The sequence below is a fragment of the Trachurus japonicus genome, chromosome 4 (genome assembly GCF_045865225.1).
Source record: "Trachurus japonicus isolate A0001 chromosome 4, Traja_1.0".
NCBI lineage: Eukaryota > Metazoa > Chordata > Actinopteri > Carangiformes > Carangidae > Trachurus > Trachurus japonicus.
The window spans coordinates 3,592,911-3,664,329 of NC_140910.1; the positions used below are offsets into that span (position 1 = coordinate 3,592,911).

At 42.6% G+C, this 71,419-nt stretch overlaps 5 protein-coding genes across 11 annotated transcripts in view; 2 read left to right on the top strand and 3 right to left on the bottom strand.

The window, feature by feature from the left end:
- The first annotated feature begins 2,001 nt into the window (after positions 1–2,001).
- Positions 2,002–3,258, top strand: cldn33b (claudin 33b). The gene has a single exon (XM_085775381.1). The coding sequence runs from the start codon at positions 2,223–2,225 to the stop codon at positions 2,880–2,882; it is 660 nt and encodes a 219-aa protein (XP_085631507.1). The 5' UTR covers positions 2,002–2,222; the 3' UTR covers positions 2,883–3,258.
- Positions 3,259–9,952: 6,694 nt separating this feature from the next.
- Positions 9,953–10,753, bottom strand: cldn34a (claudin 34a). Its single transcript, XM_085773445.1, has one exon. The coding sequence runs from the start codon at positions 10,683–10,685 to the stop codon at positions 9,954–9,956; it is 732 nt and encodes a 243-aa protein (XP_085629571.1). The 5' UTR covers positions 10,686–10,753; the 3' UTR covers position 9,953.
- A 3,806-nt stretch (positions 10,754–14,559) lies between these two features.
- shroom2a (shroom family member 2a) lies at positions 14,560–53,705 on the bottom strand. 3 transcript variants are annotated; one of them, XM_085773440.1, is made up of 11 exons: positions 53,212–53,705; positions 51,395–51,605; positions 39,969–40,117; positions 29,473–29,595; positions 26,204–28,556; positions 25,699–25,784; positions 20,444–21,037; positions 19,350–19,910; positions 17,437–17,608; positions 16,974–17,246; positions 14,560–16,119 (listed from the first exon to the last, which is right to left on the bottom strand). In XM_085773440.1, the coding sequence occupies exons 2-11, from the start codon at positions 51,599–51,601 to the stop codon at positions 15,847–15,849; spliced, it is 4,791 nt and encodes a 1,596-aa protein (XP_085629566.1). In that variant the 5' UTR covers positions 51,602–51,605; positions 53,212–53,705; the 3' UTR covers positions 14,560–15,846. The 3 variants fall into 3 exon arrangements, with proteins under 3 accessions (XP_085629566.1, XP_085629569.1, XP_085629567.1); XM_085773443.1 differs by lacking the exons at positions 51,395–51,605; positions 53,212–53,705 and adding an exon at positions 47,349–47,624; XM_085773441.1 differs by lacking the exons at positions 39,969–40,117; positions 51,395–51,605; positions 53,212–53,705 and adding an exon at positions 30,225–30,341.
- Positions 53,706–53,811: 106 nt separating this feature from the next.
- Positions 53,812–56,724, top strand: LOC146988280 (synapse-associated protein 1-like). The gene is made up of 9 exons (XM_085773444.1): positions 53,812–54,113; positions 54,234–54,352; positions 54,909–54,975; positions 55,131–55,204; positions 55,315–55,454; positions 55,599–55,750; positions 56,052–56,110; positions 56,223–56,367; positions 56,451–56,724. The coding sequence occupies exons 1-9, from the start codon at positions 53,948–53,950 to the stop codon at positions 56,576–56,578; spliced, it is 1,050 nt and encodes a 349-aa protein (XP_085629570.1). The 5' UTR covers positions 53,812–53,947; the 3' UTR covers positions 56,579–56,724.
- Positions 56,725–59,691: 2,967 nt separating this feature from the next.
- LOC146988281 (AP-1 complex subunit sigma-2) overlaps positions 59,692–71,419 on the bottom strand; it is a 14,649-nt gene continuing 2,921 nt past the window's right edge. Inside the window, exons 3-7 of one of the 5 annotated variants that reach the window (XM_085773446.1) lie at positions 70,077–70,185; positions 69,845–69,982; positions 68,742–68,772; positions 65,546–65,607; positions 62,968–64,660 (exon numbers count right to left, since the gene is read on the bottom strand). In XM_085773446.1, the coding sequence (XP_085629572.1) occupies positions 65,555–65,607; positions 68,742–68,772; positions 69,845–69,982; positions 70,077–70,185 (331 nt within the window). In that variant the 3' untranslated portion in view covers positions 62,968–64,660; positions 65,546–65,554. Of the gene's footprint in view, positions 61,183–62,967; positions 64,661–65,545; positions 65,608–66,802; positions 66,890–68,741; positions 68,773–69,844; positions 69,983–70,076; positions 70,186–71,419 lie in introns of those variants that run through there. The other 4 variants (XM_085773448.1, XM_085773449.1, XM_085773447.1 and 1 more) reach the window with 4 other exon arrangements.

Consider the following 71,419-nt stretch of genomic DNA (forward strand, 5'->3'; position numbering starts at 1 on the left):
GATTTTATTATTCCAGTAGGCTAGATTATAACATATGCAGTGTTTTCATGGAACATTTTGCTAAATAAATTGATGCTTAATTAGCACAATCAATACATACAGTAGCTAGCCTACTTATTAACTAATTGGTACATTATTCCCAAATTAGAGAGTAGCTGGGGGCTGCTCTGTTGGTCTTGGGTGTGTTCAGTTGCTTTTTCTAATCCTCCCAGTTTAAGTCAAATACAGAGGTGTTGCTTAGAGCAGAGCTCTCTCAGTCACTGTGCTCGGTCAGGTGAAGAGTTAGGGCTTTAAACCCAAAGAGCCTTGTTCTTCACCACTACACACAGAACCACTCAGGACCCCTGAGGACTTTTTTTTTTGATACAATTTGGTCTATTCACTCGTGATAGGTGGGGGAGCAACTCAACACAGAGAGACCCAAAGATTTGAAGCTGAAATTCCAAACTTCACAACAAGAGGCAGCCAGTTTTACAGTCCTGATCGAGTTCAAGGGTCAGAACCACGTGGATTGATATCCTCATCACCAATAACTACTGATAAGAAAAGGAATAAATAAATGAACATTAACATTATATCTAAAAGAAACATTATCTTAATAGATAAACATTAATAGATGTTGTAGTCTTTAATTAGATGTGATTGAAAAAAAAGATTTGAGCTCATTCTGAATTCAGTTTTCTGACGTGTATGTAATGAAGGACCAGGAACTAAACCTGCTCTGACTCAACTGACTTCCTCATAGTTTTCTTCAAGCTTCTAGAGCAGTTGCAGAAATCCAGTGTGGCATGAAATTCAAATGGAATTTCTACTGAGCGGGAATTTCTGTTGCCAAACAAGATTATGACACTTTACATCCGTGTCACTGCAGAGCTGTTTCTCTAACTGTGTGTTACTGAGACTCTGAAGGGAAATGTTGGCTTTTGGAACTACTATACCACTGGCTCCTGCTCCCAGTGCATCAGATGAGTGTTCCCCTGCTGCGACCTTACACCAGGGGCACCAGGCTGTGTGTGTGTGTGTGTGTGTGTGTGTGTGTGTGTGTGTGTGTGTGTGTGTGTGTGTGTGTGCGCGCGGCCGAAAAAATGCAGAGTGTTTGTCAGGACGTCTCCGCAGTCAGCTGAGTGTTTTCTGCTCCAGAGGGAGGAGGGGTTTAACAAGCCTGGGGATTTTATCTGTGCATTTTTGTTTGTGTGTGCATGTGCGTGCGTGTGTGTGTGTGTGTGGCTGAGAAACATTTTCTCTCTTCTTCATCACAGCTTTGATCTATAGCCTCCTACGTCCATTTCCCACAGGCTGTGTAGTGTTCCTATGAGTACACACAATAAGCCGCTCTGTTGTTTCTGGTTCAGTCACATGCAGCAAAAGGACTGACAGTGACAGCAGCTGTTCCACACTGAGAAAATAAATGAAAAGAAAATGTTATTCATCAAACACTGAATAAAACCTCACAAATCATGGAGCAGATCTTAATATCCTTGCAATAAAATAACTAAAATAAAATAATTAAGACTCTGGTTGGGCTTTGAAGACACTTTCCTCATAGCTTCGTATTTCTAAGGTATGAGGATACTAGTATAGATGATATAGCAGGTTGTTCTATGTTAATCGCTCAGATTAAAACTAGGAGGTTATATTGTATCTCTGGAGGCAGCTCAGTTTGTGAGAAGCCTGTCCTTGACATTTGTACATAAACAATAATCTTGCTTTATTGCCAATGATTGCCACTGTTTATTTGTTTGCTAAGACTGCTGTCTCTCTGAGGATGCACAAATACACACCAGGGAGTGTTTTCAGCATAAAAATGTAAAAGCAATATCCTGTCTACATGATGACATCCCATGAGGACTGCTATTGTAGGGGGAAAAAAAGAAAAAAGAAAATCCTTTTGATAGAGATCTTGTGGCAGCGTGGTCATCTCTGCCTCTGCCCCTGCTGCCCATTGGCACAGCAGCGGCAGCAGGAGGACCACAAAGGGGAGGGCCGAACGGGCCCCCCTCTCCTCCCTGCAAACAGAGGATGTGTGCTCCTCCGAGTGGGAACTGTTTGCCAAAGGGAGCTCCGAGTCCAGAGACCAAGCAGTCAGGTCTAATTATCAGGTGTTGTGAGCAGCGTCTGTCCTGACTGCACGTCAGCAGGCCTCTCCAGAGAAGAACTCTTGTGGCTCTGTCGAGCGTGGAGGCCAGAGAGAGAGAGAGAGAGGGAGAGAGGGAGAGAGAGAGATGGACTCGTGTGCCTCTGCTTTGGAGCTGCTGGGGATGCTGGTCTACGTGGGAGCGTGGCTGTGCGCTTTGACCACCACCATCCTGCCACAGTGGCTGACCATGTCCACGGCGCTGCTGCCTGTGGAGAGCTACGAGCTGGGCCTGTGGGAGACCTGCGTGGTCCAGGACGTCGGGGGGATGGAGTGCAGGGCTTACGACAGCCTGCTGGGCCTCTCCCCCGACCTCAAGCTGGCTCGCATCCTCATGTGTGCGTCCCTCGCTGTGGGCATGCTGGGAATTCTGGTAGCTATACCCGGACTGGACCTGGTCAACAGCTGTAAGGACCACGGAGGGTACAGAGCCAAGAGGACTTTAACCGTCACGGGGGGGCTGCTGGGGATGGTCTCCGGAGTGCTGTGTCTGGTCCCCGTGTCCTACATGGCCCATTTGGCCGTGATACATTTCTTTGATGACAAAGTACCAGACGTGGTGCCCAGGTGGGAGTTTGGAGATGCTCTGTTCTGCGGCTGGGCGGGAGGATTCCTCCTCATAGTGGCCGGGATGCTCCTGGTCTCCTCCTGCCTGTGCTTCCAGGTGGAGCCTCAGCCCGCGCTGCAGAGGAGATACCAGGCCATGAGCACGGACGTTAACTTCAGGAAGCGCTCAGAGTACGTTTAAGGGATGGATGGTGACAGATTAACCTGCGTAGAGACTGACAGCACAACACAATCAACTGTAGAGCTGCACTTCAAACTGCTTTAAAACAATGATGTCGACATCTGGTTTTATATCAGATACAAATTACTGTATATAGGTTCAATCGTCAAAGGTTTTGTAAAACAGTGACACCTTGTTTCAGCCATTTTCACCTGCACAACCAAACATTCAATTTCAGGACCACCTGCTGTGACAAATTAAAATCGATATTTTTGTAAAGATGTGTTTTATAAGATGCTTTATACTCTGAATCATGCCAGTACCAACAAAAGAAAACTGAAACAGTGTCATAATAGAGTCTTGTTTAGGTTTAAAATGCTGTGATTGTAAATTATTGTCGAAAAACATAGAGAAAGTAAGAGAATGTGCTGCAAAGTGCTGCACATTCAGATGATTCACATAAAGACTTCTGTTGAAATTCTATTGAAAAATTGTCTTTTTTTAATTAGTGTGAATGCTGAAATGCAGCCTCCTTCTTACATGTTCTACTTTTTAATCTTATCTCACTTGTTGCTTCAGCTATGTTACTGCTGGTTCATCAGTTTTCCTTCCTGTCAGGTTAGCTGCAGATTTCAACTCTCCAACTGTTAAATTGAAACATGCAGGATTTCTGCATTTTCTTCTACCTTTTTAATATTTCTACTGCTTTTCGCCCTTTAAAAGTTATTAATCTCTTAGCCTACAAGTTATATGTTTCGGCTTTAGCGTCATCCTTTTTCAACATTGCTTCAGCAGTTTCTTCAGCTAATTCAGCATTGCTTTAGCAATGGCGTTCAGCTGCTTTCAGCATTCACACCATTTCCATTCTTGGAAATGCCTTTTATAGTTTAACAATGTCATTTCCTCTTCTATAGCATCCAGAATGATATGTTGACAAACTCTCATGTCAGATGTGGAGATGTGGCTGCTCTTTTGCTCTTTCATCCGCCACTTCCCCATCAGTCTCATAAACCCAGGGCCTATTTTTGGTCCAGACAACAAGCTGAACAGGGGAATAGGAGAACAGGAGGTGGGGTGGTGGTTGGGGGGGGGGGGGGGGGACTGAAAACAGCAGCCTCGGTTCATCAGGTGTGTTTGCGACGGTGGAAACGCAGCTTGAGACTAATTCCATCAGATTTCCTGGTCACTCGCTGAGCTAAGCTGTGTTTAATGAATGCTCTAATGGGCAGCGTGCACTGTGAAGAATGCAGAACAGGTTGCCCTCGCCGCTCCCGCTTTGACATAATTACACAAATTTGCCAAGGTCAGAGGGCGCCGCTGTCTGTATCGTCTGCTACAGTGACATGAACGTGTTGTTGCACGAACGGAGGACGATTCATAAAACTAATGATGGCCCTTTTTTTCATGGAGTCAGCTTTTATAAATGAAGTTAATGAGAGATAATGATGTTGTCACAGAAGCATATGGGTTTCCCAAGGCTTCACTTTGTGAGCAGTGGTCTTGTCAGGGCTCTGGCTCCCTCCCTCCCTCTCTGTGACGCCACACAGGCTGCAGGGAGGGTCCCATGTCTCCCAGTCAGACTCGCCATCAGCAGGGGGAGGCAGCAAAAACAACCCAGGAGATGTTCTCCTTGATTATTGTAAGCTGTGTGGCAGCCAAAAGGAAGTGGCATGTCTTTTTCTCAGCGGGAATTACATCTAAATGTATCCGACTACAAACAAACAAGCTGGGCTCTGAGGGGTGATAAGTAAACTGTCTTTGAAAACGGAAACATGACCCTCTGCTCTGAGGGTTCAGATGGAGATGGAGATTATCCAACGCTGGGTTCAAACTCTGATAAGATATCCTCAGAGCAGCGGGGTGGGATCGGCTTTTCTCTGCTCAGCAAAGATGCTCCAGCACGATAATGTTCCTGCACCTTGAAGATGTGACCTTATCTGTTTAGATAGATGGATCATTATCACTCAGAAGATACTAGATTTTACAGCTAAATCTCAAGCTGCAAGATCAACCTGCTTTACAGAAACTGTCCAAAGTGCCTGGTGGAGGAGGAAGTCTTGCTGTACTTTTCTTTAGGCTGAATCCTTAACATTTCAGTTCTGGTTGATTTGATGACATCTGTTAGTACTAGTGGTAATGTCTCAGTAATTCAAGTCAGAAACAGTAGGTAAGTTCAGAAACCTGCATAATTTGAGCTCTTCACTGTTACAGATAAAGATACTGATGCAAATGTATTCACCTTTTTAAACCCAGAGGATCCACTTGTCCTGCTTACATCATCATCAGTGGACAGTCCACAGCTCCATCACTGGAGTCAGAGAACACAAGATTTGACCTAATGCACGGCAGTATTTGATTTTGAAAATACTCAATGCTCAGTATTCAAAAGTACATTGAATACATTTACTTTTATTTATTGGAGAAGATGTAGAGTAAAAGCTGCTTACTGTAAGTTGACAGAAATGGCCATAAATGTTTCTAAATCTTTAACACTGACTTCAGGTGAGATCTTGGTCTCTGGTGAAGAATCATCTGCCTCATCTTTATCTAATGGAGCACCGGCTATTCTCCTTTACTGGAAACAACATGTGGTCAAAAAGAAAATTGATTTCATCAAACATCCTTCAAAGAAAGGTCAAAAGTCATGAGTTCCCACCAAAACCAAAGTCAGGTAAAGTACTTTGTTACTGACCACTTCTCTACGTTATTACATAAATGTGCATAAAAATGATGTGCACATCACTGAATCGGAATAGAGGAAAGTAATGTTTTATCAAAGTAAAGTAAAATTACTTAAACTTATAGTCCAAAGTTTAGTCCAGTTGTTCCAAACACGGGTCTAAGGATCAGGATCTGAGTTGCTGTGAGATGACTGCAGTAGGAGAGCAGGAGAAACTACTGTATTTTTTCTTTCTTTTGTTTTTTTTTTACTGTTTTGGAATAATTGTACATTTTGAGCTTGAAACAGTTCAATGTTAATGAAGCACATAGCTACACACACACACACACACACACACACACACACACACACACACACATTACTCTTCAGTGTGTAGGTTAATGAAGCCTCCAGCCTCCAGCCTCCCTCCTTCCAGCTCTACACCTCCAGATTTTTCTCATATTCCAACATTTGGCCTTCAGGCTTGAAGGATGGGAGGCTCTGCTCCCTCTGGAGACACACCAGGTTTTGTTCAATTCTTTTCTCATGAAATTTTGTCTGAACAGTTTGCAACTCATATTGCATTTGCAAACACCTATTGTGTTTTCAACTCTATATCTATAAAGATTCAAAGGTATAACATCTGCCTCTGAGGTGGAACTGAAATGTAGACACACAGGTAAGGTACCTCACAGCTGTGTAGTTATTGTCCACCACTGTACTTAAAGGAGAATTCCAGTCATTTTTGACCCCTAAATCGTTGTCCTGATGGTCACCCAGTGTTGGGGGGAGCAAAAAACGCGACTAAAATTGATGCAGGCAAACCGGAGTTACACCATGGCTACCCGGCGCTAGGGATAGCGACAACGCTAAAGTATGGGGGCAATTTTTTCAACCACAACAAACACTCAAATGACTGACTCGATTCCTTATGACACACCACCACTGAACTCATATAGTGTAGAGTAGAAACAGTATAAACTTTGTGTTTTTGCATGTAGTCACTCACCTCAGACAGCCGAACTCTGAAACATCCTGGAAAGACATTACTATCCGATCGCAGAGCGCCTTCTCTCCCCGCCACAGAAACAAACACTTTTTCCTTGTTGTGATGATTTCTGTAAAAAAATAAACGGTCGAGCAGTGCAGTGGTAATGTCCCAAATATCTCAGACCGTTTATTTTTGTAAATTCTGTATTTTTGAATTCTCTTTTATAGCAGAAGTAAGCGATCCGGTCGTTTTGGCTAACTTCCCGTCAGCGGATGGAGTTAGCAGTCCCCGCCCTCGTCCCTACGTCACCACATGCACGCACATCCCTTGGCTGCACACACAGAGAGGACCGCCCCTTTATGCCGTTCTCCCTCCTCATTGGATAAAGGTTGTAGGATACAAGGAAAGTTTTCTCCTCAGCTTACAGCAGAGCAGAGTGACTGACAGACCTGTGTTTCGGACCAAACACTCTATAGAAGTGATTGCTGTCGGAAGATAGAACTATTTAAGACTTATATTAACACAAATATTCCACTTACTTCTGCTTTAATGTGGATTTTCTACCATTTCTTTTCTGAAAGAAAACATGTTAAGGAGGAAAAATAGCCCAAAATCTCAAAATTGATCAGTGTATGAAAAAACTGTGTTTTTGCCTGTAGTGTCTCGCCTTAAAGATAACAGTGATCTGATTTTACTGCATCTCTAAAGACAATAGAGCACATGACATGTTACTGCTCATCTGCCTTGAGTTTCATCACCAGCCATTCTCCATAGACTTTGGTCAACCACAAATAAACCTGCCGTCACCTCTGGGAACTGGGGGTAGATAGTGTATTTATAGTAGTAAAACTCTTGGATATGACACATCTGAAGCGTTTTTAATTGTAGTGATTGCCTTGACTCTTTTCTCACAGTCTTTTTTATCAGTGTTCCTCCATTTGACATTACAGTTGATAGAGTAGATGACTTAGCATAACAGATTAGATAAAACATAACCGGCTCAGGGTATTATGTCGGGTTTATCTGCAGAGGGGAATGTCCAAGAGAGAGGAGGGAGGGTGGTGAAGACCGACCGACACGAAGGCCTAGACATGGAATCGGAGAAATATTTCCTCCAAATCTCTTATCTACAGGAATGTTTTCGGGTAATATTTAGTCAGATTTAATTAAATTAATATCAGTGGATCCCATGTTACAGATTACTGGCACCAGGAGGTTGTTTTTTTTCTGTCTGCCTGTGGCGGTGCACCTCAGCAGCCTCCTGACGCAGGTCTGCCATTCATCCACTTCTGGACTTGTGTTTTTGACAGAGAGCTGTGCTCAGATGAAGAGAGGCTTTTGTTCCTATGGCAGCCAGCCGCCCCCAGAGAGGTGCAGCGGGCCACTGGGCCACAGTGTGTGTGTGTGTGTGTGTGTGTGTGTGTGCGTGTTGGAGAGTGTGTGCGTCTTCCCTGGCAACAATCACCCTCTCCATACTCACATGCCTGCTCTCGTCAGCCTCCTACCCAGGTCACATGAGCGGGGCCCCCAGTCAACCTGACCTGCTCAGATCCCTCTTCACATGGGGCCCATTAGAAGCCCACACCTTGGCATGTCATGTTACCTCCCACGGCCTGTGTGGCGATAATGCTGATCAGTCATTACAGGAAACTTCTGGCTGCTCAACATTCAGCTTCTGCTGAAGAGATAAAGTTTATTATAACATCTGCAGATATGGATCTGAACCCTGGAGCTTCACTGCAGCACAACTCAGCTCACTTCACCTGAGCTGCATGAATGCTGCACACCACTGAAGCTGCCATCATCATCATCATCATCATCATCATCATCATCATCATCATCATAGCCTGGGCTGAGCACATGGTGGTTCTCTGGTTGTCCTTCATTTGAATTTTAGGATGACAAGAAATATTTCACCATACTGTAACTCACAAATTATGAAACAATTTGATTTAAATGTTCACAAGGATAGAATTATGTAATGATGATATTTTTATATCCAAAAGGTCAAAGGTCAATTCCACTTTGATATCACAACGTTCTACAAAAAACAACTCAGACATTTCTTCAGTGACTGTGGACCAGTGGCAAGTACTCCAGCCATTTGTCAGAAACATGATTTTATTGATCAAAAATATTTCTGACTGTATTGAGACGTACATCTAATAAAACAGGTCAAAATGACCCAACCACAACAGGAAGTTTAAAGGGTTAGTTCAACATTTTGAACAGGCAAGAAACGACCTCCTCACAGGGAACTGACTGTAGACACTGCAGTTACACCATGAGGCCTCCGCACCATGACACAGGGCATCTTGGCAATGGGATAGTTCAACATTTTGGCAAATTGGCCCATCGCCATAATCACTATCGTTTTAGGAGTAGGTTTGTTACCTTTAATTGTTGGTGCAAGCTATTTTTAGAACGGCAGAGCAGAGCCGTGAGCTGCTCAGAGCTACGCTATGGAGGCTCATGGGATGGGAAAATTCATCAATACACAATCCAACAACTCCAAAACGCTCTCGTGGACATGTTGTGACCTGCACATTCACCACGTTATGAGATAATAATGGAACGTTTGGATTGTGTATTTGATGACTTTGATGAGGAAAACCAAGAAATCTCATGAGCCTCCGTAGCGTAGCTCTGAGCAGCTCACAGCTCTGCTCCGCCGTTCTAAAAATAGCTTGCACCAACAATTAAAGGTAATGAACCTACTCCCAAGACTATAGCGATTATGGCGATGGGCCAATTTTATTTCATTAACCTGTGTTTACTTGTAACGTGTTAGTATTAACATGTTAGGACTAGCAAGTATTAACAGTGCTCACAAACTGAATGACTACTGAATACAGTACCGGTATGATGTACATCACATATCACAACCAATGTTGTAGTACTCGAGACCGGTCTTAAGACCACATTTTCAAGGTCCTATAGTCTTATCTCAGTCAAACTGGACTCTGGATTTTTTCTCAAGACCAGTCAAGACCACAGCTGCAGTGAAACTTTGTTTCAATTAAACAGATTTCTTATAAAATTATCTTTCCTTTTTAGCTGAGGGATAATGTAAATATCAAGCCACATGATTATGAGTGCTGGTGAATACAGTAATGGTCTCTTGGTCTCGCATTGGTTTGGTTTCGGTCTCGGACTTGGTCTCGCCCCCCATTGGTCTTGGTCTTGACTCGGTCTCGACACCTCAAAGTCTTGGTCTTGACTTGGTCTTTGTCTTGACTTGGTCTCGGGTTAGGTAGTCTTGACCACGACACTAGTAACTATAGTATGATTCATTCACTCACAATGAACCATTCTTATAGGCTAACTGAACCAGTCTTGTTCTTTCAATGAGAATAACTACAACCATATTACTCTGTGCTGTACTTTGATGTTAAAAAGAATCTCTGTGGGATGTGGTTTTCCTCAGGTCCAGGTTTCTCCATCACGAGACCTCCCCAGTGTGGAACACAGGATTATCTATTCCCTGGTTTTCAGAGCTCTGTGTCACGTTCATCGCTGTGCGGGGGCCTTGGAGCGGGCCCCCGGGGGCCTCTGGCTTCAGACTGTGCCAGGCGTAGCGGTACGAGAGGAAGAGCAGGCCGCTTATGAGCATGAGGATGGAGGCGAAGAGCCCCACGCCGATGGCCGAGCCGACCTGCTGCCTGAGAGGAGCCGCAGGGAGGTGGAACTCGGGGGGGAAGTCTATGGTGCCGTTGTTGAGCACCGAGTTCATGTTCCACACCAGCGGCACCAAGGAGGAGGTCCCCGTGAGCAGGTACAGGCTCCCGGCCAGTCTGAAGAGCAGCCTGATGCTGCTGCGATCCTCCACAGAGAAGTAGGCCATCCTCATGGCCAAGGCGCCGCTGATGTTCCCCGCCAGGCCGCAGAACACCGCCAGCACCATCAGCACCTGAGCCACGGGGATCTCCACGGGAACGAAGGAGTCAGAGACGGCGATGCTCCGACAGTTCTCAATCTGTGGAAGGACGTGGCTGTAGAAACAGGCCTTCCAGATGCCCACCCAGGCCACGCCCGAGGTCACCACCGACACGTCGTCCACCTGCCACAGGCGCCACTCGTTGAGGCCGGCCGTGGCCAGGGTGAAGATCCACGCCAGGAAGCCCGCGATCAGGCCCAGGAACTGCCTGTGAGCTGTGTTGGCCAGGTAGATCATCCTGTCCGGTGTGGCTGCTACTCCCACAGACTGACCTCTGACTCACACATCTCTGAGCTCAGGCTGCCTCTGGCTCACCTGCTGGAAACACACACACACACACACACACACACACACACACACACACACACACACACACACACACACACACACACACACACACAGCTGTAAACATTCATATTCTGGTCATGTTTTTTTATATTTAAACGAACAAATTCTGTTTCCTGATCATAATTCAGGATTCAAGATTCAAATTTTTTATTGTCAAGACATACAGAGGAATTTCCAGTAGTTCAAGTCAAATAGCCCCAACCAAGTAGGCTACTGAGTGTTATGTGGACTTACTTTTGGTAACATTTTGTACACACTATTAAAGCAAGTTAATAAGTAAGTAAGCGGAATATTTGTGTTGATATAAGTCTTAAATAGTTAGGAGTCTGTCAGTCACTCTGCTCTGCTGTAAGCAGAGGAGAAAACTTCTTGTATACTTCCTTGTATCCTACAACCTTTATCCAATGAGGAGAGAGAACGGCATGAAGGGCTGTGTGTGCAGCCAAGGGATGCGCGTGAACGTGGTGACGTAGGGACGAGGGTGGGGACTGGGGACTGCTAACTCCATCTGCTGACAAGAAGTCAGCCAAAACGACTGGATCGCTTAAGCATTCAATACTGAATTCATCATTTATAAGACATGAATACTCATTAGTAGGTAGTTTATAAACACAGTTTAAAATGTTTTACTCATCATTGATAAGCACTTTATAAACTACATAATGACTATTCAAGTATACAGTAAGTGAAGGATTCAGTATTTATAGGCTAATGCTTAACTAATGCTTAATATTATGTAGTTACTATAAAGTGTTACCATACATTTCAGAAGGCCAACATTTCTATATTAAAAATGCTTCTTTTTTTTAATTGGTCTTTTGTAATATTCAAATGTTTTGAGATACTGAATTTTAGGTCTTCATTAAATAATATCATAATAATCATTACAATTAAAGGAAATAAATAAATAAACACATTAAATGTTTCATTCTGTGTGTAATGGGTCTACATAATGTACTAGTTTCCCTTTTTGAATTAAATTACTGATATAAAACATGTTTTCCATGATATTCTAATTTATTGAGATGCATCTGTATTATAGATATAAATTAAATGCTGTAGAAAACTAAATATAATATATAAAATCACCTATGTACATCAGTGGCTGTAGTGCAAAAGTATAGTGGGAGGTCATACATTAAGTCAGCAGTGGCTCTTAGGGCCTTGGTTATTGGGACCAAGGGTGTTTCTAAACACTCTGGGGGCAACAAATACATTATTCTACTGCTAATGGGAGAGATTAACATTGGTGTTGGTATCACTGATTTATTCTATGGTATGCTAAGCATATAATAATATTGTGCATACTATGTGTGTACAGCTATTGGCAACATCATGTTGCATTGATATGGACCAATATCAGCCATCTTAGGGGGGCCCCCTTTCACCTCTAGGGGCCCTAGGCAATTACCTGGGTTGCCTGCCCTGTTGCAACACCCCTGTCTGGGACACACCTCAAAACGAACCTTTACAGGGTTGGTTCACTCAAGTGACCACCACACTTTTTCCAATATACCCTCTCACCTCCAGAGATAAACAGCTGTATAGATAATGTAATCAGCTCATGTCTGGAGACATTATGGCCCTGGAGGGAAGGTTTTAATAAGAACTGCAGCACTACCTTCCCACTGGACTAGTCCCTATGGAAACCACTGAGCTCCACGGAGATGATTCTGATTCTGAGGTGTGTTTGATGAAGCAGGTGGGGGGAATTAGTGAATGACATGTAGATCTTTGGCATTTCATTGCTCCATGTTCTTATATCACTGTACTGGTTTAAAACAGAGAGTAGGGGCAGGGCCAGTAAGAAGTAAGGCATTTTGGAACAAGAATCTAACTTTTGTTATCAGTTCACAGACAGGTATATTTCAATTTCAATATTGTTAACTGTCCCACTCATACAACCACACAAATCTCCATTCTGTAAAAACCAGTGTTGGGGAGACTTAAACTAGTTGAACTACATACAGTAGCTTAAATACAATTTGCTGTAACTTGCTGGTAGTTAAACTACATTCATATTTTGTGCTGCGTCAAGTATTTCAACTACTTTTTGGGCCATCTTTTGTAGTTTAACTACTAAATTTACAAACTACAATTTTGGCCAATAACATGAACCGGAACCGGCTGACTTTGAGCTGCTCATGTGTCGTGTCAACAAACAATTCTGCCCTGGCGTCTTGTGCTAGTGCCCAAGTGTTAGAGCCTCTAAAGTTCCTGTCATGGTTTTAAACATTGTTTTTAAAGACACGCTGATCTAGAATATGTCGACCTCTTTGTATTTTGTATTACATTTTTTGTTGACATTTCTGATTTACAAGTCGGTATTGGGGTAGGATTTTCATTTTCTCTTTACATTACCCAACATGTCTTTGTTGACCAAAAACTTCAGGTTTGTTTTCTTTAAAAAAATAAAACTGAGTTGAGAGACATATTTCTGCTGGCATGTGAATTTTTTAGAGGCTATTATATTTTGTTTCATATACACCACATGTTGATGTATTTAGCGCTATGCGAGTTAAATGAGTAGAATGTAGTTTCACAAACTACATTTCTCCGTGGGTAGTACTAATGTAGTTTGTTCTAACTACTGCCAGGCTGAACTACATGTAGTTTTACAAGCTACGCTGGCAAAGTAGCTTCCCCAACACTGGTAAAAACAGGGATTGGTACCATAAAACATTTTGTAAGACAGATTACTCTTCAAACCCGTCCTGAACTGAGGCATTTCAAATACCACATCCATGTAGACACAATATAACTGTCACTTATGACAAACAAATGCTTAATCTCTTGATCTCAGACATGTGACACATTGCAGGAAAAATACATCAGTGTGTGTAGCTTCACTGCTCCCTCTCATTGGCTCTGCTCTCTGGACTCTACCGACAGGTGAACTCTGCCTCTCTTCATAAAGATATTCCCTCGTGGTGTTTTGAGGATGGGGGGGGGTGCTGAACACGTTACTCCATTAAACCATCAAGCCGATGAGTGATTACTCTGTCACTCTGCACGATTCCAAGGTTTTTCCTCTAATGTATCACCAGATGTAAACATGCTACAGAACCAGTGAGCAGCAACACACCACATGAGGCCTGTTAACACTATCAGTCAGCACAGTTCATTTTACACTGGATTTTATTATTATTTCATTAATAGCTAAATTAAAATAAAATAGTTAAATAGATTTTGACCATAGAAGAAGGATTTAGACTATAAGAAACACCATCAAATTGTGATGATGTGTTCAAATTAAAGCTTCTGTCCTGTTAGTGTCTCCTGAACCATCCAGGGTATAATCAGTCTGTGATGAGGAAAAAGCAATAGCCTACAAACAGTAACAGTATATTTTAGATTCATTTGTGGAATTAGACGACACCTCCTGTGTGTAGATGAAGCTTATTTTCCAGTAAGTGCAGATACAATCTGTTCACACACTCCTGGAGTTAATGATTATCCATTTAAATCATTGCAGGTTATGAAGTGGAATCAAACAACTCTCTCTTCCATGCCGCCCTCTCACTCACCTCCATGTGTCTCAGACTCAGATTTAGTTGTTTTCTTCAAACACCGGCTCCTTTCTGCAGACGCTACAATTATCACAGCAGTGTAAGTGTCCACATGGTGCTCCGCTACGTGAGAGGAAAACCGTAATCCTAGTCTTGTCCGAGGATTTAACTCCCGCACTATCAGCGGAGGGGAGGGTGTGGTGGGGTTAATGAATGACGATCGGCGAAGAGGAAATCAACCACACGCTGCAGAGTGATTTCAGCAGACTCTTTATTGGACATAAAGGAGCACAGCTGATAAAGTGTTAAGAGTCAGGCTGTAGCAGTGCACAAAGCGTTTCAAACTGTAACATACTCACACGTGCAGAACAAACAGCCTCGGCCGGGAGACGGTCCATCCTGACAGGATGTGAAATTCAGACATTTGATAAGACTCAAAGTTCATGCTGGTCAAAATGCTTTGGAATGATTTTGTTCCATGTATTTTGGTTGCAAAGTGATCAACCTTGAACAAGTTTTTTTTTTTTTTAGTGTTGAAATTATCTAGAGGTCAAGCAACATCTGTGGTAACTATTCATGAAACATCTGCACCGTGAATACCGAAACACAGTGAAGTAATAAGACAAAAAAAAAAAAAAAAATACAGACTTGGTAAACTTACATGTGGCAATATCATCATCTAAACAAGATTCTGTGTCTGTGAATAAAACAAGAGCAGCACTGGAGACAGAAGCAACGTGGAGGGAAAGTGGGAAGAAAGACGGACAGTGTTTTCAGTGACATGGAGAAACTCCCCAGGCACTTTTTTTTTTTTTTTTAAATGTGGATTATACTTGAAGTTAAAGTCTGGATGTGAAGTGCTTCTTCTGTTTAGTGAAGTTGAACAAGTGCTCTTAAAAAAAAATGACCGGGACATTTTCAGGGGCCAGGCTGCTGCACTCACAGCCTTCTGTCTTCATGTGGATGATTGCAGAAAAGAAAAAAAAAAGTTTCTTGAGTGGTGAAAGAGAGGGCACACAAATCTTAGTACAAGGCCACTAGTTTATAAAATGTTCTCAAAAGTTTGAGTTGACTGAAATATTTTGGCCAGATTTCATGGTTAAAGTGAAAAGGGATTTCAGAGTGTGAATGTGATAAATACTCTTAGTTGCTCGGTGCGTGACTGCTCAGATTAGTTGAAGATAAAATACTGTCCCCTCCTGCACGGATTCAAAAGGCTACAATAAATTACTAAAAAGCCAAAAAAAAAAAAAAAAAAAAACACAGAATAAAAACGACAAACAGTGGTTGGTTGATGCCAGGAAAAGCAGCATCTGTCACAATAGGAGTTACATGTGGATGTGGTCAGTCTGTGCTGCTCCACCTCTGGAGATGGGACCTGACAAAACGGCAGCTAATGCAACAGTCCTCCTTGAAAACAGGCTGTCTGTCTCTGCGGGTTCTCGTCTCTGTCTCCCTCTACTGGACACAGGGTTCAAATGCAACTTGGAGCAACATGACTGGTCTATCTAACCCGAGGGAGGGGGGGGGGGGGGCTCGTTTCAGAAGGACAGCCTCTGCTCTATTGGCAAACTGTCCATCAGACACTTGAGCTGCTCGTCGCCCAGTTTGATTTTGTCCTCGAGCTTGCGCTGCTCGATGATGAGCGCCGACTTCATCTTGACAAAGTGCTCGTAGTCCGTGAGGCTGTCCTCCGGCAGGTAGCTGGCCAGGATGTCATACACCACGCGCTCCCGACGGTCCAGGTTCTCCTTCAGCTCCTTGGCGTCCTCGTGCTGTCGGATCAGGAGCTTCCTCTTCTCCACCAGCGTACGCTGTAGAGGAGACAAACATTGAGGCAAGGTTATCATAGGTTTAACATTTTCAAGAGTTTTTATTTAGTTTTTCAGTTTGCTTTTTTATTTCAGTTTGGTTAGTTCAACAAGTGAGGAAACAGTTTTAGTTTAGTTTTTATTTTTGAGGACTTGACTTACTTAATTACTTGATTTAGTCTTAGTCTTAGTTTTTCAGGTTTTAGGAGAAAACCTCTGGAGATGAACTTCCAAATTTGTGGGATTTTTCCCTTTTAGTTTCATCCCATAATGTTCCCATCAGTCCTCATCATGTTGCATTCACTCTTATCTACCTGTGGGTCGTACTCCAAGTTGTCCCATATTGAGCTGTGGCGTTTTCTTCCTGCAGCTTTAGCATCTCCAAGAAAACTAAAACTAAGCTGATGTTACCTGACATTCAGTTTAGTTGAAGTAAGTTTTGCATTGTTCATTGTAGTTTTTATTTAGTTCTCATTTTTTCCATTCATTTTTATTTCAGTTCACTCAATTATTTATTTCACTGCTAGTTTTAGTTTCAGTTAACTATAATAACCCTGGGGCTTGTTTAGCTCACTTGGTAGAGCTGCCGCCCCATGTCGAGGCTACAGTCCTCACTGCAGGCGGCCCCGGTTCGAATCTTGCATCAGGCAGCCCCTTTCCTGCATGTCATTCCCCCTCTCTCTGCCTCCCCATTTCCTGTCTGACTGTGCTATCAATTAAAGGCAATAAAAAGCCCAAAATATACTTAAAAAAATATATACTAAACTACTAAAATATACTATAATATATATATATATATATATATATATATATATATATATATATATACAAAAAAAGTGACTGTGTCAGTGACTGACCCTCTCCTCGGCGGTGGCGTCCTCCTCCAGACTGTTGAGGGCGTTCTCCACTCTGGCCAGGCGTCCCGACAGGGACAGCAGCAGACTCACGATCTTGTCCAGATCGCCGACGAACATCCTGAACTTCTCCAGCTCGTTGGGCTTGCAGACCTGCTGGACGCGGACCTCCACCTCGTCCCCCAGGGCGTTGTTGTCCAGGACGTCCTCCTGGAGACTCTCCCTGGCCTCCCGCAACACCTGCAGCTTCTTGCTGAGGCTGTCGATCAGCTCTTGCTACATGACAGAAACAGATTGACGAGTGTTCAATGTGGCAAAAAAGTTCATCAAAAGATGTTCAGAGTAGTGCAACAAGCCCAGACAGACAGACAGACAGACAGACAGACAGACAGACAGACAGACAGACAGACAGACAGACAGACAGACAGACAGACAGGTTTGATTGACAGGCGTCCTGCGGTCATACCTTCTTGTTGGCCAGGTCGATGTCCAGCTCGTCTTCAGAGTCCTCCTCCTCCTGCTCCTGCTCCTGCATGTCCTTCATCTTGATGAGGAGCTCGGCCTTGGGAGCAGACGTGCTGTAATATGTAGAGCTGGTCACCATGGTAACAGCTGCTGCCATACTGTCCTCCTTTTCCCTGAAATACAAACAAGATCAAAATATATAAGAAACACAGGGAAAACTCTGTCAAAGGAAACTCATGAAGGAGTCTCCTGTTCACTGGTTTGTATTGATTCACAGCTGGTAAAGCCTTTGAACACCAAGTGTGTTTTTCTAATCAGTCACCCAACAAATATCATTACACACAGACTCCTTACACACCGAGTCCCATGTGTTTTATTACTACGCGTTTTTATTTTCTCTTCCAAACTTCGGACAGGGAGACAAAAGTGGTCACGCAGTGAGGATGATTATGTGCTTCTCTCACTTATCAAGAAATAAAAACAGAAAAAGAAAAAGCTGTGTCCATCCAACCCTGAGAGGACGTCAAGAGCAACAGGACCTGCTTGGAAATGAGCTGCAGAATTATCATGATCACTTTTGTCGTTTATTTTAGGATGTCAGTGGTCAGGTTTAATAGATTATAGATCATTATCTCTCTGGAGCCACACATTAAAAAGAAGAAGACCAATTTCCATGATCCTGAACAGCGGCTGGCAGTATGTCCAGGACACACACACACACACGCAGGCAGCTCAGCAGGGCTCTAACAGCTTCCAAACACTGATGTGAGTGGTCAGAATCAGAAAGGCTTTTTACAGATGCGAAAAACGCAGAAAATCGAACCTGTTCTGACAAGTTTAATGGCAGATGAAAGTTTCAAAGTCTTGGTATAAACATGATCGACACAACATGAGGTCGGATTTATTTTATAAACGTGCTGCAATGTAGGATGAAAAATTTAGAAAAAAAGACTCGGTGTGCAAAGACCTCTTGTGTCGTCTTGTCACTCAGACAGTGAGTGCCTGACATCTGTCTGTCTGCAGCTGATGCTACTTTTTAGTCAAACTATCTCAACCTCTGTGGCAGCGTGCTGTTGGAGGTGCTGTAGCTTATGGAAAAATAAAGTAACTAAATTCAGAATCACATGATTTTTTTTATAAGTGAGTCAGAAGTGAGTATATATTTTCAATCAAATCATAACTTTTATTTCTAGTTGAGCTGCACCACAGGCTTTGTGTGTATCACCAAGTTCAGAAGCTTCATCTGTGATACAAGTATCCCTGGTTGATGTACAGTCTAAGGTCTGGACACACCTTCTCATTCAGTGTGAAGACATCAGAACTATGAAGGAACACATAACATGGAGTCATGTAGTAAAACGTGTTAAACAAAGCAGAATATTTGCACACTTGATTCTGTCATCAGCTTCATGAGGTCGTCACCTGGAACAGTCTTTGAGAAGTTCCCTTATTGGCTGTTTTACCTTCAGCATCCCAATTGAGTTTAGGTCAGGTGACAGATAACACATTGGCTTTAATTAACACTTTTGTGTTTACTATATCATTCCTTATTTGTTCTTTCATAGTTTTGATGTCTTCAGTTTGAATCTACAATGTAGAAAGTTATAAAAAATAAAGAAAGACCGTTGAATGAGACGGTGTGTCTTAACTTTTGACTGGTCCTGTATGAACCAGTTTGTTCTAGTCAGGCAGTTTTTAGAGTCTTTATTGAAGTCAGCCAGTTTGAGGATCATGTGTGTGAATGTATTTACTCTCTATGACGTTAGGAAATGAAACTGGGAGTGGACACACACTGCACAGGTCAAACGAGGGAGAGCGAGGGCGGAGAGGTGAGCTGTGCTGAATTAAATGTTCCCTGAGGTTTTCTGTCTGAGCAGCGTGTCACAGATTGAAGGACAGTGAGAGTGAGCTGACCTTTCATCAGGGGGCCGGGCCGTCGTCTGTTTCTGGGGAACCTTCCTCCTCTGGTGAGCCTCCTCCAGCAGCTGCCCCCCCTGAGGGAAGATGCCCTCCATCAGGTCCATGGTGGTCTTCATCTTGCTCTGATCCAAAATATCAGCCAGGGACTTGTCCTTCCCCATGATGTCCCTGGCCAGCTCCTCTCTCTTCTGGTCCTCCTCGGTCAGGCCGGCGCCGGCGGCCGTCCTGTTGCCGCTCGGCTCCTCCTCCTCCAGCGGCGGCTGATGGTCCGAGCCGACGTGATCTTTGCCCGTGCTCATGTATACGGCGGCGGCGGCGGTGGGGGCGGGGGGACCGTCGGGCTCTCTCTGCCGAGTGAAGGCGCAGAAGACGGAGTCCTGCCCCGAAGCGCCCAGGCCACCCAGCCTGTTGGCGCCGGCGCCGGCTTTAACGGCGGGCGGGTCGCTGTGCTGCAGGAACGGGCTGCTCTCCTTCTCCGTCACTCCCTCCGAGTGGACGATCCTGATGGGAACTTTCTTCACCGGAGATTTTTGGTTTTCTATCACGTGCTCCATCCTGAAACATCAGAGAAGACAGACACACAGAGTTAGAGAGAGAAGTCCTGAGACGTTCCTCCGCGAGAGGAGGAGAGAATCTCCTGTTGCAGTTATTCCAGCCATTGTGTGATTTAAAGTTTCACTGCATGATGGCAACTGAGATTTTTTTCCATGCCCAGTGTGTTGGAAGAGAGACGTGGACTCCTCCCACCACTTTGGTTCTGTTAGCTGTAATAATCCTACTGTACAGTCAGAAGTTCAGTACAGATGATATCAATTAGTTGTGAATCAAGCAGATGAACAAACAGCTTCATGTTTGGGGCTGGAGACTGCATTTTACATTTTCAGCATTTAAGTGAATTACGTCAAAACCGCCGGTGGCTTTTATAGAAATCCGGAGAATGCCTCTAATTTAGTGTGGCTTGATAGCACTCACATGTTGCATGTTGTGGCTCTCAATGAGCCCTTTTGTACCGGCGGCAGTACAGACATGAGAAGCAGAGTTACAGACTAAAGTGGGTGGTTGTCCGCAGCATGTAACAAAAAGTTTACCTGCTTAAGTCTTCATCCTGCAGAGCCACAGGAGGCTTGTCGCTGAGTCTTTGTGGGGAGAACTGTGGAGACGGTGAGCGCTGCCCCTCCATACTGGCCGGCCCTGACGGTCTGAAGGAGGGAGCCGGGGGAGAGGAGGCAGGCTGAGGATTGGATGTTGACGGATGCTGCACTGCCCCTTGTCCTTTGTCCACAAGTCCTTTGCCCTGCTCAGAATCTCCCCTCACAGAGTGGGCGGGGACAGAGGCGGAGTTGGGCTCGGCGCTGGGAGAGCAGCGGGTGAAGGCTTCACTCTGGGAGCCGCTGAGGGACTCGTGAGATCCGACCTCCGGGCGTCTGGGAGGGGGAGGGGGCTTCTCCAGCGCCGAGGGCTTCCTCCTCGGCCCGGACGGCGGCGGTGGTGGCGGCGGCGGCTGCTCGCTGTGACTCGGGTCCGCAGGGTGAGGGACAGACGTGGGTCTGTGGTCGCCGGCGGCGTGTCTGCTGTCGGGGCCGGCTCCCGTCACGGGCGGAGGAGGGGGCGGCGCTGGGAAATGCTCGAACTCCACGGGCTTCTCTCTCACTTTACAGTCGGCGGGCCCTCTGTCAGGGAACCTGAGGAACACAATAGAAAGCTTTTAATTACACAGCCAGGCAGCAGCAGCTTTATCAAATCATACAGTGTGGTGGTGGAGGACGCGCTGGTCTCCAGCAGCCACTGTGATTATGCCAGCGTGACAAGACAGACGTCTTCCCTGCTGCCTGCAGGCCTCCTCCCTGGTAACCGTTCAGCTGGCAGTCTGAGGAGGAATATTTCACTTCCCACAAAGTCTCCGTAGAGGAATAAATAATCCTCCAGTGCAAAGGAGCAAGACCGGATCACTTTTTCCTGGTGATTCACATGTACAGTTTTAACTCTTGGGTAAAGTCAGACATGGAAGAGAGAGGAAAAAAAGTCAATGTAAAGAGATGACAGCCAGCTAATGGAGATGAGGTGATCCTAAACTCTGTCTTTTAACCTTTAGAATCATTTTACAGCTCTGTGGTGAACCTACCTACTGCCGTGCTGTCATGCGTGCAGATTACACTTCCATGCCTTCGTACAAATTCAATCAGGAGTTCTCAGACATCATTAACACATCAACCACGCAGCTTTAATTCGAGCCAACTTAATATTGATTCAGCGGCAGTCACAAGACGCGGTGCTGTGGGAGCCGTGGACTGAGACTGAGGGCCAGGACTCAAGAGCTCGCAGTCTGAAGTCTTACAAGCTCTGACAAGTTCCCCCCAAAGAGCCACTGTTGTTGGAGCCTGCTCCCTCCCTCTGCAGACTGAGAGAGACAGTCACCTCACGCAAACATGAAACACGATGCTGGGGATGTCTGATAGTTCTGTTACCATCATGTAGATGTTCAGCCACAGACGGGAAAAGAAACTCAGTTATCTCAGTTGTCTCTGCTGTAAAGTTCTTCCTTAAACATTTTGAGTAGTCCTATTTGTCATGTCCCACTGTTTTTACGGTTTTAATGCAATGTATTTATCTATTAACTGTTTGTTATTCTGTTATTTATATAACCTTGTTTTTACTTTTAGCGCCCCCCTCCCCCTCGCCTTCCCCCCTCAAACAGCCTTTGCTCTTTGGTTCAGGCTGCACTCGTAAATAAGAATTTGTTCTTAATTCCTTGCCTGGGTAAATAAATAAAATAAAATAAAAAAACAGTCCTTCCAGTGTGTACACTCCACATGATTTTTTGCTAAATAAGGAGGAGGAAGAAGAAGAAGAAGACAGAGTCCTGGATAGAATACTGGAATACAACAGGTCTTAAATCATTAATATAAAAATAAAGATTATAAAATAGTTTTCCAACTCACCCTAGGTGAAATGTTACTGCTGTCATTTCCAAAGAAGCGAGTGTGTTGTGTGAGTGTGAGTGTGTGGCGGCTCTGTGTGACAGCAGCCAACTGCTGGTGTCTCTTTACACCTGTATCAATAACCCTATCTGGGTGGAGCTCATCCCTCAGCTCATCCCTCACACTCCTGAATGACAATGACATCCTCTGCACTGTTGTGATGCAAACGTAAAGGCAACATATGGCAACAATGAGCGACACTCTACACCCTTCAACTGAGTTTCAGTGGGAGTTTAGATAATGCACAAAGACTCCTGAATAACTGGTTACAACCTGTGGAGTCATCCTTCATGTCACTTTACATAGTTAAAGAGTCACTCAGTCACAATCAGTCAGATATAAAAGTATTCAACAGTTAAACACCTCCACAAGACACATTGCACAATGAACAGCTATTCTAAAATCGACAGGATATTTAATCAGAACCTCCCTGTCTGGTGTCTACCCACTTCTTTCTGCTCAAGTCCCAACTCCACGTTAAGCCTGATAATGTTATAAAGTTGTTTTTATGTCAAGACATGACATAATTGTTCTATCACGGTGGTAAACTGGTCAACTTGTTGGAATGCCCCTTGAATTCGAGGAGAAAAATAAGTGCGTCTGCATTCCTGACATATCAAATGACTGTGGTGCCAAATTTCAAAATAAAGTGACATAAGAGATGTGAGCAGTCACAACTGGAGTCTATATGGGATCAAAGGATCAAATGAAATCACCAGTGTTGCCTGTAAACACTTCTACCCTGCCCATAAAACAAACAGTCAGCCAGCAAGTCAGCAAGCAGGTTTAATCCACTGTGACCGAACCACTTCATATACAGACTGCTTCGTAGTTTTCAGCTTATTTAAGTCTTCCTCCAGTCTGAAGACACACCTCGAAAAAGAAGTTGATATTTCCACATGTTTTCACTCTGACTACAAAGGGAGTTTTGTCACACGGGTTATTGTGTGTTTAACAAGCTAAACTCACCTGATGTGGAAGTGGATTCTCAGTAGCATGCAGCTAATTGTTTAAGCTCAAGTTTTTCCTTTTTCTCTGAAACAAGTACGTTAAAAACAAGAAGCTCGAAGCTGTGTGCTTTGAGCTTCTTGTTTTTAACATACTTATATATTAACGATGAAAATACGTTTCTAAAAGTTAAAGTAATTCATTTAGAGGAAGACATGACTGTGTGTATCATACTGAATGGTTGTTGAGATATCTCACTCCAAAAAATGTCAATATATCTTTAACTTTACCAGGGATCATCCTCTGAGGACTCTGAAGAGTTTGTATCCACCTCATAGTTGTTGAGGTGGTTTTTAACCCAGTGGTTCCCAGCCAGGGGTAGACGAACACATTGCAGGGGGGATGTGGAAACATTTATTTATTTATTTCCAAGATGATAGTAGTAGTAGAAGTAAATATTCCTGATCACTTCCTAAGCCCATTACTAAAGGCTGCTTCTGCCTTGGTGGACTTGGACAGGAGGGCGGGAGGCTTATGGGACATAATAAGATCTTTCATGACATCACAACACTGTGCCCTCATCCCATCATAACATGTGGTTTCGTCGTATCAAGGCCATTTGGCCGCTTTGACTGTAACAGTGTATTTATGCAGATATATCTGAGGAATGGTTTTTATGCAGTCCCTCCCATCTATATTTATTGTTCGTCTTTAACCATGTGACTTGCTTGGGAAATATCATACGTGTGAGGCTATGACCTCTAGTGTTTGTACTACATACTATAACTGCACAGTGTGGTACTGCACCTCTCCCTTTCCCCCTCCCTCTCCCCTATCTTCAGTCTGTCTTGTTTGTGTAAGCTGTCCATGTATTGTCTTGCATTGTATTGTGTCCTCTGTTTGTCCTCATATAAACCTTAATAACATGTAAATGTTAAAAATAAGCCCATTATTAAAATGTTATGTACCTGCACGCCACAACTAGTTCCCCCTGGGAGTGAATAACCTGTGGCAGAGCTCTGTGAAGTCTCATGCTGCCAAGGCCACGACAAACACTGATAAATGGCTCAAACGTCCAATTTCTGTTGCTCTGGACTCAGGACAGGGTTCAGGGGAACTAAACAGTATGTTATGAATGTTGTAAGAGTTTAATAGAACAAAGGCAGGTTGATTTTTTATTTATCATTTATTTCATTTTGAAGGCAGACGGATTCTTATTTATTTTTATGTTTAATTTTAGCTCAAAAGAACAAAAGTAAAGGAGGACTATTATTTAAAGAGGGACTATGTGTCCAGTCGCTTTTCCTCTGTTTTGCTAACCCTCCTCCTGGCCATGTGCATTTGTTTACAGCAACACTGGAGAGAAATCAATCAATAGAGCAGTAGATAGCGCTATAAATCATATACGATGCCACGACGTGTATATTTGTGTAGTTTAATCTATTGTACACAAGAGATTACAGGTTACGACGCATGTTTGTGTCGCGGTTCGCAGAGCTGGGACACCGGGGCGGTGGCCCTGATCTTGCAAGGTTGGTTTTCAGCCAAGCAGTAAGTGACACGCTAGATGGAAGGCAGTGAGCCTCCATTCTCCCTCGTAACATTTATTAAACCAACACAATTACGCCAAAGCTGTTTAATTAAGGTAAAAATGTAGCATAGTTTAACTCCAAATCCTGCATAGTTCCTCTTTGAAATACAATACACTATACATTGAAAACCATTTTAATTTCTGTCTTTAATTTGTAAAAAGACAATTTACTATAATAATCAGCTGTGTTATGTTTTATATGACGATTTTGGGAGAATCATCAACACTTGTATGAGTGAGGGGAGACAAATAAGCTCAAGGGGGAACACAAGGCAAAGGAGTTTGAGAACCACTGGACTGTCCGACTGAACGGCTGTGCCACCCATGGAGTCGGGCCACTGGCATGGCTGAAATTCTAATTATGCAAAGCAGTAGATCTTATTGATGATAATTTCATGCCTTAGACTGGCCCCCTGAACTCCTGTCCCCATTCCATTCCAACAGAGGGGCCGAAGAGACACTTCCTCACTGTCACACACATGCCTCGCCCACACCAATAAGCCTCCACTGAACGACACAAAGCGCAGCGAGAGAGACGGCTTATGTTGTCACAGCTGCACCGGGGCAGTGCCACTGGTATGCCCCGCCGGATCACAAAGACCGCAGTGTTCCGCTACCGTCTCACTGCGCTCTTTCACTTTCACAAACAGAAGATACCGCTTTGAATGTGCTGATGAAGACAGGACACAGGTGGATATTGAGAATGGTTAATACAGCTGTCAGTTAGGACACTGTAAAGCAAAAAGTCACATGCGGTGCTTGCAAGTAGCCCCATTCCTACAGATGCTCGTGTAACTAGCGGGTTACATCCAGTGATTGTACTCACCCTGTAGCAGTGCTGAGCAGCTCAGCAGGTTTTCTCTCACTCGGTGAATACTCAGTCTCAGACTTTCTTGCGGGAGCTGGAATCTTCTGTAAATAAAAGTTGAACAAACACGCAGACAGTAAAGTTAAAGAAAGTGCAGACAGAACAGGTTTCCAGGGATCCACAGGTCTTTCTTTAACTATTCTCAGTGACTGCTGTTGCAGCTTTTCAATGGTATAAAGAGTGAGGAGGTTGGTGCCCCTTTCTTCCTTAAGATAAGGGTGTGTCCTTAAGAACAAACATGGATTAATATTTGACTTGGCTTTTCCCTTTGTTCCTTTCACTTCAGCCTGTGTGTTTGTCTTAACAAGATGTAGAGCCACCTCGAAGGCTTGGTACAGTCGCAACATTTATGCGATTAAAAAAAAACAAGTCCCATCTCAGAGAGCTCTAATTTTCATTCAATTTTGTTGAGTGAAAATGTTTGTCATTTTGAGATAAGCAACATTTTGATTTTGTGCCTCACCTGCCCATACATGTCCGCTGAGGGAGAGGATCTAGATCTCTCGTGAACACAGGTGGCTTTGGTTCTCTCCTCTGGGCCTGGATCCAGGATGTTATCGGCTGAGCGGTATCGTCCGGACGCTTTTGTCTCCGGAGCTTTCTTCTGCGTATTCCACCTCGCCTCGTACTCGGCAAAGGTGCCCAGTCTCTGCTGGTCCAGGACGGACTGCTTGTGCGAGGAGTAAGGAAGTCTCTGGGTCTCGCTGGTCCCTTTCATCGTGTCTCCTGGCGCGCTGACGGGAGCCAGATCCTGACCTTGTTTCCCACTTTCTTTGAAAACCCTCTGCCGGTCTAATGAGGAGCTTGTGTTTTCGCCGCTCGGGAGATCTTCTTTTACTCCAACTTCGTGGATTTTGTCTGGTTCAGAGAATGACCTGACCTTCTTTTCTGCAGAGAAACGCTTCCGGCCTCCGATGCGGGTCACGTGACCTGCGGAGGGCCCTGACTTACTCATCACTGATTCCGTCACAGTTGGTAAAGGGGTGACGTCTTTCCGGGCCAGCGCTGAGGACGGGTAGCTGGGCAGGGCCTCTGCTGTGGGGTTCTCTACTAAGACCGGCTCCAGGTCTTTCCTCCTGAACGAGGTGGCCTTCAGCACCCTGGCCTGCGCTTCCTTCAGGTGATCCTTGTAGGTGTTGGTGAAGGATCCGTCTGCGGACCTAGGGGCGGTGCTTTCGGGGGACTTCCACACGTCCCGGTCCTCTTCGGTCTCGCCCTCGGTGCCAGGAAGGGCGGCCGCGCTCATGCTCTTCTGCAGCCTGGCTCTTCTCATCTGGATTTCATTCCTCAGCGTCGTGGCGAAACGATCGGTGCGTTTTTGCTGCTTAATTTCGAGGGACTCCTCGGAGATCGCGGCTCGTGTCCTTTCATCCCGGTCCGCGGCGTCCATGGACAGAGAATGCAGCATAGGCGTCGCCTGGGGGGTGATTTTGTTGCTCACTTGACTGTGATACCTAACGTCTTGGGGTAGTTCTCTGTTTTGTAGCGGGAAAGACCTTCTCTGTTCAGACTGTCTGGCAGGAGGGTAAATCACATACTGAGCTTCTGCGTTTTGCGTGTTGTGTCCTCTTTGGCTTCCCCTATCATCAGAGCCTGGTTTAGACACACAGCTCTCCAGCACGGTGCTAACTTGGTGCTTGTTGAGTCCGTTACTGTCTTTGCTGTGTGAGGAGTGCTGTTGGGTCTGATGATACTTGACTTTGGTGACCGTCTGCGGGCTCAGAGAGTTACGCTCGCTGCCGCCGTGTGCCAGCTCCGCGCCCGTGACGCTCCTCCTGTCCTCCGGTTTTCCCAACGCCGGCTGCGTGGGCTGGCATGTTGTGACGCAGTAGTACCGGCTTTGTCCACCCTCGGTGTTTTGGTCGGCCGTCATCGTGCTTAAGTTCCTTCTCTGGTTCTGACCGAAGTGTTGTCCGGAACCGTTAGTGGGCAGCTCCTGCATGCTGCTGTGGTAGCCGCCCGCCGTCTGTGGCTTCGGTACGGAAGAAGCCCAGGGCTGAGAATACAAAGTGCTTTTGTCACTGTGGTGTCTCTGGTGGTAGGGCTGGCCTTGCCGAACATCACTGGTGGACAGGGAGTACTGCTTGTTTGAGCTGAACTGGTTGTGGCCGGATTTATCGGACGAGGGGTAAAAACTGTCGCCGTCGCTTTTTGGAGAAAGTGGCTGGTTGTGGCTGCGGCGGTTTTCAGCGTGAATGGGTGCGTGTGGATCGGGTCCTTCCGGATGAGCTATCGCCAGGCCCCTTTCGTGTACCTTGGTCGCAGCGAAGCTATCGCTGCGTGCGGGTGGAGGCGGCGGAGGAGGAGACGGGGACGTGGTCTTCTTTTTCTCTGGGACGTGCCACACGGGTCCAAAGCTGGTTCTGCTTGAGGTGGAGTGGCGGGATTCAGCCGAGTCCTCGATTTGTGGACACTCGCAGCCGGCGCTCACCCCGGGCATCTGAAAGTACGTGAGCCTGTCGTCCTGTTTGCCTCCCTCGGTCACGCTCTGGCCGTTTCTCCCGTTGTTTTGCTTTCCTCCTGCGTCCCACTGGCTGACTTTGTAGAGCATGTTTTCTGTTGAGGCTGCGTTGCTCTTCGACAGGGTGTAGTCCGGTGTGCCGGAGCTGGTGGAGAAGGAGCTGTAGGCCGAGTCTCGTTTGCCTCCTGCTAAGTGTTCCATGCTGTTGTTAGACTTGGCAGGTGACAGCTGACCAGCGGGGTACGGGTGCGAGACGTGCTCTAGGCTGTCCATGCTGCCAAGAGAGCTGAACTGGTCGGACACTCTGCGCAGGTTTGTCTGCTCCCAGCCGGAGGAGAGGTCAGTTGAGGATGAGCTGGAGATCGGTGAAAATTACAACAATGAGAAAATACAGAGAAAAACAGTTTCTTTTGTTAAAGGGATAGTTCAACATTTTGGCAAATTGGCCCCATAGTAGTTAAAGGGACAACGAGGAGTTTCTATTTGGTTATAAAAAAGTCTCACGTTAATGTGGTTGAATCTACGCTACCCACACTTGTTAATGGGCCCATTTTCGATAAATATATCGTTTTGTCTCTATCGTTATTTTGTTATTATTAGTGGTGGCGGAAATGCTGGTCGAGTCGACCAGCGTTTTTTACTTTCGGTTTCGCGGCGAGTTATGAGAATAACGCCGCCGAATCGCTGTTTTTGCGGCAAACAGTGTCTGTATTTACCTCTTAAACAACTCCGTCTCGTAACGTTCTGTTATTATCTCATAGCATGGTGAATGTGCAGGTCACAACTTGTCCACCAGAGCGTTTTGGAGTTGTTGGATTGTGTATTTGATGAGGTTGATGAGGAAAACTGAGAAATCCCATTAGCCTCCGTAGCGTAGCTCTGAGCAGCTCGCAGCTCTGCTCCACCGTTCTAAAAATAGCTTGCACCGATAATTAAAGGTAACAAAACCACTCCTAAGACTATAGGGATTATGGCAATGGGCCAATTTGCCAAAATGTTGAACTATCCCTTTAAACACAGAAACACAGGCAGTGGCCGTCTTATTGGTAATCAGTTCTTGAATCGGTATTATTTAAACTCTTTATAGTATCATGGCTCTTTCATGGAGGACATATATATAATATATTTAAGCAATAAGTGACAACACTGGACTTTAACTTTGCTTTATCAAAATGTGTTTCTCATGGTTCACTTGGAAACCAAGAGGTAAACATAAAGTCTGCTATCTAACGCTGTGACTTAAAAGGCAATCTTAAACATCTCAGTGATACCTTGCATCATATCTGGTGTGCCAGACTGGCGTGGGTGGAGACTGTGTTTTGGCAGTCTCTGATTGGCTTTCGTTGAACTTGGTGGAGTGCCAGGAGTGAGGCCTGCTTATGGGTTCATTCCGCCTGCAGAGAGGGCAAAAAACACAGACTGGATTAGAGACCGGCCTCTTATGGAAAACAGTGCGTGTGCTTTCATATGTGAAGCTGAGCCTTACAGATACAAATAGTGATGCAACTTTCTTGCCAATGTACTAACACTTGAACTTGGTTTACAGCGGCTTGCAGCATTTTTGACTTTTAATCTACATATTTATCTGTTTCATCACAAACTCTGCGCAGCTGCACATTAAACATACCATTTAAAGTGGCTCTTTCTGGATTGCGTGTCAAGAGAAGGCAAACAGAACAAATGAGCATAATGCTATATGAACCGAAATAATAATACAGTCTAGTTTGTATCTGGTTAAAGTGGAAACATGCACAAACATATCATGGACACACAGTGAATTTACATGCAGCACAAATGGGATGAACATTGTTTATTTGATGACGAAAATGAGACAATCCAAAAAAGGCATGCCAGTGAGGGCAGGTAATAAACCACAGGAGAGGAGGAGAGTTGCTACGAGAGGAACGAAGGTGATAGTATCACTAGACGAACGATTACGGGCACAAGGCAAGACAGGGAGGGAGGAGAGGAAAAGAGGGGGGTGACAGTTACTACTGATTACGATGAAGCCACAGAACTGTACCTCATAGAACTTCGCAAAATCTTCGTGAGAAAGCTTCTCGCCACATGCACGTCATTCTCTGAGGGCATTTTCTGAGCTACAATATCCACCATTTTCATATTCCTAGGCAGCAAGGGGGAGGAACACATACACTAAGAGCTCACCAACAATTGAGTGGACACAACAGAAGGCAGGACAAAACACAGCGGACTTTTTTTTTTTTGAATGTTGCATGTGATTGTTGAAAGGTTAGAAAACAGAGTTGTTCAGGTCCATCGAATCTCACCGGGACAAAGGATTTCTAATCCAACTGCATCATAATAAACTGCTCTTAATTTGTCAGACTAAAGAACATGCGGTCTACAGGAGCTGATACATGGCGCTACAGCTCCCTCACCTGGTAACTTTGTGCCTGTGCATGTTAATGTTGTTGCATTTTAATAATGACTGAAGTTGTGAAATGAGAAAACACCTACATGATGAGAGTGTGTCACAAAATCCCTCCTCTCTCACTGAACTCATTAACAAAATATGACATAGCTGAGGTGAGCTGGCTGTGCTCAGACTTTGCCATATGGTCTCTGGGGGGAAACACCACCCCAGCATGGGGGCAGGGGGTGGGTGGGTGGGGGGCTTAAGAGAATAGAGAATCTCTTACACAATCAGATCAACCACCTCACCCCTCAACCCAAGCTGTCGTCTGCCTCCCAGACAACCTACGTGTCCTCGGTGACGGTCAGAGGTGACATCATCTGACAGTCACAGGGGACTTTTGAAGGGGTTTAGTTATTGCAGTTGTAATAATGTTGTAATATTGTGTGGGGTTGTGGGGGGAAAAACATGGGATCAATCAATTAACACAATTACTACAAATCTAAAGTCACCCCACAAATTTGTGGACATTCATATAAAGCAGTTTATACTGAGACTGTTCAGGTTGTGTTCTCTGGTCTATTGGTAAGATTTAACTAACAACTAACAAAATAAAAGATGCCTACATGTAACATGTTGGTCACCATGAACAGCTTCAAAGCTGCTCGTCACTGCTTCATTAGGTGTCTGGACTCTACTGCAGGATCAACAGCACTCTTTCTAAAGATTTCCCTGATTTGGTGGCTTGGAGAACACTGTCTAACATGTCTGTCTACCATCTCCCATAGGAACACACAGCTTAACATTAATGTTATGTTAGTTTATCAGTTTACTGCAGATGTAGCTTAGACTGGTGAAGAATTTTAGACAAAGCTTTGCTTTGCTTTGGTTCTGGGTGGACTCAAGACTCGGCCTACAAAGCCACGGGGTCAAGAGGTCCTGCACCCTCGGTCACCTTGTCTAAAGGCTTTCAGTGATCTGATGACAAGAGGTCCAAACAACAGCTTCCTTCAGATGAAGACCTGAAAACTAAGATCTGGGTAAAATTAATAGAGGAAATTATTATATTTACTCCCTGTACTGATTTTATACATTTACAATTTTCAGATAGAGTGAGATTTAGTTAAGCCCAATAAAAATGGGACAATTCCACAAAATTAATTGTGGATTAGAGTTAAGGCTTATTTAGGGGACAAAGAGAAGCCAACATGGAGCTCGGTCTTCCTTGTCCCCTCACAGTCTGTGTTTCTGGGGCACTAGGGGCTAGCCACACATGGCGTCTGCTATTGGTATGCAAATGAGCCTGTTTTTATTAGGCCTATCGTCAGGGCTACAGCTGGGCCAGCACAGATATGCCAGGAAAGTGAATCAGTTGCCTGAAATGGGGGCAGGGGGAGAGACTGGGTGATCAGTTCAGAGCCCCATCTCACTTCAGATGTGTCCAGTACCAACCAGTTTACATTCAAATATAAACAGCTTGCACAGAGGACTTGTTGAACATCCTGTCAAACTAATGGCCTATTCATTGATTAATAAATATACAAGTTTAAATGCTAAGGAGAATATTCACACATGATTTTATTTTTACCTATAAACCTCAAAGATTAATTTGCATTTGCTTTTGAAATGTTAAGTCTATCTGATCGTGGCTTAACCTAAATGAGGGATGACCTGATACTGAATGATAAGACAAAACACAATCAAAACAATAACAGAGTATTAGGGTCACAGGATGAAGCAATTAAAGCCCCAATATGTTAAATGTCCCCAACTCATTCACCTAAACATAACAAGAGTCAAGCTGCAGGTGTGACTGCAGCCAGAGTAAAAAAAAAAAGTCAGGACTCAACAGGTCAATCACACATGAAACAAAGTTAACTTTGACTCACCAAACATCAGGATGAAGGGAATCGAAACGGACACAAAGCAGATTTGTATTATTTAAAAGGCCAAAAATGATTCGAGTGGAGCCGAGTTCAGGAGTGAGAGCAGCCGTATCCGTGTGCTGGTCAGGCACCACATTCCACAGACACTTCAAAGACAGGCCAAAATAAAGAGACATGCAGGCTGCTCATGTGTGAGCGCCATCGCACAGCTCCAACACTGATCCACCACCTCCAAACTTACTACCCTCAGATACATAATATCCAACACAGAGTGGCCATTACTAAAACTAAATACTCCCTGCAGAATTGGTTTGAGCAGGGGGGGAGATTTCCTCCAGGATTATGGGGGGTTTTACCCCTGAGAGGGGGTGGCAGAGTGCACCAAGAAGTAGGAGGGCTATTGTCACAGCCAGTCCCCTTGGAGTATTCCCGTACCTTGCCTCGTCTCATTGGCTCTAAGAGGCTAATATGCTAATGATGGGATGAAATGCCGGACTCTTCTTTTCCCATCTCCCCTGTTGTGAGGCAGACATGCATTTCTACCATTACTATGGTAACACGTTGATCTCTAGGGTGCAAGGGCACCCAGTTTCCTGAAAGCTGCGGGTAATGAGCGTTGGAACTGCTCAAGCAGGGATGTCAGCAAAACACTGCAGTATTACTACTTACTGATGACTTTAACACATTTGGTTGCATTTAAAACGGAGAGAATGAAAACACAAACATTTATCTTAACACAAGTCATGAATATGACATGGGTTGCCTAAAATTTTGAATAAGTTCTTCTTCTTGAAAACATGAAATCTTCATTCTCATTGTGCTCTAATATCATTGGACTTTGTCCTTTTATGTTTTGTTCACCTTCCTTAAAATAGTAAGTCCTATATAAAGTGAATGTGTTAGTGTTAGTGACTTCTGAATCTGTGTGGTCCTATTGGGTTATTATGTAACTTATCACATTGAAGTACACTGGTCCTGGAGAGGAAATGATTAACAATTTAAGAGAGTTGTCCATTATGATCTTACAGAGTGGCACATCTATATAGAACCAGGACTAAAACACATTTCCTAAGAAGACTAAATATGCAATCTAAATAGTATTTTATTTAACTTTTTTTTTTTTTTTTGCCACTTTAACAGTAATGAATGGTATCAATTAGAGTAAGGACTCAAGTTCTTATTAAATGTGCCCTGGCACAGCAGCTAGAGGTCTGGTGACAGGCAAGAAGATTAGCAAAGAATGCTTACAACCTAAAGCTGATAGGAGGGCAGTAAAATTCACTGTGATCTATTGTGAGAGAGTCAATCAAGCATATAATCTAAACAAGGTTTTCATTGTGAGATATGAGAAATTAAAAATTACATTTTCCTCAAGCTTAATAAAAACATTCCACCTCATATTTAACCTTGGCAAATAAATTCTGACTGCAACATGTTGATATAAAGAAGGAGATGGACAGTTACTGTTTTAGGCTCGGTCTTGTGCAGGTCACAACTTGTCCGCCAGAGCATTTTGGAGTTGTTGGATTGTGTATTTGATGAGTTTTGAGGGGCAGGGATCTGTACCGTTCACCTTCATTGTGTTATTAGCTGATCTCAAAACAACATGCACCGATAATTAAAGGTAATGAACCTACCACTATGACTATAGGGATTATGGCAATAGGCAAATTTTCCTAAATGTTGAACTATCCCTTTAACAATCCAAAGTGCATGGTCTGAACCACATGGCAAAAATGCATTTAGGATATGTCCATGTCTTTTTTTTTTGCTTCATTAACGGTGTATAAAACAGTCCCTTCCCCAGGCACATGGTTCTAATGAGTTACAGTTCATCTATTAATGACTCATGGGAGTGTTTTGGGGATAATATCCTATAAACCAATGCCAAACAGTGCCATCCCCCATTCCCTTTGAAAGACAGTGGAAGATTTTTTGGTAGTATAGTAGTCTGCAGAGCCTCATGATGGAGACATCCATGACACATGTACCAGACAACATGTCACAAAGAAGCTCTGGCCTTCTGAGGCTGTATTTCAATGGTCAACCTGACTGATCCCAAAATATAAGTGCATCTCATCAGCTCGTGTGCAACAGGGTTATGCTTTGCATCACTTTGCAGTGGAGGTAAATCAACTCTCTGATGTGTCTAACTTCAGTTTGTACAGACACTCTGATTTTACAGCAGTTGTCTGCACTGTATGTCTGAATATAGGTGATCAGGACCCCACCTCATCTAAATACCTGACACTGTTATCCCCGGTGTCTTCATCGCCGACATGGTTAAAACAAAAAAGAGTAAAGTGTAGCATCATGTACATAGGCTGAAAAATGCTGCGGCCGAAACAGGCAACCTGCTCTTGGAGGTGAGACGATAAGAGTCCATTAAGGCCCCGAGGGTCTGACAAAGGCCTTCTTCAGCAGACCCTACAATCAAACTAGTCATGTTTCGGGTGAGAGAGGTGAACCGTGAGCTGCATGTAATGACCAGCACATTCCTGGACTGAGTGGCATACCAGCTGTCAAGTCACGGGCTGCCTGTGCCGACCCACGGCCCAGAAACACCTGGAAACTTTATTGTCTGAAGCAATGCAACCATCCCAAAGTCGTCCACGTCCTGGGACTCAAACACAGTCCGTTATCACAGCTCAGAGGAGTCACTGTCAAAAAGTCAACAACCTGTCAATCAAAGTATGTAGCTGGGTTCAGTGTCACCTGTGAGTATCAGCTGAAGTGGACTGTGGACTGTCATCTCTCCACCACATTCAACACATAATCATACCATAAACAGTGTGGGCAAACATAGTGCTAATTAATGTTTATGTAAGTGGCATAAAGTGGGGGGGGGGGTAGGGCACGTGGCTGCAGCGGCTTCTCATGATCCTGTTCATTAAGGACAAATGCTGCATCAGCACCTCTTTAAATCTTAAGCAGCTCCTTTGATAAAGTTTTATGCTTTCATGCCACATGCAGTAATGTCTCTTTTATAATGTGTCTTTTATTACTTACACTCCACTATGTGTTTTCATTTCATAACCGAGTCAAGATGTCAAATTTTACTTTGAACCAATGAAACACAATTACGTACTAACTTAATATACAAAAACATCAGGGAGAGGAAGAGAGGAAGTACTTAATATTGCCAAGATGGCCTAACAGCCACAATTTGACAACAAAATATGTCTATGTTAAATTGGATAAGACAAGAAGGAGATGGAGAAATAGTGTAAAAGAGGATGAAATAGTGTTAACCCATTATTATTAACATTATTCATAAGAAATTATCACAGTCCAAACTTTGTGTATTTCACTGATTAAAACCTTCGCCCTGTGAAACTCCTGACATCCACTTCGGTGACTTGCTGTCAACTCACCTTGGCAATGGAACAAACCAACAAAAGGAGCAGAGTGGGGGGGTCACTTAAGACGAGGCACCACTGAAATCCCTAAACTATGATTTCCTCAGCTGAGACCCAAACAATTTTAAGAAATCTACTTACAACAAGAATTCAGCGCACGGCGTTCCAAACATACTACATGGGCTTATTTGGAAAAACAAAGAGCAGTAAATGTAAGCCAGTGGACTGCAACCCCTACTGAATGCTTACACTGTGAGTTAGGCCAATAAGCTTTCCTGAGTATAATTGGATTGTGCACCAAACCACTGTGCAGGCCTCACTCATCTAAAATAACCACGGAGATGAATGGTGGTAACTCACACAACTGTTTTAATAACCCAACAACTTCTAAAAAAAACGAAAACAAAAAACCTTTACCCCCTTGTGCTATAGAAGTGAAGATCTCTTTCATTGCTAAATAATTCTACATAGTGAGTGTGGTACTTCTCTTTCAGTGCCAGAAGGGGGAAACCAAAAGCCACAACAAACTTCCATTTTCATGCTGTAAAGTTTTATGATTGGCTCTGAAGTTAAGTTTCATGTTCTACCCCTAACGTTTCAAGTGAGAGCAAAGAAAGGCGGTGTGGACTGTGGGGGTCCTCGTGGGGAGTAAAATCCTAAGAGCCCCAACATAGACAATGTGCAAGCATTGTGGATAATAAGTGTCACTCTGGTCATCAATGTTGATATATTATAGGCTTCCAAGGTAAATGGACAGATTTCAGATCTCCATCGGCACAGGTGAAAAATTGTTAAACTGCTTTGTTATTTTATATTTATACATTTTTATATTATTGTACAACTTGGTAATATTTTAAAGGTAAAGGTAAAGGTACTTTATTAGTCACATATACAGCTAGTACAGTGAAATTCTTTCTCTGCATTTAACCCATCCCTGAGGAGCAGTGGGCAGCCGCGGTGCAGCGCCCGGGGACCAACTCCAGATTATGAGCCAGTGCCTTTTACTAACTAGGATTTACCACACATAGCCAAATAACGACATCTGTTAGCGTGGCAGAGGAACAGCAAGCTGGAGTCCATGTACTGTAAATACCAAGTGTCAATGAGGGGCAATTATAGTGCTCTACTGTATGCAGTAATTAGTGCTGGCAAGTTTGAAGCAAATTTTGCCCCCCCCCAAAAAAAACAACATGTAATTTAACATCAGCTCACACCCTGGTTGTGTTTTTGACGCTGAATACTTGAGAGCTCCCCTCGTCTGACAGACTGAAGTAGAAGCACAGAGTCAACAATGGTTTTGTTGAGGCATGTGCTAAGACGACAGGACGCTTTCCCACAGATTGCCACACCTATCTGTTCACCTCTCAGTGACGTGTGAGATGCCTCTCTCTCTCTCCCTTCTCCCAAATTACATCGTACCAACAGTTTCACATTAGTCACTGCATGCAAAATACACGGCCTGCTGCCATCGAGCTCCTCCCTCCCGACCGCACCTGTAGGCAGGAGCAGGTTGCGACGGTTTCCTGATCCACGTTCAACTATCCAACGTTATCCCTGAGATAAAAAAAGCAGAGGTGCTTCATGGCTGGCGTTCACCTGCAGGATAAAACTGTAGACAAACATCAGGACTCCATATGGGTCCAGATGGTGATGTGAATGTTTCACTTCCAAGCCCCAAACACCAGTTTTCAACACAGCGAGCAGACTACAGACGGAGCGGGACTGGAATTGAAGCTTTGAGGTTCGGTGATGAACTATCACTTAGCCGTTTTCTAAATCAGACACAGACTTGTTATTGTGGCCATGGAAAATGACTGTGTGGACATGCCATCCGAGAGTGTTGTTTCAGAACAAAGTAAATGTTTCAACATAGACGGGCAGAAGAGACTGAGAGTCCTATGGGGATAACAAAAAAAAAAAAAGCCTGTCGAAAATACAGAATGAACAACAAGCCTTGACCTTGTAAGGAAATATCTTTCTCCATTTTGAATCACAAGCTCAGTGGAATGACAGTATCCAGAACCTTCAGTTCTGCCTCATTCTCCTTCTTCTTCCTCCTTTGTTGCACAATGAAAAATACAAGCAGCAACCGCAGCATCATGGGAAGACACAAAGTTCTGTGGACATGCTAGCTGATGAGCACAGTGATTAGCCAGGTTATCAAACCCTGGACATGTTAAGTAATATTTGGTCTGCATAATGTTCATTTACAGTCTCAATTCTCACAAACACTACAATGTTGATAATAAACATTTAAGAAATATATACAAACCACTACCACAAAATTAACTAATACTTGGAATGATAATAACATCGTAGCCTCCCTCAGAAATGAAGCTACAGGCCGTTAGCTGCTTTCACCAGATCTTTATCCGTTAACTGAACACAGGTTTCTGTGGCTCACAGCCAAATCCCAAACAACAAACCCAACTGGTTTAAAATGTGATTTCAGAGCTACCATATGACTTAACATCCACTGCAGACTAAAACTCGCTCCACAAATGAGCCGGAATAATAACACTTCCTGCCAATCCCTGGTACGGATCACATCATAGGTAGCTGGGATGACTGACAGGCTTCGTGACCTCTAAGCATGACGCATTCACTGACAACCTGGAAAACTCAGCACAATGCAGTAACCTGTCCTTTGACCTTATCTGAACATAACACGGCTTTGACACAGTGACACTATAACATCACATTCATCACTTACATGTTATCCACTTACAATATTTTTTGACATACATACATCTATCCAATCAAATGTCACAAATGTGGGCTGGTCGCCAGCCCTTCCCTTCAGATTAAACTCTACCCGATATGACCTTTCTGTTGTGGTAGAAGAGCAACGGTATAGCAAGGTGTGTGCGTTTGGATGTCGGTTTGAAAAGACGTTTTATCTAACAACACCACATCTCCGTACAGTTCCTTATTGCATAAGCTCAGACACTCAAACAATCAAACATGAATAGTCACTCTTGCAACTAAACCGAGCTCCTGTTCCACTTGAAAAGACGTCACATTTCCCTGAGGCTGCTGTCATTTATAATGATTAAAATAAACCAAAAAAAAAAAAACTATACCTAATCGGCTTCTTCAGAACTGTACAGGTGTGGTTTGATCAGATTTGGATGACATTTAGTTTAATTAAATAGATTCTGATTTAGACGGAAACACAACCTTGTTTCCAGTTTAATAATCCAATAATAAACACATCCATTGAGAATAAAACAATGAGTGTGCCCCAGAGCCATATCCTTGTGGAAGGATAAATGGTGAGTGGACTTCCTTGTACAGTAGGATTTGTTCAGGGATTACATTATGATATGATACAATACGGAGAGAAAGGCAGACAGCTCAGAGAGACAATGGGACTAGTGTTTCACACAATGCGAGGTCATTTGTGCGAAGGACTCCAGTACTCGGTGAACAAATGATTCATCACTTAAAGTTTGAATACCAAAACAATACGACAGTCTCGATAAGTCACAAGGACTGGCTTTTGACAGAAGAGTAAATGTAATCATTTATTGTGAGTCCACTGTTCATCATGGTCTGTGCTGAATGAGAAAGAGCGAGCTGCGTGGCACATGTGCAGCTGGCAGAGGACACAGTGTCAACCAGAAACACGTTATCACAGAGGGCGTGAGAGCCACTGACGACACTGTTACAAAACCTCTCAGTGCCATACGATGTCATTTGCATCATAACTTCCCCCTTGTCTGCTCTTCCTACCTGCCTATCAAACAGAGGCCATGATGTCATCCACTACCTCTCCTTCCTTCTTTTGACTTCACAGTACAAAAAGAAAGGAAGGGGAAAAAAAAAAACGTCACACGCTGTCAAACCGCTCGTTGACTGTAACCTGGCAAAACAGGACCATCCAGCTGCACAGAACACATCGGTGACGGCACAGACATCCCAGAAAGCATCAGCTAGTCTGCAGAAAAACAGCTGCGAGGGCCAGGCCTCCCCGTCACCTCGGTGTGTTGGACATGTTACCATGGTGAGCTCTTAGGCTGAGGGGCAGGGGGGTGGGGGTGGGGGGGGCAGTGGTGTGGTGCACTTGGTGACAGCAGCAGATGCAGCAGGAGAGGGCATGGGAGGGGAGGGGAGCGGGGAGCGGGGAGCGGGGATTGGTTACGTACCTTTTCACCACCAGACGGAGGGTCCTGTGGGAGCCTTTCACCAGGCAGATCGCCTCCTGTCTGTAACCACTCAGGGGAATCTCGTTGATGTTGACGAGCTCGTCTCCCACCTGGAGACACACAGATGCCGCCTTGCTGCCTTCCTCAACCTGGAACAGAGACGCAGCAGGTGGAGAGGAAGAGAATTTAACACACCAAGGTACCAAAAGAGAAAGGTATGACAGGCAAGAAACGACCTCCTCACAGGCAACTGACTGTAGACACTGAGGTTACACCATGAGGCCTCCCCACCATGACACGGGGCATCTTGGCAATATTAAAGGGATAGTTCAACTGTTTGGCAAACTGGCCTGTTGCCATAATCCCTATAGTTTTAGAGTAGGTGCATTACCTTTAATTGTCGGTGCAAGCTATTTTTAGAACGGCAGAGGAGAGCCGCGAGCTGCTCAGAGCTACACTACGGAGGCTCAAGGAATTTCTTGGTTTCCCTCATCAAACTCATCAAATACACAATCTACAAACTCCAAAACGCTCTCGTGGACAAGTTGTGACCTGCACATTCACCACGCTGTGAGATAATAACAGAGCGTTATGAGACAGAGTTGTTTTCGAGGTAAATTCATGCAAAACTTTTTTCAGCAAGTAGTCTCTGCATTTGCCTCTTGTGTATTTGATGAGTTTGATGAGGGAAACCAAGAAATCCCATTAGCCTCTGTAGCGTAGCTCTGAGCAGCTTGCGGCTCTGCTCCGCCGTTCTAAAAACAGCTTGCACCAACAATTAAAGGTAACTAACCTACTCCTAAAACTATAGGGATTATGGCAATGGGTCAATTTGCCAAAATGTTGAACTATTAACCTTTAAGGCCTACTTTACACATGGCAAAAATGGTGGTACTTCTCTGTGTTCTTGCCTTTTACATAACATTAAGGAGCTTCTAGTCACCTAAAACGATTACATCTGAAAAATCCGGCCAAAGTGGAGATTTGGAAAAACTCTGTTTTCACATTTGCATGTAGACAGGGGTAAACAAAGTTTTAGAACGTAACAATATGAGACAGAAAATGCATCAGTGTCATGAGGGAATAACATGTGTCATTTGTTGATGATGTTATTGTGTTTTTTTTCCTCCAAGATTGCTATCTATAGGTTTGACATGCTCATAGTAGCTCTTAACGGCGTATTTATGCAGGTTTGTGCAATTTTTAAAAAAACGATCTGGTGTGATGTTATTTTTGAAAACTTAAAGAGGGAAATATCCTTTTTGTAAATACCTGGCTATGTGTAAACATGGCCTGAGTCACATTACTTCCTCTTCTTGATGTCTTTGTATATGAAGTGGGTAGGTAATTGTGTTTCAGTGGTTTAAAGTAAAAGTTGACATCTTGACTCAGTTATGAAATTAAACCACACTGTGGAATGTCTGTCCTGCCAGGCTGCTGACTGCTCTGTCAGCTGGACACCAGAGCTGACAGTATCAGAGTGGACTACACTGCCACCAAGTTCTCACACTGTCAGCGTTACGCCATCCTCCATGTCCATCAGCCGCTCCAACACAGTCCAGTTCATTTGTGCATCGGTATGAGCGGAAGATGACATCAGTCAGAGAAACTAGATGACATCAAACTGTCTTCATGAACCTCTGCCACTGGAACGTGTAGCCTACTCTATAGTGACGTAATAATAGGAGGTAGAAAGGATGTGGCACACTGATTGTGTCATGTATTTGTGTTCATCTGAATGGCGGCGTGCTGCTTTCTGCCTCTCAGTGCTTAAAATTTTGGGATATGCAAAAATCTGATATTCACTGAAGCTTATAAAGGGATAGTTCAACATTTTGGCAAATTGGCCCATTGCCATAATCCCTATAGTTTTAGGAGTAGGTTCGTTACCTTTAATTGTCGGTGCAAGCTGTTTTTACAACGGCAGAGCTGTGAGCTGCTCAGAGCTACGCTACGGAGGCTAATGGAATGTCTTGGTTTCACTTGGTCACCACACTATAACGTTAAGTTACGAGACGGAGTTGTTTTCGAGGCAAATGCAGAGACTGCTTGCCGAAAAACTGCCCCTGCTTGCATGAATTTACCTCGAAAACAACTTTACAGTGGTGCATACAGTTTTGATGCCACTTCCCATGGTCCCAACAGTTTGGTCCCTTTTAACTTGATCCGTTATTCTCTCAGTTAAAGCAGAAGTAAGTGGAATATTTGTGTTAATATAAGTCTTAAATAGTTATATCTTCCGACAGCAATCACTTATATAGAGTGTTTGGTCTGAAACACGGGTCTGTCAGTCACTCTGCTCTGCTGTAAGCTGAGGAGAAAACTTTCCTTGTATCCTACAACCTTTATCCAATGAGGAGAGAGAGAACGGCATAAAGGGGCGGTCCTCTCTGTGTGTGCAGCCAAGGGATGCGCGTGAATGTGGTGACGTAGGGACGAGGGCGGGGACTGCTAACTCCATCGGCTGACAAGAAGTTAGCCAAAACGACCGGATCGCTTACTTCTGCTTTAATCAATGCAGTGTTCTAGTCTATAAAACCTTAGAAAATACACTCACCGGTACAAGTGCTTCACACCAAGTTTTGACAGCTGGATATTGTGAAATACTAGTTAGTTAGTTAGTTTTATTTGTCCACGATGTGGAGATATCACAATAATCTCAATCACATCGCATAACAGTTATCAAAACTAACACATCAGCAGCATAGGAGCCATGACAAATGCTTAATTGATACAGTATGTGAGAGAAATGCACCACCTCATAGGTTAACAGTGACAGAAGCACTATGTACCAGTTAACAGCAGGTAGGCCAGTTTCTAAAGACGAGGATCAAAGACTGTAAAAATAACTCAGAAAGCTGCTGTCCAAACTATTAGTGTAATGTAAAAACAAACACTATTGTATCTTACCGACACCTGAAACAACACATCTGTCAAAGGGAAGCACACTGAACTGAATACAGTGTACTAAAGTCAGCAACCGCTGGTGTTGATGTACTGAATATCTGGAGACGACCCGCCAAAGATAAGATACTGAAGTGAAAGAATCACAGCCACAGAGAGCGCTTCTCAAATGTCAGATGTACCGAGCTGTAAGGTCAGGGCTGTCCGCACACTGACGCACAAAGTCAGATATTAGAGGTGCAAGACGGCTCGGCAGTTGGCAGCTGGCACATTAACACACAAAAGCCGAGCTCTGCAGCTGATTATCAGTCCTCCACTCAACCTGTGAGAGGGGGCTGCATGACTCAACTGCAGAGGTATGTGTACATTTACAGACCATTACGTCTTATATGGCCTTTTTCCTCAGAACAGAACAACCAGAGCCAAAATAGCTCTAATATAGCCTCTTTTCATTCTTCTAGAATTCCAATTTTAAAGCAGGGTTAAGGCTGAGGATTTTTCTTTTTTTTTATGATGGCTGGCTGGATTCCTGAGATGGTCCTGATATGGTAGTGTATTTTGTAGAAACACTGAATCACTGGCTGATCTATTTACTGTAAGTTACAGTGTTTAAAACGCGGACACAAAACACCACAGTTTTACAGAAACTACAAAACCCTTCTCACCACATTCACAAGAGCAGGGCTGGTTTGTCACAACAGGAGAATACTACTGTGTATGTTTGTTCATGATAATGATAGATGTCAGCCATTGCTGAATTAGCCTATGTCCCCAAAATCAACAACTTGACAAGAAAACTGTATAACAGCCCAGAGCTACATACTGATCAGGCTTTTAGTCAGAGAAAAACAAATATTTTTAGACTGTTAATAAAAATAACAAAGAACGTCAAGTTGTGGGATAAAAGAAAACAGAGGGGCAATGAAAGGCAGCATTCACACATCAAGGCAGGAGATGCATACCGCGTCTCCAGACATTTTTCACCACGGTAGCACAATCAGCACGGGCCATGCCATGTCTTTTTGTTTACCATCTTCCTCCAGTCTACAATCAGTCAAACTACAGCCATCCTGGACGCCTGAATATCCCTTAAAAATAGCCTTGGGTCTCTCTGTGGGACATGAAGGGAAGGATGTGGTGGCAGTGAGAATAAGGAATGTGTCTTTTCTGCTGACAGATGTCCTGTACAGGGCACTAACGTGGGGACTGAACTCTCAGACCTCCTGGATGGTTTTCAGCATCGGCTGCACACATCATTGAGAATGTTCATTGCAGTTTGACAAGCCAACAGCAGCTGAATAAACAACAGCACCCAAAGTTGACCTTTGCAGAGCTTGTTGTGTTTTTAGGTTTTAGTTTTATATCATCCGTCTCTCTAAATTTAAACTGGATCTTGGCTTTTTGGATTTCTTTCAAAAAAAAAAAAGACAACACACAATTATCATGTCACCTGTCAAATCTGCAATACATCTATGCACCTATGAAGTTAAGGGCAAGATTAATTCAATATTTTTTTGACATGAAGACAGTTTAAGAAGAATTCCTTACACAACCCACAAATAGCAGGCTTCATAAATGAAGGTTTTATTATCGTGGTTAGTGTGTTGACCCTCAAAAATGGAAGCTATCTCATATGACTCAGCTGTTATTTACACAGACCTGCTGAATAATCATCCAAACATTCCAAGGACAAATTACTTGGTTCTTTAGCTGTTAAATGTTTGCCTTTGTTCATCAGCTAGCTGCTGAAGTGTGTCCATATGAGACTCTGACTATGTATTCCCAATGTATTCTGTATTATATTAGTATATAGAAATGCCCTTAAAGGGATAGTTCATCATTTTGGCAAATTGGCCCATTGCCATAATCCCTATAGTTTTAGCCGTAGGTTCATTACCTTTAATTGTCGGTGCAAGCTATTTTTTTTAGAACGGTGGAGCAGAGCCGCGAGCTGCTCAGAGCTACGCTACGGAGGCTAATGGGATTTCTTGGTTTCCCTCATCAAACTCATCAAAAACACAATCCAACAACTCCAAAATGCTCTGGTGGACAAGTTGTTGTGACCTGCACATTCACCACGCTATGAGATAATAACGGAACGTTACAAGACGGAGTTGTTTTCGAGGCAAATGCAGAGACTGCTTGCCGAAAAACTGTCCCCGACGGGAACGCTCATCAGCTGTTTTGTATGAATTTACCTCGAAAAAACAACTACGTCTTATAACGTTCCATTATTATCTCATATTAAAGGTAATAAACTAAGACTATAGGGATAATGACAATGGGCCCATTTGCCAAAATGTTGAACTATCCCTTTAAATCAGATGCTTTATGATGAAAGCATATACCTGTAGTTATATGCTTTATCATAAAGCATCTGATTTAAGAGAGAACCTTGTCTATTTTAGACTGTGTTTGATTTGTGCAAACAATTTCCATATTTTTACGAAAACTAAGAGTCTTGTTTGTCTGTGCCATCAAGAGTACTACACATAAATCTGAAATTACAGATACAACTGAAGTGGAGCTTTAAGCCTTTTGCACAATACTACCATCAAACATATGAATTTGAGACTCCCAAATTCCCACATGAGCCAGAAAACTAGTTCAGTATAAGTTATGGCATATTATTAAGACATTATACTGTTTATAACTTTGCATCTCTTGCATAAAAATAGAGAACATTTCCATCCAAGAGCCCACTTTGATTCATTCCTTTGTCTCAGCCAAAGCATCCTTCAATAATCTTCGCAGCAGTTTGTCTTCTTAACTTCCACAAACGGAAAACTATCTGAAACTTCAAGTCTCTCTGCTCCCACGAACCATAAACCTATTCTGTATAATTCATCTTAGCTCTCGAGGTTGAGCAACCCGGGGACAAGCTGACCCCACAATAATGTCACAAAAGATTCAGTAATTGGTAAAACCTGTTTACCTGCAGGTGATGGATCACAGCATGGAAGAGCAGAGATATTTCGATGTGGTTTTGGTGGCGGTTCATAAAGAGTAAACAATTCTCTCCTCAGCATAAAATTCGATCAGAGGAAACATATGTATGAGATGCATGCCCAGCTGTGTTTGGTAAAACAGGATTATTTATGTTTATTGAGACTAAGGACCTAAAGTCCATGAAGACCTTTAGCATAACCTGAGTTATGAGTGGAATGTTAAGAATTTTAATTAAATCCAGGATATTTTTTAACCAATGCTCTAAACCTCTCATCAAACTGTGGGCCCCCCTCTTTTTTATTTTATTTTATTTTTTACTATCTTTCCTTTCAGCAATCTCAGAGAATGCAGAACTAAGTTATTAGGTTTGGCCCTGCTCACAAATGTGTGTTCCTCAGGTTTTTATATAAAACACAGCCATCCTGCCAAGACCAGTGTGCTCAATGCTCACCACTCACACTGCAGCAGAAATACATAAAAACTAAGAGGGTGTTACAAAGGAAAAAAAATCTAATTAAAATATTAAAACTACTTTTATGATGACTTCAGCAATGTGCAGCGTAACAAAAAAGTGAAATGCAGTGTGGCTGAGATGGTGAGTTGTAGGAAACCTCACCAGAAACCACAGAGTGCTGCTATGTGACATGGTTTAGCAGAACACAGTGGACAGGGGAATTATTACAACAGCCTGACTTGGCAAGGACAAAGTATTTCTTAGAAGAACAGAGTAAATGCTGGGTTTTATTGTTAAACACAAAATACAAATCCAGGAATTGATCTGATCTGCCAAGAATTTGGCACCTACGTCATTCCTACCTATTCGCACAGCAATAGAGGTGTGCTGTTATTTTAAAACTGCCCTCACAAAACTATGTGCTAGTGAAGAAGATGAGGGTGCAAGAGTAACATAAGCATGTGTTTAGCTGAACTCATCATTCAATTAAACAGACAAATGTTGGGAATAAGAGCTATCAACATTTTTTTCAAGATAAAGAAGACAGTGGTGTTTTTATATACATTAAAGCAAATAGAAGATTTACCTGCATCCTTATCTATCTCACACGAAGAATTCAACAACACACCTTTGTAAATCAATGACTATAATCTGAGCACTGCTCCGAAACACCACAAATCACTAATCCTGACTTAATTTATCCCATCATGCCATTCCTACGAGCTTCAGGCTGTCACGGATAATTCACTACATTTAGAAAATCAAACAAAGCTCCAACATTCCTCTCGTCCTGCTCCTGGTACCACATGCTACCCTCCGAACTGAAATTCAACCCAGCACAAAAATGAGAAAGCAAAAAAAGGAGTCCAGGTGGGATCTAATAAAACACACCCCAGCGTAAGTGACAGCGAATTAAACTCTGATGCATTTGAAGACAGCTTGACAAACCCATGTTAAGTCTGGCCCACGAGCAATTTATTTTATGGGATCGCTGAAGAATGTACGAACCAGGAGCAGCCAAAACGTTCAGAGTAAAAGACTTTGCAAGAAGTTCTGAGGAATCGATATCTCACCAGCAGATGCAAACAGATCCACTTCTGTTGGTCCCTGGAGTAAGGATGTGGCGTTCGCTGACTTAATGTGAACAATTAAATTCTGTCAATGTCAAACCAGAGAACTGCAGCCCGGCCAGGCAATGCCTCTCTCTACTCAATTCAGTAATGTGACCTTGCCATTTAATCTCTCAGCTTAAAGACTTAAAATGGTCAGAATTCTAGTCATTTGGATCACATGCCACTAAAACCAAAGGTAATGGAATGAAGGTGGTCCTGACTGTACTGCCCAAAGCCCATATGGAGCCTGAAATCCAGGCTTTCAGCCACCGAAGTTGGACTTTGGACCGCCACCTCTGAGTCAATACAGAAATGGTGAGCAAAAGCAGCATCAGGCAGGTGCTGGTATTTTACCAAGTCAAATCAACTAGCAAGGTCTTTGGTGGTAAATCATTACACAGTCAACAGAGAACTGAGATTACAGTGTGATTTCAGACCTGGTTGGGCTGGACGGTGATTAGGTAGTCTCCCTCTTATGGCCATTGTTTGCATATTATGGGTCATATCGCCCACTTAAAGTCAGAGCATGTAAGGATTGCAAGCTATGGTTCATGTTCATGTTCTGTTGAATGTTTTTTTGTTTTTTTGGAAAGCTGATATGAAATGGTGACTATAAAGCATTTAGATTCAGGAAATCCTTCATTCCTGCTGCCATCAAAATGCACAATGCCTTTTGTATTATACACGTTTACTTTTTATATAATTTTATATAATTTATATCATATTGTTATGTAAGATGCTGGATGATCTGAATTTCCCTCCTAGGGATTAACAAAGTATTTTCTATTCTATTCTATTTTGATTTTACTGCACATACAGACACAATCTGCCAAATAACCACAGCATTTCAACACGTCTCCATGGTGTAGTGTCCCAATGCCATAGCTCAAAAACATGAGTCTAGCCATGTTATCAGCTCATTAAGGCTGAGGAGTTTTGTCAGAATGCTAACATGCTAATGTTAATGTCATGGTATTTCTTTCTACTTTTTAAAAGTCTATGTTGAAATGTGATCCAAACCAAATCTGTGATGTGAAGAGGTGCGGTCGGAGTCTTCTGTCACCAACACTCACTGAAAAGCCTGCAGCAGTGCAGAGATATTACCTTTTAAGTTTTTGAACAAGTTCCTAACATTCAGAGGAGCACCCTGCTGTCAATCAATATGTGAATACACTTCTGCTGGTGTTAAAGCTAGTATAAGCTCCTCAGAGCTTTTTGCTATGGCTGCCTCACAGGTTACTTGTAACAAACCCCTGCATCAGCTGAGATGGTGGAGACGACGGGAATGTAAGGGAGGGGCTGGGAGTACAGGGAGGGAGAAGTGGGAAGAGAGCTGAGTGGCATGCTTTTGAAATTTGTGCTCAACATCCAAAACTTTACTATTTTTCAGCAGGATAGCATGCTAACATTTGCCAACTAGCCTAAAAGAAAGTAGAACAATACAACTGTCATTAGTTTTGCTGATTATAGAACAAACTGAAGTGTTGACTTCTTGGTGGCACTAGAGAAGAGTCTCTCCAGTCCATCTTACATCTGTACCAAATTCACATTACACACACTAATTCATCCACTCATGAAGTAGGCAAAAATGTTGTCACGATTAAAGGTTTTAATATGAATGGACATAATTATATTTAATTAACTATTTTTTTTAGAAACCAAGAGAAAAAATGTATGTTATGTTTTTATACTGTTTGGCCCTTTGGTGTGGTTGCTGAGTACTTTATTCTGGTCTGTCTGTGGGTTGTGGGTCTTACAATGGAGCAGATGGTGGTCATGTCAGGGGTGGAAGTGCTTCAAGTGATAAAGTAAGTTTTTTTCATCCTCCCACTCTGGGTTAGAGCAGTTTTCCTGCACAGTGAACACAATGTGGTGTTCTGATGTGAGTTAGGAAAAACTACCAAACAAACAAAAAAAAACCTACAATAGTGACAAACTGACCGGTCCGTTTATGTTAACAGTTTCCTCACTGTCTTAACACCACCTGCACCCATTTCACTCCCTGCTTCCGCCGTTATTGGTGCTAATCAAACAATATAATGACTGGCTGTTTGCATGTCATTCGTTGCACGCCGCTTTTACAAGACAGGAGGCAGGGAGGGAGCAAGCCCAGGGTTTGTTCATGCAACCATAAAAGTAACTGACTTCCATTATGTATCATATCCAGTTTATATTGCTATTGAAGCAGTGTATATCACTAGTATATATCCATATTGCTAAATCAGCAATGATTTGTCAGAGCAGTGAGCAGAGTGTGTTTAGTTAGATGATGACTACTAAAATTGAAATCTAAGTTGGTCTGGGCCAGTGCTGCCAAAAATCATTGGTTGTGCAAACACAACAACAAGAGCAATTCTACACTTTGCTTTAAACAGACCCGGAGGAGTTTGGATTTGGCTATAAAAGAGTCTCATATCAATGTGGATGAATTACCACATTACCCACACTTGTATAAGGGACAACGAGGAGTCTCTCCACCGGCAGAACCAAAAATTCTGCGACAATAAAAAAGTCTCATATTAATGTGGATGAATCTACGTTACCCACTTGTTAACCATTTTCGATAAATATATCGCTTTGTCTCTATCTTTATTTTGTTATTATTATTAGTGGTGGAAATGCTGGACGAGCCGACCAGCCTTTCCTTACTTTCGGTTTCCCAGACGCTGCCCGACGGGGTCATGGGAATAACGCCGCCGAATCGCTGTTTATGGTCGGAACTACGACGGTATCTGATCGTCTTCGAACCTCTGACTTTAATTCTTGATGAATGAAAACATTCTTGGCAAGACGTCCGTCTTGCACCGGCCCAAGAATTTCACCGTGTGCATGGAGGCTCATGGTAAATGTAGTGTGAAAACACTTCGCTTTCAAAAACTCCTTGTTGTCCCTTTAATTTCGATAAATATAATTTTGTCTTTATAGTTATTTTGTTATTATTATTTAGTGGTCGACAGGCTCAGCATTTCCTAGTTTACTGGTTTCGCGGACACTGCCCGGCGGGTCATGAGAACAACGCGGCTGAATCGCCGTTTATGGTCAGAACTACGACGGCGGTATCTGATCGTCTTTGAACTTCCGACTTTCGTTCTTGATTAATGAAAACATTCTTGGCAAATGTTTTCGCTTTTGTCCGGCTTGCACCGGACCAAGAATTTCACCGTGCGTGCTGAGGCTCATGGGAAATGTAGTCACTTTAAACCATTCTGATAAAGATCTCATGAATCGAGTATAAATCATCTTTGAGTAGTGTGAAAGGATGTTGAGAGGACAGTAACTGTTGTTGATGCAGCTGTACACAGACATATAAATACTCACAATGCTGCCTTTTTTAGTCATTAACTTGGGAAACCCTCAGCTTTTGAACATTTAAAATGGTTTGCTGAGATTACTATGACACTGGCACTTCTACTGCATGTAATCTTTACACTCATCACTAATATTGCATTTAAGAGTATAACTTGGTCATGACAGCTGAGTGGCAGACAACACTCAAGGTATCTTTAAAATAAAAACCTTCTTCCTTTCACAGCCCCCTTCCCCTCCCCCTCTTGTGCTTTTTGTCAGGCCTTCACTGTAAATAAGAACTTGATGATCTTAATGATCTGCCTGGTTAAATAAAATAAATAAATAAAAAGAAACACGGCAGCTGCACAGGGATGAAACCCCTCAACAACGAGATGCTTGTTCATTTCAAGGTGCTGTCCATAAATGAATGCCAAATTTTAAACATGATTAGAGATCTAAGTGATTCACACAGATAACCCAGGGATGAGATGTGACAGGCCTATTTCACCAGTTTGCATGGCAGCTGTGAGCTCACTCTCTCGCCAGTGGATCTGTGTGCGTGTGTGAAGTCACTCCTTACAGTTATGAGTGTCCTCAGTCCAACAGAAAAGTAAACTGGACTGGCAGTGGACAAGGAGTCAATTGATTTTTAGTACCAGGTTTCATTGCCTGTACCCACTGATTTAGGTGCAAACAGGGGATAAGAATCTTTTACTCACCTTGGTTATGAGCAGTGGCTCTCGGTGTTCCAGACCGCCTCTGAGTGTGAACCCCCATGGTGCACCTCCTGAGAGAAATACATCCACCAGCTTCCAGCTCTCTCCATCTCTGCTCCTCTGATCCAGATCTCCTGGTTTCTGCATCGCATGCCAAAGGTTGCCTGCGTCTGTGTAATGCACATCGTTTCTATATCCCTCAGCATCCATGGTACTGTCAAAAAAGATGGTTTTAAAATAGATGAATAATGTTCTCTCAATTATAATAAACATTTGTTCTACAAATGGAGTTTTACTTAATACATTTAGGCTCAATCTACTATTCATAAAATACTCTCGTATAATTTGCATCTTCTGATCCAGCACTGTGCTGGTGCTGTAACACCCTCCTGGAGTCTTCTGTGCTAAAAACTACAACTGGACTGGTACTAATTATTCCCCCCACTGTCAGTTTTAGAAATGATCAAGATTTTGTTGATCATTTAGCTCAGCTGGACTGACCCCATGCTATACCACTGATCTTTTAAATCCTCCTGAACCTTAGTTTGCCCTCAGAATAAAACAGATTGTTCTTTAATCTACAGTACACTGAATGGCTGGAGGATTTTTTTTTCCTGAGTGTTAGACATCATCATTGCAATAGATGATGATTGCAATAGAACATTGAGATTTAACTGTAGATTTGTTTGCAGCATGAAATAATTTCAATTTCAGTTTATTTAGGCTATTTAGGAAAGAAGAGACCATGCATATTTATGGACATTTAAATGTAAATATGCCAGGTTGTAGCCTCCAGATAATTTCCATCCCCTTACCAGGTTGATGTTATGAGGAAGAGGAGACATTCAGAAAGTAGAAACGCTAACAAGACAGCAGAGAAGAATAAGACCAAGATGGCATAGTAGTAATTAATTGTATTCACTAATATCTAAACCTTAAAAAACATAAACTCAACGAAATATACATTTCTGAATAATTCTTCTATTGAAACATAAACCTTCTGTTCATTATCAATTAAACAAAATCTGTTTCTTAGATTCCTACAAACTGAATTTTACTCAGAACAACTCATATTTCTAGGATACACTTGTTGCTGCTAAAAAAAATTGCAAACCTAAAATTGATTATTCATAGCCTGTGGTCTTTCTTGTGGTCTAGGCTTTAACAGAAACTTGTGTTTTAACGAAAAGACAACAGTGATCATAGATTGTCATTGTTGAGTAATACCCTAAATTAATATCTAAACACTGCAGGCCTAACACGAACCCGAATTCACTTTGAAAGTGTAGTTAATTTGGGTTGATTAGGACTACAAGCATTATCATCAAATATATATCATTTCCATAGGTTTCCGACTATGGCTCGACTATCCTAACAAAAAGTGCCATGCTTTTAATTTGAAAGGCACACTGCTTCAGAACACGAATGAACGTGTGAACGACGTTTAACGCAGTACATTCGTTCGACATACGGGTTTTAATGTTTATAGGAACCGAAGTGCATCCAATACGACTGCTATAAGAAATCAGTGACGCTTGGTAAACACCTGTTGTCATACTCCAGATAGGCTGACTTAAACTTAATGCTCTTATCTAAGAGAGACGAACACTAACAATGTCGAGGAGCACAATGGAAACCATCTTCTCCTGTATCAACAAATAAGTCCAACCGAGCTGAGTCACACAGACCTGCTCTGTCCCACGCGTAACAGGATCTTCGTGTGAAACCGACTAATACATTATATTAACTTTTGCACCGCACCAGACCCATGGCTTTATAAAAGACTACAACAAACCTACTGTTTAGATTGCTGACCTTACCTGGAAGTTCAACTTCTGTGTTACCGGTGAACACGATATCTTCCTTGGAGTGGCACGCAGCTAAATCCCAGGTTTACGTTACGCATACTTCATTTTATTTTTTGTAACCGTTTTAATTCTCTAATGAATCACTTGTTGACCAAACGCCTTAGTTGTGCGTTTAGTGAAGTAAGCCGAGAGTTTCCGCTGTTTTCAACGCAGCAGCAGCGGCTCATCCCGAACCAAACTCCATGATCCAGACCGAGAGCGACACACTGACACACTCAGGAGAGTTTAAATGAGCTAAGCTAACTTAGCTCCATCCCTGGACAACAGGGATAACAAGTGTAGCGAAGCACAGCACCAGCGCGCCACCTAGCGTGACTGTTAGCAGACAAGTAAACTACGACTTCCCTCCAGTAGTTACATTAGTAGTTACATTTCCTTGAAGGTATAAACACACTGTAACGCCGGAGTTGAAACTTTAACAATGCTGTCCGGGGGTCGAACAATTCCAGTCACAGTGAATGACCATTTCGCTAACTATTAACTTAGTAGAGCGCGTTTCCATGACAACCTCTCAACTTAAGGGTAGACAGAAGGGTCAAACTTAGAAAATCCGCGGAAATGGGTGAGTGGTGAAACGTCACCAGCTACCACACTAGTAAGTTTCAAACTATCAGAACATTTGATATATTTTAGCCATTAGGGTGTGTTAAAGAAACTCTTTTAACACCACTGACGGGATATTTAAAGTATGTTTAAGAACTGGGGGACCTGGTTTGGAACAGAAGGCGAAAATGGCCAAGTTAAAGAAGAAGGCGAGTCTGTTGTTGATGTTAAAGAAGACATGAAGGATGAGGTAAACAAAGCGACCACAGCTGCTGAAAGTGAGCCGACCAGCGGCTCGACGGGCTTCAGTGGTAAGTTTGACACTATCCACTACAGTTACAGTAGAGCTGTTATTGTGAGCTGAACGTGTTGACATGCTTTGTTACATCCGGGCAACACCAGTAACGTCAATCATTTTCGCTTTTTCGCAGGTTACATCTATAATTTCGCCAGCAGTGCTTCGAAGAAACTGTCCGAGTCTGTGGTGGAAACGGCACAAACACTGAAGAAAAGTGTAGAGGAGGGGAAAATAAATGGAATCATTGATAAGGTAAAACAAAAAACAAAAAAATCCCCTGGCGTCTCTTGTTTTTGTCAGATTATTTCACATCCCTTCACAACCAAGTCCAAGACTGAGATGAAACCAATGCCAGACCATTTTCAAGACCATTAGGCTACTGTATTCAGTGTCAGACAGTAGTCATAATAATCATGTGGCTTATATTTACATCATTCTTCAGCTTTATTTAATTAAAAAAGTTTAGATTTAACAGAAGAACACAGCACAGAACCTGTTGAAGTCTCTCCAACTGTTGACTCTGGTGCAGCCAAGTTTTTCAGATGGTTACACAAGCAGATACTTTAGTGGAACAATTTGAATTACATTACATAAACCAAAGTGAGCGAGTGACAGAGACATTTGCAGTTAAAAAAACCCAAACATATCACTGCAGCTGTGGTCTTGACTGGTCTTGAGAAAAAAATCCAAAGTCCAGCTTGACCGAGACAAGACCAAGACCTTTAAAATGTGGTCTCAAGACTGGTCTTGAATACTACAACACTATGTGCTATAAAAGTCTGTCTTCTCTTATATTTTTGTCCCTCAGACTATTTTAGGCGATTTCCAGAAAGAACAAGAAAAGTTTGTTCAGGAGAAAAAAGCAAAAAAGTTTGGTAAGTGCTGAACACTGTGTGTCTCTCTATATTCAGTCAGTCCTTTCTTTCAAAGTATTCTATTAAAATATTTGTTTGCTGACCCCAAATGCTTGACCTGTAAGTACAGTTACATCATAATAGCATAACTACGGGCTAATTGGAATCATTCCTAGGTGCTGCTGTGCCACCCTGGGTCGGTTATAATGAAGAGGAAACTGTACAGCAACAGGTTTTAGCTCTCTCAGCTGTTAGTATTCAACCCTCCAAGATTTTGTTTTTATTATACAGAATAATATCTAAATGGTGCATCTACAGTATATTGTATGATTAAAAATGTACTGTTTATTTTTGTCACAGGACAAAAGAAATTTTTTGCGAGACCCTCCTGCCGGGGTTCATTTTCACTTTGACTTTGAGCAAATGTATCCAGTTGCCATGGTGATGCTGGAAGAAGATGAGCTCCTCAAAAAGATGCGTTTCCACCTGGTCCCCAAACAGTGAGAAGATCTCACTTACTTTACACACAAACCTGTGTTTTCATCATCCTGCCTAAGAGCAGGTTTGTTAAAAACAAAAACAATTAATTCAATGCATCGCAGATGTGACCGTCAGTTTTCTTTTCTTCCTGTCATTCTCTTCAGGGTGAAAGAGGAAGTGTTCTGGAAGAATTACTTCTACCGTGTGTCCTTGATTAAACAGTCAGCTCAGCTCACAGCTCTGGCAGCGCAACAGGCAGCAGAATGGAAGCATGTGGAGAAACCCAGCGGTAGTCCTCAGGATCCTCATCAAAAGGGTACACTCCACTGTGTAGTGTCACACTATAAGGCCTGTCTTAGTCTTAATGTTCTTGTCAGTGAGAAGAATAAGAAAATTGAATTTTTTAATCATTCTTAAATTATGAAAAAATAGTTCCTTGCACTCAAAACCAAATCAAATAAATACAGCAAAATATTGAAACAAAAAGAATGAAGTATATTTTGTACATGTAATTTGACCTTTGGTTTTATGTCACAACCTTCTAAATAGCAATGTTAAAAGTGTTATTATATCACTGATCTTCTCCTTGAGACATAATGTCGAGGTGATTTTTGCAGATGGAGTTAAAGGGAAAACTTCCCCTGCCATCTGCCGCACCAAACCAAAATCAAATGAGGTAAGGTTCTTTATTTACAGAATAAAACACCCAAGAAAATAAAAGTGTTCTCTATTAAGATGTAAAATGACTAAAATAAGTGTAATTTAATGCTCTAATTCTGTAATGGAAGGATGAAGAGGAGATTTCCACCAGCCCACTTGTGTCTGAATTTGTGAGTGATGCTTTTGACTCGTGCAAGATAAATGAGGATGACTTGCGCAAAGAAATGGAACAGCTGGTTCTGGATAAGCGGGAAGAGCCGAACACGAAAGAGGGTAAGTTATCGTTGAACTGGGATTTTTTTTTGTTTTTATCAACAGAGTGACACAATATCTTTTTTTGTTTTTGTTGTTTTTAGAAGAGACAGCGGACTGGGAGAGAGAGCTGCAGGAGGAGCTTCAGGAGTATGACGTGTTAGCTGATAATGAGCAGCATGATGACAACTGGGACAAAGAGATCGAAGATATGTTAAAGGAGGAAAACTAGAGCTAGTTAAGCAAGTTTCTTCAAACGTATCTGTGGCATCTTACAGGCCAGAAACAGCCCCTGACCAAAAATTATATTCTCCCCAAGGCATTTTACTGTGCTGTTTATAGGTCAAAGTTCTGTCAATACACATTTAATTTTGTCTCCTGGAGTTAAAAAGGAGGAGATGATTATTGTCCTTCATCTCATATTTACTAAGTACACCTCCACAGTAAATAGAAAGTGTTCCTCAGACTTGGCCTCTGGAATTAAAGCAAGATAACGTATATACACTGTTCCCCCAAATAATTCAACAATAATTCAATATTGTTGAGGTAAAATGTGACAGTAGCACAAGTAGAGATGAGTCATAAAGTCAGCAAACTGATTCATCAGTTACCTTTAATTGTCGGTGCAAGCTATTTTTAGAATGACGGAGCAGAGCCGCAAGCTGCTCAGAGCTACACTACGGAGGCTAATGGGATTTTTTTGTTTACCTCATCAAAAGTTGTTTTAGAGGCAAATGCAGAGACTGCTTGCCAAAAAACTGCCCCCGATGGAACAACACATCAGTGGTTTTGCATTAATTTACTTAGAAAACAACTCTGTCTCGTAACGTTCTGTTATTATCTCATAGTGTGGTGAATGTGCAGGTCACAACTTATCCATTGGAGTTGTTGGATTGTGTATTTGATGAGTTTGATGAGGGAAACCAAGAAATTCCATTAGCCTCCATAGCGTAGCTCTGAGCAGCTCGCGGCTCTGCTCCGCCGTTCTAAAAATAGCTTGCACCGACAATTAAAGGTAACGAACCTACTGCTAAGACTATAGGGATTATGGTAATGAGCCAGTTTGCCAAAAATGTTGAACTATCCCTTTAATGGTACATTTTAGACACAAATGTCTGTTCAACCTGTATGAAATAATTGAGGCTTTGATTTGGTCTGAAGCTGCAGAAACACCATAAACCAAATCAAATAATGTTTTCTTTCAGTCTTAGATGACATATATGAGCCATAAACATGTATATCCTATGACTGAGGCTGAGCCAAAACCTTTTTTGAATGGAAACTATGTTTTGGTTTCCTATTATAAATGAAAGCCTATTTTCATATAACTTTTTTTAGAGGTGTTGTTAGTATATAATGGACCATATGTATGTTATCAAAGTGATACAAAATGAATGACTGAACATACTGTATGTATTGGTTGTGATTAAATGCATTGTCTCCACATACCGTACTAAAACATACTGTAGATGCTGACCTGATGTAGTCTGGGAACATGCAACTCCAAACAAGCTTTGTGCTCTTCCTGTTTGTGTCCAACTCCATTCAGGAAAATGGATCTAGAAGCCTTTGTCTCTTTTGTTTACACATATACAAACTGTTTTGCTTTGATCAAACTTGTCATCCTAACGTCAATGAATTATCTTCTTTTTCTAAGTTAATGTCTATCTCTGGAGTTTACATTTTATTATTTGTTGTTGGATCTGTGAGATCTTATGAAACCAAATCCTATCTTTGTCTCTCATGCTGGCTCTGTGTATTGAAACATGTCTCTGTCAATGCAAAACAACACTTGGAAACACATTTTCTCCTGTTATCACCAAAACCAGGCAGTTTTCTTTCTTCATGTGCTCCAAGTGACCTGTGAAGAATTAAAGGAAACAACACAGTCCTTCCGCCCTCAGAGAACTCTTTATTGCTGAACTTGACAGGAAAACATAACCTTCCTCCTTTATCATTTCAGACACTGTAACAGTAAACACACAATTTATCCTCAGCAAGTGAACACATGCTTTGTAATGTAATACACGGGTTGCACTGCACTCTGTAGCTGTAGCTACTATATATTTCACTTTACACACAGCGTAGAACGGCATACATTCTGTCGGTCACACACCTGAACACAGAACAGCACACGATCGAGTATGCATGAAAATGCTAGTCTGTTGTTATATAAAATATCATAGTAAGAGATTCCAGTGTTTCCTTACATACTAATACAACTATGATATAGAGGAAGTTTCAAAATGGTTAAAACATGAGCAGTTCAGAAAAAGTATATTAAATACAATACCGGCTATTTTAAAGATGAACATACTGTGCAAGGTGAAAATAAAATATGGATAAAATGCCAGTGTATGATGTTTGCACAGTCCAATGTTGAAGGCATCTAATATACATACATCTGTGTTAGTGTATGAATACTCATACAAGTGGTTGGAAACTACGACTTTGATTCACAAAAAGTACTTGTGTTTATCACACTATTGCTATTTAATGTACGGTCACTTATTTCAGAGTCACAGTATTAAATAGGTAGTTTACATGCTGTACAATATGACACATGGTCAGAGTTTCTTTCTTTTTGTTTGATCACTACCAGTTTTGGAGTAGACAGTGAAACGGCTTCAGGCGACCCTCGCAGCTGTTTTCAGTTGTTAGACCTCTGCTCAGGTTGGCCTCAGGTGGATCTGTGCTCAGAGTCGCATGAGGTCACGGAGCTCCGTGGGCCAATGAGAGGCCCCCAAAGTGGTGTTCTGTACAGGCCTTTAGAAACCTGACAGAGGCTCTACTGAAGCAGGTGAAAACAACTGAGAAGGTGGGTTTAAGGTGGGTAGGAGCTTTGAATCGTCATGCTGGTCAAGAGTGAGAAGCTTTTGGATTTTTTTCCTTTGTCTTGGGTTATAAATAATCCTTGTGTGGCAAGGTGAAGAGGGCCCGGGCGGGGATTGAACCCACACCTCCCGGGTAAGAGTCATGCGCGCTTGCCAGTCACCCAAAGGGACATCCCTTTGGCCAAGTAGCCAGGGCACATGATCAATTGGAGGCATAGTGACAGGACCACCACTGTCACATCTCTCCCCCTCTTTTCACAAGCACGTCCTCGTGCTTCCGCGCAGGCTGCCACACATTAGGAATCCATGGACCCACCACTAGTACTACATGGATCCTGCCAACAACGCCAGAATGTGGCAAGGTGAAGAGGGCCCGGGCGGGGATTGAACCCACACCTCCCGGGTAAGAGTCATGCGCGCTTGCCAGTCACCCAAAGGGACATCCCTTTGGCCAAGTAGCCAGGGCACATGATCAATTGGAGGCATAGTGACAGGACCACCACTGTCACACTTGTTTTGATTGTAAGTGTCACTACAGCTTAATCTACTGCACCTAGTCCACGAGCTAGTGAGGAAAGCCACAGCATGTCTACACATGTCCTGTGTTCAGTTGCCTGTACCATGAGATAATGACATAAGTGCAACTCTACACAAGCTGTGGAACTGCTACTGTAGTATTTCTTTTCCTGCGTTTTACACACATTAATACGCTTATTGTACACTGAACTCTGATCCCTGCCATACTGTTGATGACCTACACGTACTGTAGCCTGTGGAGACACAGACTCCGCTGCCGCTCAACAGCTTCAGAGTACACAGTGTCAGACATCTAACTGCTGAATATTCAGACATTTCCCTCGAGCAGAGCCAAATGAAAGCTGGCCTTCAGCAGGAGGCCAGGAAACTCCTGGATGGAACACTTGTGGTGCTTGGAAAAGCAGTAATACTTCAGGGCTCTGAAAGTCATTTTACTTTGGAGTTCTGCCACCTAGTGGCCAAATTAATTAATTTGCCATTGGGTCAAGAATCTCAATTTGAGCATCTATAATATTGTTCAGATATTTTAAGAATCTGCAAAAACCTCTTTTTATTACAAAAGAAAACAGCACAGTAGTAAACACGAAGAAAACAAACAATTTCTTCAGTTCTTGCACATAACACAATTAAATAAACTCTGTATTCACCAGCTACAGTGCAGTTGCATGCATGTGCAATAATGGGACAGTCATAAATAATTTCATCTTAAATAGACATCTATCAGAGATTAAGGCATTCAACATCAAGTGGGATCCTGCTGTTAGAAACCAAAGGGTGACGACAGTGTGTAAACAGAGAGAATACTTACAGTAGAATACCACATATACAACATTTTCTGTTTTGGAGTTCGTCACCAGTCGTTTCATTTCAGACTGCAGTGGTGTGTTACAGTGTGAGCACAGTGTTCATGTGCCGGGTGCAAGGTACTGAGCTTGAAATGCTTGATAATAACAATGCACTGGGAGGTGAGATGAAATGTAGCTCTTTGGTTTTGGTTTTGTAATACTTTTGACTTCCCTTTGCAGTGTATACTGTCAGGTTTCTGAAATCCTGACTCTACCTCACAGATTAAAGCGATCTCTTCAGCTTTGGTCAAATTAAGATCGAGCAGTTCACTCGGTACAGTTTCTTGGTTGAGGACAGCAGAGCGGACAAAAACTTAAATATGCTGGATTTTCCCTTAGTAACAGTCATCACACTGAACAAATAAATAACTGGGGAGGACACACACAAACAGTGCACAGGAAAACCATGCCCAGTGTGTATGTGTGTGTGTGTGTGTGTGTGTGAGAGAGAGTGATTGTGAGCTTGTGTGTGCTCAGAGGTGAATTGGAATCGGTGTCGGCTACATACAGCAGTTGAGCTGGCAGGTGGAGGCGTGTGTAGCAAATGATGATGATGATGATGAGGATCATGTTTATGTCAGTCCAATTTCCTCCAGCACGCTGCGTGGGGTCTCAGCTTCCTGTGGAGGGACAGAGGAGCCGGAGCTCCAGGTTAGAGCTCAGTGAGCCACGGGAGCTTTCAACACAACACCAGCACTCTGCTGTAACGTTGTTCAGGTGCTGGCTTTAGTCAACTTCATTAGTCAACATGTATTAAATGAATACTTCATCACACTGTGATATACACCACTCACAAAAAGTTAGGGATGTTATGGAAAATGTAAAAAGTTCATGCTACAGTGATATTATATCATGAAAGTAGGGCATTTAAGTAGAAGTATGTCTCAATAAGTTATCATGTAACCAAAGGACGTCCACTTCTCTGTCCAACCTGCTGATGACACTGTGACACTGAGCTCAGTGGACACTTCCAATCATCTGAAGCCCCCACATGTCCAGGTGCTGTTGATGGACTGTTCTACAGGTGTGGTCTTATGATGTCAGAGTGTGAACAGCAGGATGAAGAGGACTGTTTAAATACAAACTGTCATTGAAGCAGAACATTCAGTGGTTGATTCATGGATCAGACACTTGTTGTGATTTTTGTTATTAGAGAACAGCATGTTATGTACTAAGTACTGAGACACTGACCCGTTGGATATGTGCATTCAAAAGTTCAGAGAAAGTCAAATTCAGTTCACCTGTAGAGGTTACAGTATAGTGCATTTCAGGTGCATTCTGAAATTTCATCCAAAAGCCCAATACAACTAACTTTTTGTGTGTGGTGTACATTCGGTTCTGACAACTCTACAGGTCACTTCACCTGAATGCCTAGGTGTGTGATACTGCAGTTGGTTGGTGAACTTGGCTCACAGCCTGTAGCTCAGTTTTTCTTGACAAATGCCACATTAATATCTGAGAGTCTGCTGCAATAATCAACGTTGAAGGTAAAGCTTAAGGTTTAATCTACTGTGAACGCTGAATATTTTGTATTTACTGCATGTCCCTCTCTGTTAGCTGTCGCTCTTCCCTGTGTGAGTCGATGCACTGCCTCACCTCTTGGCTGCCGGCACCAACTGTTTTTCAGTTCAATAGAATGACACTCACTCAGGGAGCGTGCCCACTGCCCAATACAAACAGGGGCCCACTCATTAAATCATTGCTTCAGTAGCACAGCTAATGGTTACAAATACATATCTTTAATACAGCCACTGAAGCAAACCCAGCAAACTCTATATGTTTCAGGGGAGTAGGCCTCCATTGATCATTATCTATACATTTATATGTACACACACAATCAGTGAGTAAATAGGCCTAAATACCTGAACCAGTTATTTGATATTTATTCATTCATTCATGATGTGCCTGTGACAATGAGCATAAAGGCAGACATGGTAATATAGGGAAAAGATGAGAGCTGCTGACTTACGGCAGAAAGAAAAGAGAAGCACTTACTTTGGCATCCTACAACGAGGTTCAGCACAAAGTAAAGAGAGGAGTTGCATCAGAGCAGTGAGACAGAAAGCTGGCTTTGTGGCAAGAGGAGAAAAATAACCCACCTCCCCACAGTCACCTCAAAGTGTCAGTTTAAAATGTTCAACACAGAGATTTTTAAAAACACTGTGTGTTCATCAATTATAGACTTTTCACTGTTGAGGTAAATTCTGCCGGAGTTATGTTTCCCTTGTCGCTTGTTGTGTTGGCTGAACCTCTTCATCTGAAGAGCCAATGCTGCTGAGCACCGTTCAGAGGTGAGGTTTCCAACACTAAATAAAACTACATCCCAGAATGCCAGCTCCAGTTCAGACGTTACCATAGACACAGCAACCAAACAGTTCCATCAAAGAAAGACACCCGTGTGCTGAAGTGACAAAGAATCATGAACAATTTATTCATTATCTATATTATACATTAACAAAATATCCTCATTAATCACAGCAATCTATTAATGCAGTCTGTCTTCAGTACCAGGACTCAGATGAACAATGACTGATCATATAAAACATTTGAAGTGCTTTGTCAGTGTGCAGTTAAAATAGATTAATCTAAGTGTAAGGCTAATTATTTCAATGGTGTTTGATTCCTACTGATGATGTAGAAAGTCAAAAGAGCCCTTGCTTAATGAGTGCAAATATTTCTTTCATAAGAATTTCATTCATATTACTTACCTCAAGTGTTTTTGCCACTAATTATGGTCTATCAATCATTTCTAAGATAGTGATAAAGAATGATTCTTAATGCTAGGTGTCCTGTCTGTCCCATGGTCAGACTGGAGGTTCGTTTCAAACTTACAACAAAAACTCCTAGAAATCACAGCAAGGACTAAAACTAAAATTCAAATACATGATTTGAATGAAGATTATATAGACAGAAAACATGAAAAAAGTAACACACAACTCCTCTTGCATTCACCTTCCACCCACACTTGATGTCATGTGAATCCAGACGTAAAAACAAGACCAACAAGGAAACCATTAAAAATATGAAAAATATGAAAACCACACAAACTGATGACGGACACACTTGACATCATTGATGAACCTGTGTTTAAGTAACATCAGAATTCAGATGCTCATACTGTTATCTGACCTGCTGGCATTTCTTCTCATACTGAAACACGTTGAGGACATGCTGTTCACTTAAACACAGTCAGTCATGTTTATGCACCTTTACCACAACCTGTGCAACAGAGGGCAGACTTCCCCTGTATATTCTGAATGGCAATAACACAGATGAACAGCAAAAGTTGGGATCATGTCACGACCATTTATCATAATAAAACACTGGATGTGCCTTTTCTTGTTTAATCTTAGTCTGAGGTTAAAACTAGTGTCGGCTCTCCAAAACCAGAGCAACTGCTGATTTTAACTGATTTTCACCAGCTGGTAAATGAGCTGCTTAAGTTACTTGTTGAACTAAGTTTTTTTGTTGATCTAGAGGTTTGGTTCCTCACACTGGGAACATCTTAGACACACGTTCAGTGAAGGCTAGGAGATGCAGCTGAAGCTCTGGAAGAAATCCAGTAGGTGGATCTTCAGTTAGACCCTTGGTCAGACAGTGTACCTGGACATGATGCAAACTTGCTGCATTGCCAGAGCAATGAAACAAACTGTATGTGGAACAATGACAGGCATGTAACAATACATCACCACAACAAATACGATTCAGTGGAAATATTGATGACTGATGTCAGTATGACGGGCTGTTATTAAAACACAATATTTTCAGACAGTGACCTTGTCCAGTCAACCAATCCAACCTGAATGTGTCATCACTGACTACAGTTTTCAGTTTGATACTGGAACACTTTTGTATCACGACTGTCATGTACAGTATCCAGCTGAACAGTGGGCTGAGAATATTATGACGAGCCCAAACCAATGACAATGACAAGTGCTCAGAGGGAAGAAAGAAAGGTGCCAGACACTGAGGAGCTCAGCATGCAGGGTGGATGATAGCAGCAGCAGCAGCAGCAGCAGCAGGAGGAGGAGGAGCAGCAGCGGCAGCAGCGATGGCAGCCAATCAGTACACAGGCACATTAAAGTACTCATGACGGGGCTGGGGGAGAGAAATGCAGACAACTTAGAAAACATGTGAACATTTGGGCTGAGAAAGAACTCCTCATTCAGACACTTCATTCACAGGACATGCAGGAGACAGAGAAGCAGGCAGGAGGCGTCGTCAGTGACAAGAACAAACTCTCATCACTCTTTTCCCCTGTTACTAATTCAGACGTGTTTTGACATCTTGGGAAATTCTTAGTCACTTCTCGCTGAGAGATCAGATCAGAAGTACCACCTTCATGTTTGTCCATTAAATATTAAAAATGCGGAAAGAAATTCCGTGAGCCTCCGTAGCGTAGCTCTGAGCAGCTCGCGGCTGAGCTCTGCTGTTCTAAAATAGCTTGCACCGACATTTAGAGGTTTACGTACCTACTGCTAAGACTATAGGGATTATGGCAATGGGACATTTTGCCAAAATGTTGAACTATCCCTTTAAGCTTTATATTAACATTAAGCTTATAGCTTATAGCTAATGATCATACTCTGGACTTTGATGGGTTAGGATCAAATCTGTCCAATAGTCATACAGTCACTCAACTGTTGAATCTATTAGATGTGTGTAACTCTGACCACGTGGTCAGACCGCAGAAATGTAATCATAGACAACATGTTGTGGTGTGGACAGTGTTAATGAGGTGTTACACAGAAAATGAAAGGCAAAGACAAACAGACTAAGACAGACTGTGTTTTCAACACAAACATGTACTGTCAGCTGTGGAGAGACTGATACTACTGACAGGACACCAGGACCGATACTTTGTGAACCAGCACAGATCCAGCTACACACAGACTGATAAACACAGGGAGAAGACCCACACTAGGTCTGACTACAGGGCTCTAGAGGTACAAAGTTCCTAAATCACACACACAGAGTATTCACCTCGGTGGCCTAGTTCTGGAAAAGACCAGAGGCCTCAGAGGCCATATTTGGGACCATCACACCTGTGAGGCAAGCATTTTCATAGAGACAAAAATAAACAGAGTGATGCTGATCAGCTCACAGTAACCTACAGCACCTACACATCTACAGTGTGTGTTAAGGGAGCGGGAGATTAACCGTGCACCACCACAATATCAGTGACCTCTTCACTGGGACGTCTCTGCTCAATTTACCTCTGATGTCTCGCATGCAGAGCTGAGCTGAGCTGAAAGTCTTCAGAGGCGTCATTCTTCCAAAAGACCTGAACTACTGGCCAGCTCCTGAGAAAGGTTTCATTAAAGGCTTATTAAAATAGCTTGAACTGAAATCCCCTGTGGTATGTTTTCTATGTAATTACTGAACTATGCACTTAGTAATGCCGTAAAGCTCAAGGCCCTCATTCCAAGTGTGGCCCAACTCGACCTCTGCATGACTTTAACCAAACTGATTTCATATCCACTGACCTACAGCTATGCTTGGCTTAGATTCTGTAAAGAGTCAGTTTTGAACTGACTTTACTGAAAAATAATCAGGGAAATTTTTTATCTTATAAACCGACGATTTGTCAGAAAGTGTTCACCGTTACACTGCTTCCTTTGGGGGTTTGTTTACTCTATTTACTTTTTCCATGTGTCATGTGTGTGTGTTTTTTTTAAAAATTTGATCTAATTATTTTGAACCATTTTCATGATTTCTGTTTTCATGGGATTTATTAAGATTAAGAAAATCATAATCATAACAATTATTCTCTAGCACAGTTTGTGTAAAATGGGTAATTTGGGTCAAATGACACCTCATACAAAACCTGCAGAATGTATGTTATCACAATTAATTAAAAAACTGTAGTGATACACTGTTATTGTACAGAAAACAACACACATCAGTAAACTGAGCAAGTTCATTGGGTGCTGTTAGTAAAACAAGAGGCCAGTCTTCACACAGGCAGCATACAGTAGCTCTCTCACGTTTATGTTCCAATTTAGAGGAAAACACTAGTTTTACACTACTGTGTGTAAAAGAGGAATGAAATTGACCATAAAACACGAGTCCTGCATTATGCCGCCTGTTGGTGAAACTGAGGGTATTCAGGCATGTTGGACTTCATGCCTGTTATGACCTATGTATTTTTTCACTCAGAGGTACATGCAGGTCAAAGCTCACGGCACACAGAGCTGGAAACCCATGCTGACCGACTGACTGCACCAGTCTGGTAGTTACCAGTTGCCTGGGTGGGGGCATGGGTGGACCCTAGGCCCGTTACAAGAGCTCCTCATTGGGCAAACTCCCCCAGTCTTCACACTGGCTCTATAAATACAGAATTGAGCCAATCAGAGACGGTTTCTCTCTCCCTCTCCGGGTAAATCTGGATCGGCACTGTGAAGGTTCTGACCACTCTTATTCCGATGAGAATACAAACTAAATGATTTTTTTACACTCCTCACTCCATGCACTTAAAAGGAAAAGGCTCCTTAAAGAAGCGACCAGAAGCCTTTTAGGATCACAGTACAGTATGTTCCCTGATGTCGCAGCTGACTGTAAATCAATGAAGTTTGTCCTTGGGGATTATGGACTTGGCTGGCAAACTGAATGGCAGTGGCCCCAAACAGCCTTTCTGTGGTTCTGCTTCACTGCTCATTACTTTAGTCTACTGATTGCTAATATGAATACTCTCAGTTTGGCCCTAATGGACGAAGGCAGAGGTCTTCATTGCTTTATGCTGCATTACTGCAAATATGATGAATGACCACAAATTAAAACCACAGTGCACATAATGAAATATAAATGTATCCAGTATCAATGATGGGACTGCAGAATATTCTTTATGCTTAGTCATAGAAATATTCAGACATGCAGACAGAAGCTTCAGATACATAGATAACTGCTATAGAGTGAAAACTACATAATAACCTGCTGCAGTGAGTGCAGACTAGAGTTTGTCAGACTAATATTTCTGGTCGGTTTTTCCAGGACATTTGTATCAATGTATTTAATCATTATTATTTTTTAAATATATGTTTCTACAAGATCAATTTTACTTGAATAGTTTGAGGCTGTAGGTAAATAATATCTGGATCATATCACTGTCTGATGTCAGAGTGCTGTCACCAGTGGCCTGATTTTACTTCACAGTATGTGTTTTGCCCTATTTCAACATCAAAGGCTGGTTTCACAGGCTAGTCCTCAGATTTCATTTTGACAGCACTGTCCATAGATGAGAAACATATCCATGCTGCTTAATAGCTCTGCAGTGGCAGTGCCATGAACAGGCTGAGGCGAAGGAGAAGCCCTTTTGTCCTGACACTGAGGCACGGCCATGGCTGTGACCAGTGTTTGTTACTCTACCGCTGATTATGCTGATGGTCAGAATCATAATTGCAGTGACACTGGTTCAGCTACTGTAATTGTGCCCTCTCTATGTAAACTGCTAATGTGGGACAGGAGTGTTTGTTTGGGCTCAGCAGCGCAAACAATGACAACTTGTTTCTGGGCTGTGCAACAATTCTCTGCTTACTTCACTGCAGTCCGACAAGACTGGAAACACTGTGAAGAATATGTCCAGGTTCCTATGGAGAATCACACTGCTTAAGATGTTTATGTGACTGAATAGATTGTTTACCTGTGGTATCATCCAGCCTAATGCTGTGCACACTATAGCATCAACATCTCTGGTCATGTATTACAGTACATGTATGGCTTGATAAGAAACCAATTAAAAGTGACAATATGTTTTTATCAAGAGCTAACAACAGTGTAGAATCCTGTGATGTGGCGCTCGGTCATCAGGAGTCTACCATGGGGATTCAGAGACCGAAGCTATAGCAGAGCTTTACTTTTCACTGTCGTTAATGTCACTGTAACAAATGTGACGTCCTCCAGAAGAAAATCACTATTTCCCTGCTGCTGCAGAGAAGCTATAGGTTAGTTCATCAGACTACAGCTACACTGAGATTTCAGGGGTGGAGTCATTACAGAGCAGGACAACACAACAGCAACTTCAATATCTACAGCATACCTGTGACATTTTAAATATTGCTGTTGCTGGTTGTTTCCTGCGGCTTTAGTATGGTGGCAGTGAATCTACAATATGTCTAAAGCTAATGGTTACTACTGTAATGAATGCTACAATAAGGGATATTCGGGTTTTAACAAACAGTACCTGCAAACAGACGCATCTGAAAGTCTATATTCTGCAAATCACAATAGTAAGAGAGAAACATGAGCTGTAATCAAGAGTGAGATCAAAGTAAATGGAAAGACAATACAGCACTGAGAAGTCAATGAAATCAGAGGAAATAAAATGTAAAACATTTTCCATGGAGTACCACAATTATCTAGCTCTGGAGATTAAATTAATAGAGATTAACGCTTAAATCGATGAGAGAAAACATAAACAAATGAAACTCAGTGACGCACCAGCAGCTCAAACTGACCCTGTCCACTTAAATGAAGCAAGTAAAACACATGAACGCACCAGTCAAGACTCTTAACACACAGAGGGTGCAGTTCTGTAGTTACAGGTTTGTGTTGAGCCATCCTGCTTTTACTGTGACAAATGAATGCTGATGAATCTTAAAATTATAAACCTAAAAAATTTGCATCAAGTCAACTTGCATTTTTATGAAATGTATAGTTAGCTTTTTTTCCCCCACCACTTTCGTATATTAGCATTATTGGTTGTTTGACTTTCCTGTTCTGGATTTAAATCTCCTTTAAACACAAAACAGGTTCACACAAGCTTCACCATGTAATCCTGTTTAACTGTGTGTAATGATATCTTATGATAACAGGGTCACTAGTTACTATTCACTCTCCTCCATCATATCAGAACTGGGGTAAAAAAAAAAAAGAACTGAGGTCACTAAACATTTCCTACTGTTGCTGCTTCAGATAAACAGTTGGGCTGTCTTTTACTGTGAAAACATTTCCATCACCAACAGTGGTCATTATCTACAGTAGTACTGTTGGACAGTGGGTCATGGGTTTGAGGCCAGTGGAAATGGTAGAAATTACTCTTAAAAACAACAATAAATAAATGTATAACAAACAGTGATGGAAAACAGCTTAAACCGTCTCTGATGTTACACCTGTAACCTCAAGACTGAGACCAAAACATCACTAATGAAGCAGGTCTGTACTGGTGTATAATATCAGACTCTTCTGATCTGGACGATCAGAAAGGTCAGTGAGGGCAGATTACTGGTAAAGTGGGAGAAAATTAAATCGTTTTCACTCCCATTTTGATTGAATGCGATGCCTTACCTCCTGCAGCAGGTCTGCCTGCTCAATGGCCTTTAACACATTCTTTTTGGACGTCTCCTGAGCCTCCCCACCCAACAGGAACTCATCCAGAATGAAGTAGGCCTTCTCAAAGTTGAAAATTATGTCCAGCTCACAGACCTATCGATCAGAAATTAAACAGGACTAGTTACAAATTAACTGTATGTTAACATGTATACAATAATAAATAGAAGTGAAGAGACAGCCGACGCACACTGCCAAAGTATTTGTCCAGCAGCTCCACATATCTGTGGATGATCTCCAGTGTGATGAGCTCATTGTCCTGGTCCTCGATGGCACAGCAGAAGTACAAACTGGCATATCTGCAACAAGACAACAAGCAGCCAAATTCAACCTGACAACCTCAATAAAAAATAACAACATTTCTAGAGTTATCTCACTGTGAAAACTGCAACATCAACCTGACAAAGTGAATAAAGGAGGAGTTGACTTTCAAAGTGATATACGCTGTCTCCCAGCCCACAGTAATCGTGCTGACACAGCAGTTCTCAGTTATGATCAGTGACTGCTGTTTACTGGGTCCAGAGTATTCATTAAAAAAGCCAGTGGCCGGATGCAGAGGGCTGTTTCAGTTAAGCCTCATTCTGCCGTGCTTCCTTATCCCTGATAATCCCTAAGGCACGGTTTAAGCATGTGATGATTGGCTAATACAGGAGCCGGTCAGTTGATCCCTCACAGCCAGCAGGTCAGGAGGCCACACAGTGAACCTGGACCAGCCTGTGGATTTTGAGAAAGACAAGCATGATGGAGCAAGTCTCAAACACGACGGAACTCAAACGGAGCTGGTTGGTGTTATTATCGATCAGCTTTTATTGTTAATTATTCATTGTTTAAGCTGCAGCTGTCTGCTGTTTGTGGACGTTAATACATGGCACAGCCAGGCTCAGGAAACAATGACTTCAGTTCTGTTGCCTTGTTGTCTTTGTCGGAAGTGAAACAGCACTTTCACTGTAGCTGACTCACAGAGCACACCAGCAGAGAGGGAAACAGGATCCATTTGTCGATCGATGTAGAGGAAGTAAATAACATTTCCGTTTACTCTGTGTTGCATGTAGCAACCTGCTGACTGACACAGACAAACCATCCACATTTTGAATATATATATTTTTACAGAATGTATGTATATTTTGAAGTGGAGGTTGAATATTGATTTCATAGAGAAAAACACAGAAAAAAAATCAATAATCAATTAGTCACTTTTTTCATTCTGAGACATGGTGTTTTCATAGAGACTGCGAGTCAAAACATTAGTTGCTGCATTTCATTAATACATCTTCCCCCAGCGGTGATGGGTAAACTGTCAACATGAAAACAGGAACCTGTAGTAGCTACAGCTCGTTAGAACTGTGTGCTCCAGATCTCATCTTTACACATTCTCTTTCACAATTTCTTACTGTGTCAAAAACAGTCGAAATATCAAAGAGCAGCGACAGTGACTCTCCTCTCTGTATAAAAACTAATTTCCATCGACTGCGCTGAGACTCGTTTGGCTGTGGAGCACATCATGTGTGTACAGATCTGACCTGACATCTTGTT

Excerpts from the sequence above, each read along its gene's own strand:
- cldn33b (XM_085775381.1), top strand. The coding sequence starts at position 2,223 with ATGGACTCGTGTGCCTCTGCTTTGGAGCTGCTGGGGATGCTGGTCTAC.
- cldn34a (XM_085773445.1), bottom strand. The coding sequence starts at position 10,685 with ATGATCTACCTGGCCAACACAGCTCACAGGCAGTTCCTGGGCCTGATC.
- shroom2a (XM_085773440.1), bottom strand. The coding sequence starts at position 51,601 with ATGGATGCTGAGGGATATAGAAACGATGTGCATTACACAGACGCAGGC. Across the intron at positions 29,596-39,968 it reads CTCCGTCTGGTGGTGAAAAG|GCGGAATGAACCCATAAGCA; the intron begins GTACGTAACCAA and ends CCCTCTCTGCAG. Across the intron at positions 19,911-20,443 it reads CAGGATGAAGACTTAAGCAG|GATGGAGCACGTGATAGAAA; the intron begins GTAAACTTTTTG and ends CTGATGTTTCAG.
- LOC146988280 (XM_085773444.1), top strand. The coding sequence starts at position 53,948 with ATGTTTAAGAACTGGGGGACCTGGTTTGGAACAGAAGGCGAAAATGGC. Across the intron at positions 54,114-54,233 it reads CGGCTCGACGGGCTTCAGTG|GTTACATCTATAATTTCGCC; the intron begins GTAAGTTTGACA and ends GCTTTTTCGCAG. Across the intron at positions 55,751-56,051 it reads TCAGGATCCTCATCAAAAGG|ATGGAGTTAAAGGGAAAACT; the intron begins GTACACTCCACT and ends TGATTTTTGCAG.